Raw genomic sequence first — 70,523 nt, forward strand, 5'->3', positions numbered from 1 at the left:
CCAGGGTCAGACCTGAGACCCTGACCCAGGATGTCAGACCTGAGACCTTGACCCAGGGCAACAGACCGGTCTGGTCCACAGGACCCTGAACGATGTGCTTTGTGGTCTCCAGGTGAACGAGGAGGGCAGCGAGGCGGCAGCAGCGACCGCCGTCGTGGCCTTCGGTCGCTCCCTCAACTTAAACCGGGAGGTGTTTCAGGCCGACCGGCCGTTCCTGCTGCTCATCAGAGAGTCCACCATCAACGCCCTGCTGTTCACCGCCAGAGTGGCCGACCCCTGTGACCAGTGAGACCCGATCCAGTGAGACCCGATCCAGCAGCCACACCGAGACGAGACCACGTAAAAAAACAAGCGTTCTGTAAACGTTTGATATCCACCATCAAACCAGCAGATTAGTCATGTAGAGAAGAAGAAGAAGTCCACCATGGGATCTGGTCTCAGAGGGATAATGTCTTGTTCTAATGCTGTTTCAATAACACAAATTAATATTATTTAGAGCGTCAGTTTGTGGTAAAACTAGTATAAAGATATAATGAGTAGAGAATCAAAAGTCTCGTCTATCTTCCTCGTTAAAGCTCTGAATGAAGACGTGTGAGTCTGAATGAAACGCATTATATATACATTATATATATATATATAATGTATATACATTGTGTATATATATATATATATATATATATATATATATATATACATAATGTGTATATATATATATATATATATAAATATACATAATGTGTGTGTGTATATATATATATATATATATATATATATATATACACATAATATATACACATTATACACACATTATATATATATACATAATAGAATCATTCTCTGAACACCTTAGTTAAAGTTGGGTTTCTCTTAATACAGTCACTAACTCTCCAGGAGCTCCTTTAGAAACCACTAAGAAGTCTTTTTTATCCTTTTTAATGCTGAATGACTTCATATATTAAAATCTTATGACGCGCACAAAAGTTAAAGTGTTGTTGTTGTTTTTTGGGAGAATCTGTCCATAGAATCCACTGTCCACGGACCTAAAAGAGACCAGCCGACCACGAAGCCGCTGGAAGAATACTTCACCGGAGAGGACAGCTGCTGGTCTACAGAAGGGGCTAGTTAGCTGGTCTCTAGAAGGGGCTAGTTAGCTGGTCTTTAGAAGGGGCTAGTTAGCTGGTTTACAGAAGGAGCTAGTTAGCTGGTCTCCAGAAGGGGCTAGTTAGCTGGTCTCCAGAAGGGGCTAGTTAGCTGGTCTCTAGAAGGGGCTAGTTAGCTGGTCTCTAGAAGGGACTAGTTAGCTGGTCTCCAGAAGGAGCTAGTTAGCTGGTCTTTAGAAGGGGCTAGTTAGCTGGTTTACAGAAGGAGCTAGTTAGCTGGTCTCCAGAAGGAGCTAGTTAGCTGGTCTCTAGTAGGGCCTAGTTAGCTGGTCTCCAGAAGGGGCTAGTTAGCTGGTTTACAGAAGGAGCTAGTTAGCTGGTCTCTAGAAGGGCCTAGTTAGCTGGTCTCCAGAAGGAGCTAGTTAGCTGGTCTCTAGAAGGGGCTAGTTAGCTGGTCTGCAGAAGGGGCTAGTTAGCTGGTCTGCAGAAGGGGCTAGTTAGCATCTGGAACAGGCTAGCTGGTCTCCAGAAGGAGCTAGTTAGCTGGTCTCTAGAAGGGCCTAGTTAGCTGGTCTCCAGAAGGAGCTAGTTAGCTGGTCTCCAGAAGGGGCTAGTTAGCTGGTTTACAGAAGGAGCTAGTTAGCTGGTCTCTAGAAGGGCCTAGTTAGCTGGTCTCCAGAAGGAGCTAGTTAGCTGGTCTCTAGAAGGGGCTAGTTAGCTGGTCTGCAGAAGGGGCTAGTTAGCTGGTCTGCAGAAGGGGCTAGTTAGCATCTGGAACAGGCTAGCTGGTCTCCAGAAGGGGCTAGTCAGCTAGCTAGCCTCTAGAGCTCCCTCCTGCTCTCTAAGTATTCTCTTAGCGGATTTGACTTGCTAAATAATCTCTTAAATGTAATTCAAACATTATTCTCATTATAGCCGCTGACTAGCCTACAAGTGTATTCTGACAAGTGTGTTGGTGGAAACAGGAAGAGGAGGAGCTTCAGTCTCTATGAATATATTAAGCACATAATATGGTAATAATGGTAACATGTGTATTCATAGCCAGCTGCATTGTGGGTAAAGAAGGAGGCGAGTGGACACGTAAAGTGCTTTATTTCCTGTGAGTGGTCGAGTGGTCGTGGTGACAGAAGCTGCTTCACATTTAAACCCTCAAACAGAGACATGCAACATAAACCCAGAACCTTCTTCTTTGATATATTACCATATATGTGAGGAATCAACAGTAAAGAGTAATCTCATTAAGTATATAAATGATTTGATTCTTAGACATGTTTACTGGATATAATAAAACTATAAAACATGAGACCTGGTTGTGACTCCATGAGGACCAGAGTGATGAAGACGAGGATGAAGATGAGGTTGAGCTGTTTTCACAGTTTGAATCTGAAGAACCATTGAGGAGGAGAAGTCGGATCCTTTATATCAGAACCAGAACAAATGTCACATTTATGTGTTTGATTCTTACTGAACGGAATAAAAAAAAAGTGACTTCACAGTAAATCTGTTCTGATCCTGATCCACTTTAAAATAACATGGAGGTCCATCGGACCTGAACTCTGATCCCACTTCTCCTGTATAGATTCTGACAGACTAGACCGGACTGAACCAGACTAGATTAGACTGAACCAGACTAAACTAGACTGAACTGGACTGATGTGATGTAAACTGTAATGAGGACACGAGGCGGTCTGGACCACTTCAATCTGGTTTATGAAGAAACAGATAAAAATGAAACTTGTAGTTTCTTTCATAATTCTGAGTTTGTGTTTAATGGTTTGATCTGGTTCTGGTTCCAGAGCTGAGCATCGTGGTCTTCATCAGTTTAAGTTTAAAGACATTAAAAAAGTTGTTTAAAACGAGTCTAAACCAGCAGCCAAAACAATTCATAATTAATAATAATGATTCATCTGAAGTTAGTCGTCACCTGGCTGCAGTGATGTACAGGTGTACTCCTGTACGCTGTGACATCACTGATGGGTGTGGTTACAGGTGTAAAGACTCCTCCCACTATATTTTCTAATGTAAAGAAGATAAATTAATATTTATATATTCTAGATTTAATTTGGTAAAATATTACTAACGAGCCGTAAACAAACTGACTTAACTGATTTAACAGTCGGCCGTCAGCCAATCAGAAAGCAGTTCTCTCTGTTGCTGTGGTACTTTGAGGTTGTCATGACAACTGATGATTTACTCCACGTTGCCCAGCCCTGATTGTGTGTGTGTGTGCGTGTCTGTATATGTGTGTGTGTGTGTGTGTGTATGTATGTATCTGTCTGTCTGTCTGTCTGTCTGTGTGTCTGTCTGTGTGAGTGTATGTGAGCCTTTATTTACAGGTGAGCTTCTGCGTAGCTCGCTCTGAGGTTAGCCGTTAGCATCGTGCTACGTAGAGAAGGTAAACTGTGTACCTGATACTTCCTGTTTGGCCTGAAGAGAACACGGAGCCGCTGGCTTCATTTGCATAAAAAACATCTGATTCCCGTCCGTGTAGAAAACAACAGTAACAGCCGATGTGCTACCAGCTCATTAGTATTCATACTTGTTTAAATATGTCTCTGAATATGTGGTTCTATATAAAGTTCTGCTTTTGATCCTCGTCCTCCGATAAGTGCTGACGTTGTGTTTTAGAGATCCAACGTGGCCGCGGTCCGACCTTTGAGCTCTGGAGGGTTTAGTTCTAGTCCAGCTCCGTGGTCTACTACATCCATCTGGTCTGACGGGGTCCGGGTCCGGTAGCTCCACGATCTGGACCCGATCAGGACCCGATCAGTGACCCGATCAGTAACTAGCTCAACGTTAGCTAACTAGCTCACACACATTAGCTCTTTTAACTGAATGTAGTTCTGGGCCAGTAGAATACAATCGTTGTTCAGTTAGCTTACAAGCTAATGCTAGCATAACAGCTTGAAGATTAACAGTGATTTTTCTGTGTAATTCTTTCAGGAACATTATAATGTTGTAGTTAACGTTAGCATGATTGAATGAATTGTAATTGTTTTAAACATGAGTAAGCAAAAAGCAGTAAGCTAGCAAGCTAATGTTAGCATGATTGGCCTCCATTTTGGAGACACAGCTCGCTGCCTATCTTCTGTTAATTCTCCCGGATTGATTTTAAAGTTAAGCGTCATCGTTAGTTTTAGTGCGTTTCTATTTTGGTGCAGCAGATTTAACGCGTCATTAACAGAAACGGGTCCTGATCCGGTCCTGAAGCCTCTGTCATCCGTCTCAAACATTGTCAGAGCAAAAACAAACAAAACAAAGCGTCCAAGAAACACAAAAAAACGTGTTTATAAAAAGTATCTGAGGAGCCGGAGCTCCGTGTGGACCAGAGCGCCCCCCGGTGGAGCAGCAGCTGTATTGCGTAGTGGTGAGAGGTAACTGTGTAGCTTATCTGAGGCTTCCTGCTGTGAGTCTGTCGTCAACAATCTGAAGAGTTGATGTGATCAGTGTGATCAGAGCTCAGTCAGCACGACGCTGAATAAAAGACCTCTGGAGCTTTCTGCTGCATCCCATGAGCTTCCTCTGGTGACACCTGAGCAGCTCTGATTGGCTGCAGAAGGTCATGTGCTACAGTAGAAAGCTCGGGGAGGAGCTAACAGGAGCTTCAGTTTTAGATCAAACTTATTTTCCAGCTTCTAACTTCTGTATTATATATTATATATTATTTATTATATATTATATATTATATATTATTTATTATATATTATTTATTTTCCATGTAAAGTCTTCAGTGTTTTAGCAGCAGCTTTACTTTTTATGTCAGAATGTTTTGTAATTTATTTTTATTTAGTAAGAACAAAAGTGATTAAATTTAAAATAAAGTGATCCAATGAATTTGTTCTGCAACATAAATCTGTCACTATTTTGACCACAATTACATATTTGAGGTGATTTTGTGGTCAAAATGAGAAACAAGATCTTCATCTTCTGATCAATGAACCGATCAATGAACCGATCAATGAACTGGTCGGTAGATTAATCAATACAGAAGCTCTGATCACACTGGAACTGAACTCTAACAGTCGTAGGTTTTTTTTAATAATATTTCTATGCTGAGGTGGCATTTTAAAGAGCGCGCAGGATTATTATAATTATTATTATTATTATTATTATTATTATTATTATTATTAACCTTGCTGCTCCAGATTGTCTCAAGGCAAATATGAAGGATTTGAACTGTTGAACTGGCACCGAGTAGTTTGGCAAAGTTCCAGCAGACAGACTGTTGTGAACCTGTGACACGATATAAAAGTAGAAATCTGTAACATAAAGTAGACGGAGGCAGACGTGGTCCACGAGGTCCACGAGGTCCACGTGGACCACGTGGACCACGAGGACCACGAGGACCACGTGGTCGTGCGGTGCGTGAGGTTGTTGGAGTGTGTGGCGTTTCTTCATCGTAGCTTAAATCTGTTCGGTTTGGTTAGTGAAGGTAGATGCGGTTTAAAGCGGAGAAATCCTCTCGGTTCGGACTCTTTCCGTCGCTGGTCCACGTCAGCGGTTCAGCGTCCCGTTGGCTTCGGGTGCAAAAGGATCCGAGCAGCCCCCGTCCGTCCCTCGGGCTCAGTCGGGCCCCGTGGTGGAGACCGAGGCCTGGGGACCCTCGCTGTACTGGCCTCCTCCGCCCTCGGGCTCCTCCTGGCTGGGGGAGGCCTCGTCGCTCGGCCCTCCCCTGGATGTGACGGAGGCGGTGGTGGTCTCGGGGGAGGCGCTGTGGGCCTCCTGGGGGGCGCAGCCCGGGTGGTTCTTGCGGAAGTGCTGGTTGAGGATGGCCTGGAAGGGGAAGCTCTTGCCACAGACGTGGCAGTGGAAGGGCTTGTTGCCGGTGTGCTTGCGGATGTGGTACTCCAGCTGGTCCTTGCGGGTGTACTTCTTACCGCAGATGCGGCAGACAAACGGCGTGATGCCCATGTGCAGCCGCATGTGGCGGTCCAGGCTGCCTTTCTGGTTGAAGGACTTGCAGCAGTAGATGCAGGTGAGCCGGGGGTTGTAGCGGTACCAGCGGTCCCCTACCTGCTCCCTCAGGTAGTCCTCGTAGCCACCCATATCGAACGCTGCATGCTCCTCCCCCTGGAAGACCAGAACCAGAACAGACTGCGTCACACTGGAGTTCATATCCCTGGATCAACAAGAGCTCTGAGCTGGGTCTAGGTTTAGGTCTGTTTACGTGTTTATGTGATGGAGTCACACATCGACGACTCAGCAGACAAACAGCATCTAAGCTACTTCAACAGGTCTCTGTGTTCCTGACCACTCTGAACGTCCATGTAGATGAGGAACATTATGTTCAGACTCGTTTCTTCACCTCTTCCTAAATCCTGGGCACTACACTGCTACACCCATCACTTAAATCACTGACAGGGTTCTTTAAGAGGTTCTAGTGATAACTGACGGGGTTCTTTAATAAGTTCTTGTGGTTACTGATGAGGTTCTTTAAGAGGTTCTAGTGATAACTGACAGGGTTCTTCAATAAGTTCTCGTGGTTACTGACGAGGTTCTTTAAGAGGTTCTAGTGATAACTGACGGAATTCTTTAATCAGTTCTCGTGGTTATTGACGAGGTTCTTTAAGAGGTTCTAGTGATAACTGACGGAGTTCTTTAATAAGATCTCGTGGTTACTTACGAGGTTCTTTAAGAGGTTCTAGTGATAACTGACGGAGTTCTTTAATCAGTTCTCGTGGTTACTGACGAGGTTCTTTAAGAGGTTCTAGTGATAACTGACGGAGTTCTTTAATAAGTTCTCGTGGTTACTGACGAGGTTCTTTAAGAGGTTCTAGTGATAACTGACGAGGTTCTTTAATCAGTTCTCGTGGTTACTGACGAGGTGCTTTGAGAGGTTCTAGTGGCTGTTAAGAAGATGCTTAGGGTTCTAGGGTTCCTTTAGGAGTTTCTGGGGATCATTTGAGATTTAAGTGGTTAATCAGGAGGTTCAGAAGGTTCTAGGGATCCTGTAAGATTCTACTGACCACTGAGGAGGTTCAAGGGGTATCTAGGAGGATCTAGTGGTCATTGAGATTCAGTGAGGAGGTTCTATAAGGCAGATTATAGGGATCAAAGGTTCCACGCACTAGGAGAACTGAAGCTGTTCTGGAGGCTTTCTAACACACTGCATGTTGTTTACTGAACATTATTTAGAGAACCTAAAGGAGGTTCCTATGTTTGTTTGAACAGCTGTAGGAGATGTTGGAGCACTGTGTCGGTGCTGTTGAGGTCACCAGCTCAACAACAACGTCTCTTCCTATAAATCCTGACCCGGTGACTGAAGATGACCCGCTCAGCACCTGTGAGCAGCTTCATGAGGAACTATTTTCATTCCGCCGAACTAAACCCACCGACCGAATCACCGCTTAGGAGGAAGAGTTCATCTACGCAATGATGGGAGGGTTGTGTTCACGACAACGTGAGGAGTGAGGAGGGGTAGCAGTACTACTAGTAGTAATACTACTGTAGTAGTAGTAGTAGTAGTAGTATTAGTAGTAGTAGTACTAGTATTAGTAGTATTAGTATTAGTATTAGTAGTATTAGTAGTAGTAGCAGTATTAGTATTAGTAGTATTAGTATTAGTAGTAGTAGTATTAGTAGTAGTAGTATTAGTAGTAGTACTAGTAGTACTAGCAGTAGTAGTAGTAGTAGTAGTAGTAGTAATAGTAGTATTAGTAGTACTAGTAGTACTAGCAGTAGTAGCAGTAGTAGTAGTAGTAATAGTAGTAGTAGTAGTAATAGTAGTATTAGTAGTAGTAGTACTAGTAGTATTAGTAGTATTAGTAGTAGTAGTAGTACTAGTAATAGTAGTATTAGTAGTAGTAGTAGTACTAGTATTAGTAGTATTAGTAGTAGCAGCAGTAGTAGTAGTAGTAATAGTAGTATTAGTAGTAGTATTAGTAGTAGTAGCAGCAGCAGCAGCAGCAGTAGTAGTAGTAGCAGTAGTAATAGTAGTAGTAGTACTAGTAGTACTAGTATTAGTAGTAGTATTAGTAGTATTAGTAGTAATAGTAGTAGTAGTACTAGTAGTACTAGTATTAGTAGTAGTATTAGTAGTATTAGTAGTAGTAGTAGTAGTAGTAATAGTAGTATTAGTAGTAGTAGTAATAGTAGTAATAGTAGTACTAGTAGTACTAGTATTAGTAGTATTAGTAGTAGTAGCAGTAGTAGTAGTAGTAGTACCTGGGAACTCGGCTGTCGCAGCTCGTCTGCTCTACTCGGTGACTCACTCTTCGCTCTCTGACGCTCTGCCAGGACGACCACACTGCCAGTGGGACTGAACCTGATACATGAGAACATGAACACATGAGAACATGAACACGAGAACATGAACACATGAACACGAGAACATGAACACATGAGAACATGAACACATGAGAACATGAACACATGACCACATGAACACGAGAACATGAACACATGAACACATGAGAACATGACCACATGAACACACAAGAACATGAACACATGAGAACATGAACACATGAGAACATGACCACATGAACACACGAGAACATGAACACATGAGAACATGAACACATAAACACATGAGAACACATGACCACATGAACACATGAACGCACATGACCACATGAACACGAGAACACATGAACACATGACTACATAAACATATGAACACAAACACATGACCACATGAACACATAAACATATGAACACATGACCACATGAACACACGAGAACACATGACCACATGAACACACAAGAACATGAACACATGAGAACATGAACACATGAGAACATGACCACATGAACACACGAGAACATGAACACATGAGAACATGAACACATAAACACATGAGAACACATGACCACATGAACACATGAACGCACATGACCACATGAACACACATGACCACATGAACACGAGAACACATGAACACATGACTACATAAACATATGAACACAAACACATGACCACATGAACACATAAACATATGAACACATGACCACATGAACACACGAGAACACATGACCACATGAACAAATGAACACACGAGAACACATGACCACATGAACACACATGACCACATGACCACATGAACACATGACCACATGACCACATGACTACATGAACACACAAGAACACATGACCACATGAACACATGAAAACACATGACCACATGAGCACATGAGCACATGACTACATGAACACATGAACACATGACCACATGAACACACGAGAACACATGACCACATGAACACATGAAAACACATGACCACATGACCACATGAACACATGACTACATGAACACACATGACCACATGAACACATGACCATCGTCATCATGGCCTCCGGTTCAGACAGGAAGTAGCTGTGACTCACCGGTCCGTCTCACTGAAGCTGGAGGACGGTTGTGCGCTGCGGTTCCCCATCGGTCCGCCCGGCGCCGTGACCAGCGTGCTGCGTCCCGACGTGTCGATCATCACGGTGGTCCCCTCCTCCACCGCCCCCCCGTCCTCCTGGTGCTCCCCTGCTCCGATCCAGTCCTCCATCCTCTCCGTCTTGATCCTCACGCGGTCCATCCCGCCGCCGCCCTCCTCGGCGCTGCCGGTCCGCTCCGGCTCGCTGTTGGTCTCCACGTACCACTGACCGGCCCGGTTGATGCGAAGGATCGGTTCTTTGCCCGTTCTGCCGGAGGGCCCGGTCCCCTCCAGCCCGCTGTGGTCCACGGTTGGCGGTGGGCTGAGGGTCTCTTCGGCGGGGCTGACGGCCTCGCACGCCTCGCCGCCTCCCTTTGCGCCGAGCAGCCGCAGGCCGGCGGCGTGATGACCGCCGGCTCGCACCACGGCCTCCAGGGTCCGGCTGTTCCTGGAGCCCCGAGCCGCCGCCTCCTCCTCCCGGGGGTCCTCGTCCAGGTCCGCCAGGCTGATCTTCAGGTGGATCCCCTCCAGGATCTGAGTGCAGCGGTCGATGATGTGCTGCATCTGCAGGAAGCTGGCGGCCGTCAGGTAGCTGATGATGTCGGCGAGCTGCAGGCAGAGGCGTCCCGTGTAGCAGAAGGACAGCAGCTGCTCGAACACCGACGGGTTGCGGATCACCGTCAGCGACACGGTGCTCATCTGGCCCAGAGACATGTGGTCCCGGAAGTACGGCGAGCTGGCGGCGAGGACCACCTTGTGCGCCCGGAAGCTCTGACCCTGAACGTTCACCACGATGTCGCACAGACGGCCCTGAACACGCAGCTGGTTCAGGTGAGACAGAACGGAGTTACTGAAGTCCGGGATGTCCAGCTGGACGCTGCCGGAGCGCTCCATGCTGCAGCCTGCAGGGACACAACAGGGACCAGGATCAGGACCGGGACCGGGACCGGGACATACAGTTCAGTGAGTAGATCACAGAAACAGTCACCTCTTGGCTGAAGCTCTGATGTTTATGGTTACGTTCACGTCGGCTCATTTAAATATATTTCACTTTCCTCCAATCACTGATCTCCGTACGCAGTGATGTCATTCATCAGCAATGACCTAAACCCTGATCCTGGACCAACGCTGATCCTGGACCAACGCTGATCCTGGACCAGGTTTCACACAGAACACTGATCTCTTGTATTGATGATGTGAGGACTGTGCAGGTCCAGGGTCAGGACCAGGTCTACGATCAGGTCTCGTACTGTACCACCAGTTATTGGAAGAAGTACTCAGATCTTCTACTTCAGTACTACATTCAAAACCAGTACACTATCAAAGTATACTTAAAGTACTCTTAATATGTATTATAATGCAGTATTCTATATTAGTATATAGTAATAATACATCATTTATCAGTTGATCAATAATCTGTAAAGCAGATAAACGTAAAAAGTACAATCGTTACTCTGATATGAAGTAGAAGTACACAGTACAGAGAATGAAGTACTTGTAAGTACTTGTAAAGTACTTGTTAGTAATTGGTTAGAAAGCTTCATTTCTATTCATAAATGATGTTCTTCAGAGTTTATAAGTTCTGGTTCTGGTCTCAACACCTGGTCTGATACCTGTTCTCCTCAGAACTGGATCAGGGCCCGAGGAACTGATGAGTCAACACCCGGTTCCTTCCAGATCCACATGGAGGCTTCAGGTTCGGTTCAGGTACCACAGAACCTAGTTTCAGTGTTCACCTGGTCCAGTCTGACAGCAGGACCCAGAACCAGATCAGGATCAGACCAGGACTAGATCAGAACCAGATCAGGAGCCGACACGTCTGACAGCAGGACCCTGAACTAGACCAGAGCCAGTCTCGCGGTCTCAGGGGACCAGGTAAACCTTACAGGTGTGCAGCATGCCTCTCACCTGAAGGGGGACAGGGGGAGATCGGGTCTGGTTTCAGGGTGCGGTGCTGTCGAGGCTTCAGTCCTGCAGCAGCTAGCTGAGCATCGTCGACGGCTCGGCTCGGCTTGGCTCGGCTGGGCTTAGCACGGCTCGGCCCGGCTCGGCCCGGCAGGCTGCGGCTCCTCCCGCCGCTCCTCCGGGACTCCAGCGGCTCCAGCGGCGGTCGTGACGGGTTCAAGGCCGAGGAACAGCAGCTGATCTCCGGCTCCTCCGGTCCGTCTGCAGCCGCTCAGCCTCCATTCCGCTGGAAGTCAGACTCGGTTCAGACTCGGTTCAGACTCGGTTCCGTGTGCTCATCTTCCTTTTTCACGGCAGAAGGGCCGAGGCTGCAGGAAGGAAGGAGGGAAAGAAGAAAACGCGCGGGGCATGCCGGGAAATGTAGTTCGTGCCCTGGTAGGAGAGCTGGTTTAACTGGGGCTTTAAAGACGTCACTTCCCGGCATGCATCTGTGAGAAGAGGGGTCATCATGGCACTTGGAGTTTGGCAAAGTGGAGTTCATACACACGCGCGCGCACACACTTGCGCACACGCACACGATGTCTTTGCTCAGACAACCAGTGACGTCATCACTTCCTGTTCAAAGGTAGAACGTTGAACTAAATCGGCTTGAAGTTCTTTTTGTGTCTGTTAATAAAGAAGCAGAGCTCCACTCACGCAGACAGGTGTGGCTCACCTGTACCTGAACACATGACAACACCTTACCAACAACAACACAGCAGGTCAGAGAGACCACCGCAGACCCGGGTCAGAACAGGACCACGGTCCTCACAAGGTCCTCCACCTTCATACATCTGGTCCTCTCTGTAAATACAATGTCTGGTAGCCTAGCTTAGCATAAAGAGTGTGACACCCCACTGATGTCACTGGACTCTGAGGTGAGTCTCACCTGAGGTGGACCCGGCTGCCCACCAGGTGTTCTCCAGCAGAAGACGAGGACTCGGTCCGTCACCTTCATCCCTCTGAAGGATTAGGTCCTCAGAGTCTCCGTCCTGGATCTGATCGCTGACCACGAGGATCATTTAAACATTTATTATTCCACTAAAGTTTAACATTTGGTCGGAAAAGAGACGAGAACCGAGTTATTATTTGCATCTGGTTATCACCAGATAACCTTTAACTAACTCCCCTAACTAACTCTTAACTAACTCTTAACTAACCTTTGACTAAATCATAACTAACTTTTAAGTAACCTTTACCTAACTCTTAACTAAACTTGAACTAAAATTGAACTAAACTTTAACTAACCTTTAACAAACTTCTTAACTAACCTTTGATTAGACCTTAACAACCTCTTAACTAACATTTAACTAACTATTAACTATTAGCTAACTATTAGCTAACTATTAGCTAACCGTTACTAACTTTTAACTAACTCTTAACTAACCTTTGAATAACTTTTAATTAACTCTTCAGTAACATTTAACTAACTCTTAACAAACATTTAACAGACATTTAAAAATCTCTTAACTAACCTTTAACTAACTCTTAAAGAACTCTTAACAAGCTCTTAACTAACATTTAACTAACTATTAACTATTAGCTAACTATTAGCTAACTCTTAACTAACCGTTACTAACTCTTAACTAACCGTTACTAACTATTAACTAACCTTTGACTAACTTTTAACTAACTCTTAACTAACCTTTGAATAACTCTTAATTAACTCTTCAGTAACATTTAACTAACCGTTAAACTCTTAAGAAACATTTAACGGAAATTTTAAAAACTCTTAACTAACCTTTAACTAACTCTTAACTAACCCTTTCCTGTGTACAAACTGTATGTATATATGATTATTTAGTTAATTTATTTTTTATATTTTGATCTTGTTAAATTCTATAAATTGATACTTTGTACAGAAATAAAAACGTCCTTTTATGAACTCATAGCAGAGCCCAGAACCAGAACCAGGTCTATCTGTTCCTCCTGAAGTCCAGATTACTTGAGATTACCACTTCATGGTTTAAACATGAACTCTTTGTTGACTGATGGTTTCTCACTGTGACCACAGGGAGGCAGCACAGACCTGAAGACCTGATCCTCCAAATCCAGTCTGATGGACTCTAATGGTTGCATTATATATATATATATATATATATATATATATATATATATATATATATATATAAAATGCAACCATCAGAGTCTTCTTCCACTTCATTCATCGCTTTAACTTCTTATTCCACTTCATTCATCGCTTTAACTTCTTATTCCACTTTATTCATCGCTTTAAATTCTTCTTCCACTTCATTCATCGCTTTAACTTCTTATTCCACTTCATTCATCGCTTTAACTTCTTCCACTTCATTCATCGCTTTAACTTCTTCCACTTCATTCATCGCTTTAACTTCTTATTCCACTTCATTCATCGCTTTAACTTCTTATTCCACTTCATTCATCGCTTCAACTTCTTCCACTTCATTCATCGCTTTAACTTCTTCTTCCACTTCATTCATCGCTCTAACTTGTCATTCCACTTCAATCATCACTTTAACTTTCTTTCGTGTATTCGTCTTCGTTCTAGTTTTTGAACTTGCCTGAAGTTTTATTTAAATTAAACTTTTTATTGTGAAACGTATGAAAGAGCCGCGTTTCTATTTCTGTCTTTATTAAATTCTAATGAACCAACATTGAGTTAAACAGACGGATCACAAACAGTTAACGGGTTAAGAGAACTGAGTCTGAGCTACGGAAGCCCCGTGCTGCCAAAACATAAACATGATGATGAAATGATTTCATTCTGAAGACATGAAGTGTCTCAGTTTTTGCTGTTCTTAAGGTCCATGTGGTTTAAAGACTTTAAAGGTCGTTCCTTACTCTGAAATCTGCAGAAGAAGTTCATGTGAAATGATCAAAAGCTCCTGAACAACCATTAAATGGACCTGAGATTCTTGTTTTTCAGGTCGAGAAGAAACCTTGAATCTAAATGTTGAGATGAATTTAACTTTAATAACATTTCTATCATTTTGAAATATGAACAATGTTTAAATTATTTAAAAAATATTGTTCTTCATTTAATCGTTTGATAGTTTGAGCTTCTGTTCTTCTGAAATACGACTCAACTAAAATAAACATGACGTGACAAACAAAATGTTTTCTTCCTGCTTTCAAATATAAATTAATTTGACTACACTGACGTCGCTACTGACAACAACAACAACAACAACAACAACAACAACAGCACAGACAGGAAGTAGAAAATACATTCTGACCAACAGTTTCTAACGTTTACAGTTAACTTTTTACAAAAATGGCCCATAAACACAAAGTTCAGGTTCTCGTCTGAGACTCAGCTCCTCTTCCTCTTCTTCACCCGATTACATGGACGGAGCTTTATATGAATCTAGTTAATATTAATATTATTATTGTTATTATTATTAATGCACTACGACAGCTGTTGATAGTTAAATAGAAACACAACGTGTTGCTGAAGGTTAAATATACAGAAACCTGATCAAAGGTTCTGATATCTGATGTTTGGTCTCGGGACCGACGAAAAAGAGGAAGAAGACTGAGGTCACATGATCAGCACCTGGATTCTTAAAGTGTTTTAAGGGAAGAAGAGACAAAGGTTCTATTTGTTCTGGTTCTGGTTCTACAAGGGTCCACTTGAACCTGGACCACCAGGATCCACAGGAACCGATCCAGCTGATGGTCCTGTGTGCTTCTCCACATGAGGGTCACTGGTCCCAGTTGAACCAGTTTGAGAGTCTCATAAGTGCCGTGAGGTCCGTGATGACGTCGTCTTTAGGAGGACGAGGTGACGCGTCCCGAGGTCGTCTCCCTTGGCGAATACTCCGCCTCCTCCCTGTTGGGGTGGGAGGAGTTATCCGACCTGCTGCGGCTGAACTCCGCCCCCACGATGGGCCCGCTGAACTTGGCGTTGGGCCTCAGGCAGGCGGTGCAGCACAGCAGCGTCTTGAGGAAGGCGCGCCGCATCTCGTTGCTGGTCAGCGTGTAGATGAGCGGGTTCATGGCGGAGTTCAGGACGGCGAGCGCCAAGAACCACTCGGCCTTGTAGAGGATCGGGCAGCTCAGCGTCTCGCAGGCGGCGTCCAGCAGCAGGAGGATGAAGAGCGGCGCCCAGCAGGCGATGAAGCAGCTCAGCACGATGATGACGGTCTTCAGCAGCGCCATCGACTTCTCCGAGCTCTTCACGTTGGCGCCGCCTCCGGCGCCGCCGCGGCCATTAGTCGCCTTGCGGAAGACGAGCTTGCGACTGCGCGCGCGGACCAGCGCGTAGATCCGAGCGTACAGCACCACGATGGCCATGAGGATGACACTGAACACCGTGGTGCAGAACAGGATGTAGGTCTTGTGGTAGAGCGGCAGCACGGTGGAGCAGCGCGTCACATTGAGGATGCAGTTCCAGCCCATCACCGGCAGGCCGCCGAGCGCCGCCGCCACCATCCACACGGCGCTGATCAGCAGGAAGACGCGGCACGTGTTGCCGTTGTTGTGCAGCTTCATCTGCAGCATGGTGAGGTGGCGCTCGATGGCGATGGCCAGCAGGCTGAAGACGGACGCCGCCAGAGCCACGAACATGCTGCCCTCCCGGATGAACCACTGCGTCGGCGTCAGCTTGTAGGTGTTGGCGCCCGACAGCAGGATGTTGGCGGTGTACACGACGCCGGCCAGCAGGTCCGACAGTGCCAGGTTCCCGATGAAGTAGTACATGGGCTTGTGGAACTTCTTGGTCCTCCAGATGGTGGTCAGGACCAGGATGTTCTCCAGGATGATGAAGCAGCACACGATGATGAAGACCACCGAGTCGGCCTTCAGGCCCGAGTCCTGCTGCGTCTTGCGGAACTTTCCGGTGTAGTTGTAGTGTTTGGCGATCAGGTCGGAGTAGTCGGGCTCAGCCATGGCCTGCAGGGGCAGCGGGGGACCAGCAAGGTCCAGAAGGGTCCAGCAGGAGGTCTGCAGGGTCCAGCAGGGTCCAGCAGGGGGTGCTGGGTCCTCACACTCCTTTACAGTCCTTCATGTCAGACAGAGACCCTGAAGAGGAGCAGACCAGGTCCTGCTGCTGGGGGACATGGTCCTGCAGGGAGACGGATTCAGATTGTTAGAGAATGAAAAAAAAAACTGCTGAAGCTTCGTCAACGTGATCCAATCAAATAAATCAATATTCATCAATATTCATCAATAAACTGATCAATAAACTGATCAATGGATCAACTGTTTTTACAGAAAATGTTTTTGTGTCTTTATGAGGACAAAGTTCAGAGAAACTAGAAGTCATCAAATCAAACCTGATCTCTGATCAGCTGTTAGACAACAAACAAACAAAGACATTTAAAACTTTCTTTCATTTAGTTTCCTTTAAGAGAAGTAAATCAAAGAGCTCATTTAAATCTTCACACATAAACATGAACATAAAGTAATCGATTATTTCTGTGAACTTTGTTCAGTAATTATTTATTTATTACTTCATTCACGTTTAAATATTCTTTAATAATTCGATCACTCCGGGTTTTTTCGACAGCAGAAGAGGAGACTTCATCTCCTTCTTCTTCTTCTTCTTGTTATTAATATAGATATGATCGAGTCGGTCGTTGTTCTTCTCTCCGGTAAACCCGTCGTCGTTAAACTGCTCGCGGCTCGTTCCGCGGATTTAAACTCAAAATAAATTTGATTGAAACATAAAAATAAATCTTGAGATTTTCTTTGAAGCTTCAGATGAATTTGAAGTGAAGAAGAACAAACATGTTTCAATGAAGATGAAAGAGTTTTACCTTCAGAGTCCAGAGAAGAGTCCGACAGACAGACAGCAGCGGAGCCTCTGAGGAGGAGGGGGGGGGGGGGGGGCCTCCTCCTCCTCCTCCTCCTCCTCCTCCTCCTCTTCCTCTCGTTATTGTGTTTCTTTTATCTTCATGATCAGATCAATCATGTTCAAAACGAAACAAACAGTTTATTATAATATTCATCTGTAATAATCAGAACAAATACCTCGTTTATTTTCTATAAATGTAAATAAAGAATATATAAACACAAATGTTCATGCTTTACAAACAAATCAATATTAATAATAAACATGCAGTAAATCAAATAAAATGTCAATAAATAAATACAAAATATAATTAATTTTCTGTTGATTATTTTATAAATATTAGTAAATATAATTATTTCCACTTTTGTTTCCTGTGTGGGAAACAACCAGCTGCGCCCCCCCCCCCCCCCCCCCCCACACACACACACACACTCACTCACACTCACCTCTGACCCCTGACCTCCGTCATCCCTGTGAGGTCAGCAGGGGGCGGAGTCAGGAGGTTTGTGATGTCACAATGTACCGCAGCAGAAAAACACTGATGGAGTTAAAAAAAACTATGGAACGTAGAAGAAGAAACTTTGTTAAAAAAAGATCGTAAACAGATTACAAAATAAAGGTTTTTTCAGAGCAAAAGTGGTTCAATTTCTGTGAATTTCAGATGCCAAAATAAACAATGACTTTTGCTCTTATTGATGGTTGGTTGGTTGGTTGGTAGGTTGGTTGGTTGGCAGGTTGGTTAATTGGTAGGTTGGTTGGTTGGTAGGTTGGTAGGTTGGTTAATTGTTAGGTTGGTTGATTGGTTTGTAGGTTGGTTGGTAGGTTGGTAGGTTGGTTGGTTGATTGGTTGGTAAGTTGGTTAATTGGAAGGTTGGTTGGTTGGTTGGTAGTTTGGTAGGTTGGTAGGTTGGTTGATTGGTTGGTTGGTTGGTTGATTGGTTGGTTGGTTGGTTGGTTGGTTGGTTGGTTGATTGGTAGGTTGGTTGGTTGGTAGGTTGGTTAATTGTTAGGATGGTTGATTGGTTTGTAGGTTGGTTGGTAGGTTGGTAGGTTGGTTGGTTGATTGGTTGGTAAGTTGGTTAATTGGAAGGTTGGTTGGTTGGTTGGTAGTTTGGTAGGTTGGTAGGTTGGTAGGTTGGTTGATTAGTTGATTGGTTGATTGGTTGGTAGGTTGGTTGGTTGGTTGGTTGATTGGTTGGTAGGTTGGTTAATTGTTAGGTTGGTTGATTGGTTTGTAGGTTGGTTGGTAGGTTGGTAGGTTGGTTGGTTGGTTGATTGGTTGGTTGGTTGATTGGTTGGTAGGTTGGTTGGTTGGTTGGTTGGTTGGTTGGTTGATTGGTTGGTAGGTTGGTTAATTGTTAGGTTGGTTGATTTGTTTGTAGGTTGGTTGGTAGGTTGGTAGGTTGGTTGGTTGATTGGTTGGTAAGTTGGTTGATTGGAAGGTTGGTTGGTTGGTTGGTTGGTTGGTAGTTTGGTAGGTTGGTAGGTTGGTTGATTGGTTGGTAAATTGGTTGATTGGTTGGTAAATTGGTTGATTGGTTGGTTGGTTGGTTGATTGGTTGATTGGTTGTTGATTGGTTGGTAGGTTAGGTAGGTTGGTTGATTGGTAGATTGGTTAGTAGGTTGATAGGTTGGTATGTTGGTATGTTGGTATGTTGGTATGTTGGTTGTTTGGTAGGTTGGTTATTTTTTTGGTTGATTGATTGGTTGATTGGTTGGGTGGATAGTTGCTTGTTGGGTGGTAGGTTGGTTAACAGATTAACGTTCTACTTTTATTCCACTATTGTGCTCGTATCATTTTAGTACATTCCCAGTATGACAATATTTCCCCATTATATTTAAATGTATATCCAGTTCCCCATATATTCCCAGTATGACCATAGTATAATTTCATCGTATTCCCTGTTATATTCCTATTATACCACCAGCATTATTCCACAATGAACCCATTATAATATCATTAACACATTACCGATATATTTCCAGTAAGATTCCGCTCTCATTCCACTATGGTGCCAGTATAACTCTGATACATTCCCAGTATGATACCAGTTGTATATTGAGTCTACTGGGATGGGAATGTATAAGGAAACATGTTTAAAGACGGGAGGTGGACACTGAAACCTTACTGGGAACATACTGGTTGTTGGTCACATGACCAGTTTCCAGTTTGGCGCTCAGAGTCTGATAATGGAGCTGAAATGAGGTGTGTGTGTGTGGGGGGGGGGGGGGGGGGGTCTGAGAGGGCAAACAAAGACCTCTTTCCTCAGAGCTGCTGACTGTATTCAGCCTCTGCATAGCTGAGCGTCACCATGACGACGGCTGTAGGGAACCAGAGGAACCGAGCAGCAGAACAACTCAGACCCACAAACACACACTTTAACTTCTGCTAGACCGTGTTGGACACTGTTAGACCCTGTTAGACCCTGTTAGGCTCTGTTAGACTCCATTAGACTTTGTTAGACCCTGCTGGACTCTGTCAGACTCTTTTAGATCCTGTTGGACTCTGTCAGACTCTTTTAGACCCTGTTAGACTCTGTTAGACTCTGATAGAGCCTGTTAGACTCTGTTATACCCTGTTAGACCTTGTTAGACTCTGTTAGACCTTGTCAGCCCTAACTAAACCTGAACCAGCCCTAACTATAAACCTGAACCAGTTCTAACTATAAACCTGAGCAGCCCTAACTATAAACCTGAGCCAGCCCTATCTATCAACCTGAACCAGTCCTAACTATAAACCTGAGCCAGCCCTAACTATAAACCTGAGCCAGCCCTAACTATAAGAGTTGTCAAAGAGGAAAGTCTTCAGCCTACCCTTAAAAAATAACTGAAGGCTCTGTTTCTTCTTCTACTTTTTAGGACTCTAGGAACCACAAGTAACCCTGAATTTAGTGAGCTCTCTAGTAGGGTAATGTGGTACTGTAAGCTCTTTAAGATATGATGGTGCTCTCTAGTAGGGTAATATGGTACTGTAAGCTCTTTAAGATATGATGGTGCTCTCTAGTAGGGTAATATGGTACTGTAAGCTCTTTAAGATACGATGGTGCTCTCTAGTAGGATAATATGGTACTGTAAGCTCTTTAAGATACGATGGTGCTCTCTAGTAGGGTAATATGGTACTATAAGCTCTTTAAGATATGATGGTGCTCTCTAGTAGGGTAATATGGTACTAAAAGCTCTTTAAGATATGATGGTGCTCTCTAGTAGGATACTATGGTACTATAAACTATTTAAGATATGATGGTGTCTGACCAATCAGGGCTTTGTAGGTAAGTAAAAGGATTTTAAATGATATTCTAGATGTTACAGAGAGTCAGTGCAGAGAAGCTTACAGGAGTAATATGATCTCTTCTCTTGGAGCTGCAGCATTCTGGATCAACTGGAGAGATTTAAGAGACTTATTAGAGCAGCCTGATGATAAGGAATCACAGTAATCTAACAAATGCATGAACTAATGTTTCTGCATCTCTTTGAGACAGGATGTGTCTGATTTATTAAATGTTACGAAAGTGAAAAAGGTTTTATCTGTGAGTGTGATCAAAAGATAACTCAGAGATTCTTTATGGTGCTGCTGGATGCCAGAGAAACTATATCATTAGATCATTGGTTTCTAGTAGAATAACTTCACTTTAGTCTGAGTTTAACAACAGGAAGTTGCAGCTCATCCAGGTTTTGATGTCCTTAAGGCTGCTTTAAGTTTAGTAAGTTTAAGTTTATTAAGGATATAATTGAGTATCATCTGCATAACAATGCATCGTCCTAACACATTATAGTATGTCTCTGAAGACGTTACGTTCAGAACAACAAGAACCAGAACCCTACGCAGCAGACGGAAGGGAGGGGCTCAGTGAGGTCATCTGCTGACACAGCCAGAAATAAAAGATTAAAAGTCAGTTTAGTCTCTCAGTGGTTTACCTGTCAAAATATTATTTTATTACACTCTTCAAACTCATTGATGCTAGTATGTATGTTAGCATGTTAACACTGGAGACGCTGTGTTGGTTTAACTTAACCTTGAACACCAATTTTCTCTGACATGAACCCGGTCATTCTTGTTTCCTCAGAACAATAAACTCTCTAGTCATATTCTAAATAAAGTTCACCTCTGATCAAAGTGTTATCACAGTGTGTTATTGGTACTTTTACTTCAGTAAAGGATCTGAAAACTTCCGGCACCGTACAATTTGGACACATGAGAGAGGAGGCCCAGCCTGGACGTCCGACTGCAGGGGTATAGAGAGGGGTACAGGGGGAGGATGGGGGAGTAATAGGGGTGTGAGGCCTCTTAGCATTCAGCAGAGTGCTCATTAGAAATGCAAAGCTGCAGTGTTGGAGCTGCTGGCCTGAATGAGTCGCCTTTGTCCTGTAATTGGAGATGTTTCTGTGGGAGCCACAAAGAAACCAGGGCCTCCTCACCACCATGACCACCATCACCTCCATCACCTCCCCTCCTCTCTGACTCACCCTAGTCTCCCTCCTCACTCTGTTGTGTAACTTGTTGTATAAAAATTCAGTTTCCAGGAAATTATCCAATTAAAGCCACAAAGTGGAGAAACAACAGAACATCACAGAATCAGCTGTCTGAATCAACCTGGTGTTTACCTGCAGTGATGAACACCTGTTTATCATAAGATGACATCATCATCATCATCACCACCATTGTGATAACTTATAACTTATATGTTCCCTCACAATACTTCTGTTCTCTCACAATACTTCTACGTTCGCTGACAATACTTTTACGTTCTCTCACAATACTTCTATGTTCCCTCACAATACTTCTACGTTCGCTCACAATACTTCTACGTTCGCTCACAATACTTCTATGTTCCCTGACAATACTTCTACATTCCCTCACAATACTTCTACGTTCCCTCACAATACTTCTATGTTCCCTCACAATATTTCTACGTTCCCTCACAATACTTCTACGTTCCCTCACAATACTTTTACGTTCCCTCACAATACTTCTATGTTCCCTCACAATACTTCTACGTTCCCTCACAATACTTCTATGTTCCCTCACAATACTTCTATGTTCACTCACAATACTTCTACGTTCCCTCACAATACTTCTACGTTCGCTCACAATACTTTTACGTTCCCTCACAATACTTTTACGTTCCCTCACAATACTTCTATGTTTCCTCACAATACTTCTATGTTTCCTCACAATACTTTTACGTTCCCTCACAATACTTCTATGTTCCCTCACAATACTTTTCTTGAATCTGACGATAACATCTGTCTCTGTGCTCTACATTGTCTTCCTGTCTCACTTCTGTCTGATGAAGAATCCTCCCCATGAGTTATGAACACACTACATCCTGTGAAGTGTGACTTCCTCTCATTAAGGGTCCTGCAGTGTGCTCTGATGAAACATGACATCACATTAAACCTTTACGTGTCAGAGTCTCAGTAATCATCACAGCCACAGTGATAACCAGAGTCATAATTATGTCCACGTCAATGCCCAGAGAGATGAAACCAACATCCTGTCACATGACCACAGCTAACGGCTCTGAGCTCTCAGCATCTGAAGCTGAAGAAGAGAAAATAAACTAAACATAAAAGTCAAGGAACATAAAGTATTAAACTGTAGCTTTTATAATATGTACAATATGTTTAAAATGACATGACGACATGAGACAAAGTGTTGTAAACATTTATTTAGTTACTTCAAGTATTCACAAACAAAAGAAACACAATTAACAATAAACTTCTGTTCTTATTGAATCTTAATTTACATTTTACTCCTGTTATTCTACCGGTTTATTGTATTTGCACGTTTTGTACTTTGCTGACTTTAATTTAAACATATGAAAGGTGCAACACAAATAATGTTTATTATTATTAAGATGTGATTATGTAAAAGCCTGAATCTCCACCTCCTCTTCTTCTTCTAACTACTTTATCTTCTTCATCTGTCTGATCTGATGTTCTCTGTTGGTACTGACATCATCTGTCAGCTGATCAGAGGTCACATTAAACACTTTTAATCCTGTTTCTGTCTCACGAGTCATGTGACCACCTCACACACCTGAACACACCTGAAAGGTCCGAGCTGATTTCATCTTTAGTTCTAATTCTTTATGTTTACAGAAAACATAAAGTCTCACATCCTGTCTGAGCTTTCTGCATAGACTTTTCAAAATAAAAGTCATGGGTCAAGGCGTCACATGACTCTCTTTCTGTCGGTTGAGGTGGCACTTTCAACACCTCATACCCTGAGGAGTCCAGGTCCACTTCAGGGTTATCTTCCCAGTTGTCCTGGTTCATGAGATGAACGTCAGGATCAGGGCTGATCCAGATCCTTTGAAACCAGCATTTACTGTCTCCTGGTTCAGAATCCAGACCAGGATGTGGAGCTGAAGAGAAACAGTTAACAGAGAGACGGAGCTCTGATTCTCTGGATGACTGGAGCCGAACAAGAACCACAGCAACAAAAGACCACAATCCCCCCCCCCCCCCCCCCCCCCCACCCATCCTCCTCCACGTCCCCCAAAAGGAGAGAGACCATTATGTAACCCACCAGCCATCCCAGTCATTCACTGGTTCCCAGTTAAAGGAGTGGAGGTGGACAGGCGGGGGGGGGGGGGGGGTCACGTGGTCTAACAGGCTTGTTTACCACAACAAGGGGCGAACGAGGAACACACTGTGAAGAGAGAGAGAGAGAGAGAGAGAGAGAGAGAGACAGAGAGGAAGAGAGAGAGACAGAGAGAAAGAGAGAGAGAGAGAGAGAGAGAGAGAGAGAGAGAGACAGCATAGAGAGAGAGAGACACAGAGGCAGAGAGAGAGAGAGAGAGAGAGAGAGAGAGAGAGAGAGAGAGACAGACAGAGAGAGAGTTTTTCCCACCGACTCATTCACAACTTTCACACGGCGTCACCATGGAAACAAGCAGAGTGAACCAATGAGGGTTCACGTCATCAGGACTACACGGGACCAGGTCCCCACAGAGGTCCTGCAAAAAAACACCAAACCGATGATTATCAACAGTATTAATAATAGTATTATTAACAGTATTAATAACTGTATTAATAACAGTATTATTAACAGTATTAATAACAGTATTATTAACAGTAGTATTAATACTATTAATAACAGTATTAATAACAGTATTATTAACAGTATTAATAACAGTATTATTAACAGTATTAATAACTGTATTAATAATAGTATTATTAACAGTATTAATAACTGTATTAATAACAGTATTATTAACAGTATTATTAATAGTATTAATAACAGTATTAATAACAGTATTATTAACAGTATTAATAACAGTATTATTAACAGTATTAATAACAGTATTATTAACAGTATTAATAGCAGTATTAATAACAGTATTATTAACAGTATTAATAACTGTATTAATAATAGTATTATTAACAGTATTAATAACTGTATTAATAACAGTATTATTAACAGTATTATTAACAGTATTATTAATAGTATTAATAACAGTATTAATAACAGTATTATTAACAGTATTATTAACAGTATTAATAACAGCATTATTAACAGTATTAATAGCAGTATTAATAACAGTATTATTAACAGTATATTAAGTTTATAAACAAGTTTCATATTTAATAATAATCACAAACATGAGATCAGAGATGAACAGTTAAACAGACTGAACCATAAATAGTCTCTACTCTGTTGATATCCTCAAGTCTAACCTAAAGTCTAAACTAAAGTTAAACCTAAAGTTAAACCTAAAGTCTAACCTAAACTTCTATTAGCATTATATTGTTAAATCGTTTTTAATAATAGTGTGTGTTCATAATGCACCAGAACACGTGATGAGTTCTCTTCTATCAGCGTGACGTCTGGAGGTCTGGTGACGCGACGACGTGTCGTAACGTGGCTGTAGCTGTCGTGAAGGTAAACAGTTTACGGCACACCGTAATCCAGTCTGTGCGGTGAGGCGACACGTGAAGCAGAAACACACTGTTAGCGCACTGACTAACCGCTGGAATGAAGCGGTAGTTCCGCAGTGAGACACCGACTCTGAGCAGAGAGAGAAGCCGGCAGCATGTTGTATCTGATCGGACTCGGGCTCGGAGACGCGACGGACATCACGGTGAAGGGTCTGCAGGCGGTGAGGAGCTGCTGCAGGGTCTACCTGGAGGTCTACACCTCGGTGCTCACGGTGGGGAAGGAGGCTCTGGTGAGTCATTATATACATGTTATATAACAACGTCATATATATTAATATATAATAATATCATATGTATTAATATGTATAGAAGGACCAGAGAGTGTTTGTGTTTAAATGATATAACATAGTATCTTCAGCTGTCCAATAGAAACACGATGTAAAGAGTTGTGATTCTAAAGCAGCTGCTGTCACTTTAAACGTGTTTACTGTCTGTCCTCACGGAGAGAGAGAGAGACAGAGAGAGAGAGAGAGAGAGAGAGAGAGACAGAGAGAGAGAGAGAGAGAGAGAGAGAGACAGAGAGAGAGACAGAGAGAGAGAGAGAGAGAGACAGAGAGAGAGAGAGACAGAGAGAGAGAGTTACAGAGAGAGAGTTACAGAGAGACAGAGAGAGAGAGAGACACACACACAGAGAGAGACACAGAGAGAGAGAGACAGACAGACAGACAGACAGACAGACAGAGAGAGAGTTACAGAGAGACAGAGAGTTACAGAGAGACAGAGAGAGAGAGAGAGAGAGACAGACACACACACAGACAGAGAGACAGAGACAGAGAGAGACAGAGAGAGAGAGACACACACACACAGAGAGAGAGAGAGAGAGAGAGAGAGAGAGACAGACACACAGACAGAGAGACAGAGAGAGAGAGAGAGAGCGAGAGAGAGAGAGACAGACACACAGACAGAGAGACAGAGAGAGACAGAGAGAGTTACAGAGAGACAGAGAGAGAGACACACACAGAGAGAGAGAGAGAGAGAGAGAGAGAGAGAGACAGACACAGAGAGACAGAGAGAGAGAGAGACAGACACACAGACAGAGAGACAGACAGATAGTCTCTCTGTCTGTGTGCTGATGTTCTTGTGACATAAACTGATTCTGGTAGTTTTTGGTTTGTTGATGATGATCTTTCATCTTTTATAAACATGTAGCACAGCTAGAAGAGTGAACATTAACACCAGTGGGTTCGATGTCCTCGTATGTCTGTGTGGGTTTGATGTCCTCGTATGTCTGTGTGGGTACGATGTCCTCGTATGTCTGTGTGGGTACGATGTCCTCGTATGTCTGTGTGGGTGCGATGTCCTCGTATGTCTGTGGGTGCGATGTCCTCGTATGTCTGTCCTCAGGAGGAATATTATGGGAAGGAGCTGATCCTGGCTGACAGAGACCTGGTTGAACAGGGGGCGGATGAGATCCTGAAGGATGCTGATGTGACTGATGTGGGCTTCCTGGTGGTGGGCGACCCGTTCGGGTGAGTCTTGTTGTCCACGTATCAGATCTGTGAGAGCTCCATGTAGTGCTGGGTTTTAAGTTCCCCTCAGATCTGAATTTGTCACGCACCGTCGTACCGGTGTATCGTCATAACGACGTCTTCAACAGGAAGCTAAATGTATTGTTCTCTATGAGCGCTACGGTGGAGCTAGTAGTCTTAGGTGTATTGAGAAGGAACCTTAATCATGGTTCTAACTTTATATATAAGTTTTATAAAAATAAAATTATAAAATAAAAATATAAAATTTATATATGATTATTATACATATTACAAACAAAAACGCTACAAAAATAATTTAAATGAACCTTTTTTTGGTGTTTTTTTTGTATTTTGGTCACATAGTACACGCTCGGTACCGTGTACTATGTGTGGTATTAGTTATAAATGTAACGTTACATTGTACATAGAGGGTGATAAGAGGCTGTACATGGAGGGACTTAGGACCCAGGGGAATGTAGGTAAAGGAAGCAGGAAGAGAAGCCTCACAAACAGCTGTTCACCGCTTGCTGCCAGTTCTTGTGTTAAAAATGTTGCTTAATAATTAATTAAACGCTCGATAAAATAATTTCCGGCGTTAATTAATTAATGCGTTAACGCGAAAACATTTTGGTCATACCGCCCAGCACTAGCTTCATGCAGCAGCTCCATCATGCAGCAGCTCCATCATGCAGCAGCTCGTATTGATCCCACAGTGCTGAGGTCTGCTGAGTCAGCACGTCCACAGTTTGACGTGACCAGAGCTTCTCTCAGAGCTTCTGTCAGAGCTTCTCTCAGAGCTTCTCTGAGCTTCACAGAGCTTCTCTCAGAGCTTCTCTCAAAGCTTCTCAGAGCTTCACAGAGCTTCACAGAGCTTCTCTCAGAGCTTCTCTCAAAGCTTCTCAGAGCTTCACAGAGCTTCTCTCAGAGCTTCTCAAAGCTTCTCAGAGCTTCACAGAGCTTCACAGAGCTTCTCAGAGCTTCACAGAGCTTCACAGAGCTTCTCAGAGCTTCTCAGAGCTTCTCTCCGGGCTTCTCTCAGAGCTTCACAGTCTGGATTAACCTCTTCTCTGACCTCTGACCTCAGTGCGTTACTCTGTACTCTGTTGTTGATTAATCTAATTATTGTCAAAGATATTCAAAGTTGTGAAACACCAGAATATTGAATATATATTTAAATATAACTTTATTTAAATTACTCAGTAACACGTCTCATGTCGTCCTTTAGAGCCACCACCCACAGCGACCTGGTGCTGAGAGCAGTGCATGCTGGGATACCGTACAGAGTCATCCACAACGCCTCCGTAATGAACGCAGTGGGCTGCTGTGGGCTGCAGGTACTGAGCCTGTTTACCCTGAACTCTGCCTCACAGGCATAAAGGAACCTTCTCACCGTAACCGTTGTTTTTGTTTTATCAAACTTTATTGAAGTGATCGACGTTCACAAAATATTCTCATGCAACAATTTAAACAGAAATGTTTTTGCATTTTCCAGGTGAATTGATGAGCTAATTTATTTCTATAAACCTTTAATTGTTTTATAGTTTATTAACTAATAAAAAACATTAAACGTGTTTATTTTAATAAATCAACTGAACATGTTTAATGTTGAATAAAACTAAATCAACTCTGGTTCATTTTCACAAACGCAGAAATTCTTTAGTGTCGAACTCCAGAAAGAAATGAATAGAATCAAATAAGAATATAATAAATAAGTATGTTTCAAAGAATCAGTTTCAGAATCAATTTGAACACAAAACAATGAATGAACATTCTGAAACATTCTGAAACATGAAATATTCTGAAACATTATAAGATAATCCTTTAGTAGTCCCACAGTGGGGATAATCCTTTATAATTCTGAAATATTCTGAAACATTCTGAAACATTCTGAAATAATCTGAAACATTCTGAAATATTTTGAAACATTCTGAAACATGAAATAGTATGAAACATGAAATATTTTGAAACATTCTGAAATATTATGAAATATTCTGAAACATGAAATATTATGAAATATTATGAAACATTCTGAAATATTATGAAACATTCTGAAACATGAAATAGTATGAAACCTGAAATGTTCTGAAACATTCTGAAACATGAAATATTCCGAAACATTCTGAAATATTATGAAACTTTCTGAAATATTATGAAACTTTCTGAAATATTATGAAACTTTCTGAAATATTATGAAACATTCTGAAACATGAAATATTCCGAAACATTCTGAAACATTCTGAAATATTATGAAACTTTCTGAAATATTCTGAAACATTCTGAAACATGAAATAGTATGAAACCTGAAACGTTCTGAAACATTCTGAAACATGAAATATTCCGAAATATTATGAAACTTTCTGAAATATTATGAAAGTTTCTGAAATATGAAATATTATGAAACAGTATGAAATATTATGAAACATTCTGAAACAAAAGAAGTGAAAGTTCTTTAAAGGGTCAAACTTTAACATTTCACTTTTTCTATTTGAGTATCTTCACACTTCATATTACTGTAAATACATCAATATATCAATACTTTGAATATTGTGTTAGAGATAAAGACTTAATATTTATTCACATGAACATCTTTAAGATGTTCGTCAACGTACTCGTGAAATATTTATTTTCCTAATAAACACGTGAACCAGAAGAGCGCGTTTCCTGGATGCTGATTGGTTTAACCATGTGATCACATGACTCATAGATAGCTCTCAATGTGTGTGTGTGTGTGTGTGTGTGTGTGTGTGTGTGTGTGTGTGTGTGTGTGTGTGTGTGTGTGTGTGTGTGTGTGTGTGTGTGTGTGTGTGTGTGAACTCATGAGGTCCTTTGTGGTGTGAGGCCGGTCTGCCTGTGAGTCAGGACTGTGGGCCCATCTGCTGCTGGAGCTCATTAACGTGGTCATCAATAACCAAGCTGTCAGAGCAGCCAATCAGAGAGCAGGACCCAGCTGTCCTCGCTCACTCATTAGCATTGGGAGGTTGTTAATATGCTAATGAGGGATGGGTATGCAAATGAGCTCTCCCTCCACATGATGTTTGTGTCACATGACACGAATGAGTTTGATTATTGATCAGAAAATATTGATTTGAAGAGGTTTAAACTGTGTGTGTGTGTGTGTGTGTGTGTGTGTGTGTGTGTGTGTGTCTGTGTGTCAGCTGTATAACTTTGGGGAGACGGTGTCGTTGGTGTTTTGGACGGAGACGTGGAGACCAGAGAGCTTCTACGACAAAATCTGTAAAAACAGAACAGCTGGACTTCATACACTCTGTCTGCTGGGTGAGACACACACACACACACACACACACACACACACACACACACACACACAGATGCACACTAAACATTTTGATGAATATCTGACGTCACAATATGGACCTGATAACTGTGGTTGTGGTGCGTTCAGGCACCAAATGTCCTCGCGTTCATCCTGCTGTTAGACTAGTTAAGGTGGACTTTAAGAATGACTGATCAGATTAAGGTGGACTGGCTGTGTTAAGGTGGACCGGTGAGATTCTGTATCTGGAGCTCACTGAATCAGAACCTGAAGCAGCTGGACGGTGCGTTCAGGGGCCTGTTTATCCAGACCACCATCAATCAAACCCCCCCCCCCCCCCGAGTCCTGTGGGAGCTGAACAACCGGCTGGTTTGTCTCAGCTGGTCCTAAATATTTATGAGAGGAAATAAAAGACCTTTAATGTGACCATTTCAGTGTGTTTTATGTTTGTTTGTGTTTTTTTAGTGTATAGCTTTTATATACGATGATTTTAATGTAAAGTGTTTTTGAGAACTCTGAAAAGCATTATTATTGTTATTATTATTATTATTGTTATTATTATTATTGTTGTTGTTGTTATTATTAAATACACAGACAGACATTCATCTGTTGGGGAAATATTACAAAAATACTTCATACAGTATAATGTAAATATGTATTCTACAGTAATACTTTATATAGTACAATGTATATATGTATTCTGTAGTAATACTGTATATAGTGCAATGTAAATATTTATTCTACAGTAATATTTTATATAGTATAATGTAAATATGTATTCTACAGTAATACTTTATATAGTACAATGTATATATTTATTCTACAGTAATATTTTATATAGTATAATGTAAATATGTATTCTACAGTAATACTTTATATAGTACAATGTATATATTTATTCTACAGTAATACTTTATATAGTACAATGTATATATTTATTCTACAGTAATACTTTATATAGTACAATGTATATATGTATTCTACAGTAATAGTTTATATAGTACAATGTATATATGTATTCTACAGTAATACTTTATATAGTACAATGTATATATTTATTCTACAGTAATACTGAAGCTGAATCAAGTTGTTTCTTTCATTGAAACATGAGAATAAAGTTTTGTTTTTATTGGGTTTTTTTCTTCCAGATATTAAAGTCAAAGAGCAGAGCATCGAGAACATGATGAGGTAAGAACCAGAACCAGATCCAGATCCAGGTCTGGGTTTATTGACGTCTTTCGCAACTCTCAGCTGGTTTCAGGCTGATGATGTCACAGTGATGTCATCCAGCAGAACTAAGTTGTAATATTTAGAGAATAAAGTTATAAAATGTTCATGATCAGTTTTATTTATTATTTTCCTTCACAATAAAAGTTACATTATTATTTTTACAATATACATATTTTGTTATTATTTGATTAAACGGTGAACAAAGTGCTCAGAGTTTATTTTTAGAGTTTAGTTATAAGTTATTGTAGAAACTGTAGTTGCTTTGATGCAAAGATATAAATCAGTTTATCACATGAACCATGAATTCAACACAGAAACAAAACCTGAAATAATCAATGAAGGACTTTGATGTTTTAATAAAGCCATTTATAAAAACATCACACTATGGAGATGAACCTCAAATCTAATAATTCATCTACTGAGGTTCCTAAACTGCAGTTTATAAAGGGGAGGGGTCTAAAAATACATGATGCTGTGGCCTTTTATCTACAGAAGGGGAAGTTTCCAGAAGATGTTTCATAGTATAGTATGTCGAAAAAAGTCATAGTATAGCATGTCGTAAAAAGTCATAGTATAGCATGTTGAAAAAAAGTCATAGTATAGCATGTCGTAAAAAGTCATAGTATAGCATGTCGTAAAAAGTCATAGTATAGCATGTCGTAAAAAGTCATGGTATAGCATGTCGAAAAACGTCATAGTGTAGCATGTCTAAAAACGTCATGGTATAGTATGTCGAAAAAGTCATGGTATAGTATGTCAAAAAAGTCATAGTATAGTATGTCGAAAAAAGTCATGGTATAGTATGTCAAAAAACGTCATGGTATAGTATGTCGAAAAACGTCATGATATAGTATGTCCAAAAAGTCATAGTATAGCATGTCGAAAAAAGTCATAGTATAGCATGTTGAAAAAAGTCATAGCATAGTATGTCGAAAAAAATCATAGCATAGCATGTCGAAAAAAAGTCATGGTATAGCATGTCGAAAAAAGTCATAGTATAGCATGTCGAAAAAAGTCATAGTATAGCATGTCGAAAAAAAGTCATAGTATAGCATGTCGAAAAAAAGTCATGGTATAGCATGTCGAAAAAAGTCATAGTATAGCATGTTGAAAAAAGTCATAGTATAGCATGTCGAAAAAAGTCATAGTATAGCATGTCGAAAAGTCATAGGATAGCATGTCGAAAAAAAGTCATGGAATAGTATGTCGAAAAAAGTCATAGTATAGCATGTCGAAAAACGTCATAGTGTAGCATGTCGAAAAACGTCATGGTATAGTATGTTGAAAAAGTCATAGTATAGTATGTCAAAAAAGTCATGGTATAGTATCTCAAAAAAGTCATGGTATAGTATGTCGAAAAAAGTCATGGTATAGTATGTCGAAAAACGTCATGGTATAGTATGTCGAAAAACGTCATGGTATAGTATGTCGAAAAAGTCATAGTATAGCATGTCGAAAAAAAGTCATAGTATAGCATGTCGAAAAAAAGTCATGGTATAGCATGTCGAAAAAAAGTCATAGTATAGCATGTCGAAAAAAGTCATGGTATAGCATGTCGAAAAAAAGTCATAGTATAGCATGTCGAAAAATATCGAAAAAAAGTCATAGTATAGCATGTCGAAAAAAGTCATAGTATAGCATGTCGAAAAAAGTCATAGTATAGTATGTCGAAAAAAATCATAGCATAGCATGTCGAAAAAAAGTCATAGTATAGCATGTCGAAAAAAGTCATAGTATAGCATGTCGAAAAAAAGTCATAGTATAGCATGTCGAAAAAAGTCATAGTATAGCATGTCGAAAAAAAGTCATAGTATAGCATGTCGAAAAAAAGTCATGGTATAGCATATTGAAAAAAGTCATAGTATAGCATGTCGAAAAAAGTCATAGTATAGCATGTCGAAAAGTCATAGTATAGCATGTCGAAAAAAGTCATAGTATAGCATGTCGAAAAAAGTCATAGTATAGCATGTCGAAAAAAAAGTCATAGTATAGTATGTCGAAAAAAGTCGTATAGCATGTCGAAAAAAGTCATAGTATAGCATGTCGAAAAAAGTCGTATAGCATGTCGAAAAAAGTCATAGTATAGCATGTCGAAAAAAGTCATGGTGTAGTATGTCGAAAAAAGTCATAGTGTAGCATGTCGAAAAACGTCATAGTATAGCATGTCGAAAAACGTCATAGTGTAGCATGTCGAAAAAGTCGTGGTATAGTATGTCAAAAAAGTCATGGTATAGTATGTCGAAAAAAGTCATGGTATAGTATGTCGAAAAACGTCATAGTATAGCATGTCGAAAAAAAGTCATAGTATAGCATGTCGAAAAATATCGAAAAAAGTCATAGTATAGCATGTCGAAAAAAATCATAGTATAGCATGTCGAAAAAAGTCATAGCATAGCATGTCGAAAAAAAGTCATGGTATAGCATGTCGAAAAAAGTCATAGCATAGCATGTCGAAAAAAAGTCATAGTATAGCATGTCGAAAAAAGTCATAGTATAGCATGTCGAAAAAAAGTCATAGTATAGCATGTCGAAAAAAAGTCATAGTATAGCATGTCGAAAAAAGTCATGGAATAGTATGTCGAAAAAAGTCATAGGATAGCATGTCGAAAAAAGTCATAGGATAGCATGTCGAAAAAAGTCATAGTATAGCATGTCGAAAAAAAAGTCATAGTATAGTATGTCGAAAAAAATCATAGTATAGCATGTCGAAAAAAGTCATAGTATAGCATGTCGAAAAAAAGTCATGGAATAGTATGTCGAAAAAAGTCATAGTATAGCATGTCGAAAAAAGTCATAGTATAGCATGTCGAAAAAAAGTCGTAGTATAGTATGTCGAAAAAAGTCGTATAGCATGTCGAAAAAAGTCATAGTATAGCATGTCGAAAAAAGTCATAGTATAGAGTGTCGAAAAAAAGTCATGGTGTAGTATGTCGAAAAAAGTCATAGTATAGCATGTCGAAAAAAGTCATAGTATAGCATGTCGAAAAAAGTCATAGGATAGCATGTCGAAAAAAAGTCATGGAATAGTATGTCGAAAAAAAGTCATAGTATAGCATGTCGAAAAAAGTCATGGAATAGTATGTCGAAAAAAGTCATAGTATAGCATGTCGAAAAAAGTCATAGTATAGCATGTCGAAAAACGTCATAGTGTAGCATGTCGAAAAAGTCGTGGTATAGTATGTCAAAAAAGTCATGGTATAGTATGTCGAAAAAAGTCATGGTATAGTATGTCGAAAAACGTCATAGTATAGCATGTCGAAAAAAAGTCATAGTATAGCATGTCGAAAAATATCGAAAAAAGTCATAGTATAGCATGTCGAAAAAAATCATAGTATAGCATGTCGAAAAAAGTCATAGCATAGCATGTCGAAAAAAAGTCATGGTATAGCATGTCGAAAAAAGTCATAGCATAGCATGTCGAAAAAAAGTCATAGTATAGCATGTCGAAAAAAGTCATAGTATAGCATGTCGAAAAAAAGTCATAGTATAGCATGTCGAAAAAAAGTCATAGTATAGCATGTCGAAAAAAGTCATGGAATAGTATGTCGAAAAAAGTCATAGGATAGCATGTCGAAAAAAGTCATAGGATAGCATGTCGAAAAAAGTCATAGTATAGCATGTCGAAAAAAAAGTCATAGTATAGTATGTCGAAAAAAATCATAGTATAGCATGTCGAAAAAAGTCATAGTATAGCATGTCGAAAAAAAGTCATGGAATAGTATGTCGAAAAAAGTCATAGTATAGCATGTCGAAAAAAGTCATAGTATAGCATGTCGAAAAAAAGTCGTAGTATAGTATGTCGAAAAAAGTCGTATAGCATGTCGAAAAAAGTCATAGTATAGCATGTCGAAAAAAGTCATAGTATAGAGTGTCGAAAAAAAGTCATAGTATAGCATGTCGAAAAAGTCATAGTATAGCATGTCGAAAAAAAAGTCATAATATAGTATGTCGAAAAAAAGTCATAGTATAGCATGTCGAAAAAAGTCATAGGATAGCATGTCGAAAAAAAGTCATGGAATAGTATGTCGAAAAAAGTCATAGTATAGCATGTCGAAAAAAGTCATGGAATAGTATGTCGAAAAAAGTCATAGTATAGCATGTCGAAAAAAGTCATAGTATAGCATGTCGAAAAAAGTCATAGTATAGCATGTCGAAAAAAATCATAGCATAGCATGTCGAAAAAAAGTGATGGTATAGCATGTCGAAAAAAGTCATAGCATAGCATGTCGAAAAAAGTCATAGTATAGCATGTCGAAAAAAAGTCATAGTATAGCATGTCGAAAAAAAGTCATAGTATAGCATGTCGAAAAAAAGTCATTGTATAGCATGTCGAAAAAAGTCATAGTATAGCATGTCGAAAAAAGTCATAGTATAGCATATCGAAAAAGTCATAGTATAGTATGTCGAAAAAAGTCATAGTATAGCATGTCGAAAAAAAGTCATAGTATAGCATGTCGAAAAAAAGTCATGGTATAGCATGTCGAAAAAAGTCATAGTATAGCATGTCGAAAAAAGTCATAGTATAGTATGTCGAAAAAAGTCATAGTATAGCATGTCGAAAAAAAAGTCATAGTATAGCATGTCGAAAAAAGTCATAGTATAGCATGTCGAAAAAAGTCATAGTATGGAGTGTCGAAAAAAAGTCATAGTATAGCATGTCGAAAAAAAAGTCATAGTATAGCACTTCGAAAAAAGTCATAGTATGGAGTGTCGAAAAAAAGTCATAGTATAGAGTGTCGAAAAAAAAGTCATAGTACAGCATGTCGAAAAAAAAGTCATAGTATAGCATTTCGAAAAAAGTCATAGTATGGAGTGTCGAAAAAAAGTCATGGTATAGCATGTCGAAAAAAGTCATAGTATAGCATGTCGAAAAAAAAGTCATGGTATAGCATGTCGAAAAAAAAGTCATGGTATAGTATGTCGAAAAAAAAGTCATGGTATAGTATGTCGAAAAAAGTCATAGTATAGCATGTCGAAAAAAGTCATGGTATAGCATGTCGTAAAAAGTCATGGTATAGCATGTCGTAAAAAGTCATGGTATAGCATGTCGTAAAAAGTCATAGTATAGCATGTCGTAAAAAGTCGAAAAAAGTCATAGTATAGCATGTCGTAAAGAAAAAGTATTTGTATTGTCAATCATAAAGGACGTAAAAACTCAGGATCGAATTCATTTTTATTTGCATAACAAATAGACTCAAATCTGAACCTCAGAAGGACACATGTTCTCTCCTAAACTCATCTATTGTAATGATGACATCCATACTTCTGTTCACATTAACCACCTATAGGGTGTGTGTGTGTGTGTGTGTGTGTGTGTGTGTGTGTGTGTGTGTGTGTGTGTGTGTACACACTTTTTTATGGGTCAACTGTGGCTCAGTGGTAGATTAGGGTCGTCTTTCAATCAGAGCGTCGGCGGTTAGATTTCCAGCTGCGGTAGTCCATGTCGATGTGTCCTTGAGCAATGAAGCGTGTGAACGATGACAGACACAAGTACAGTTCATCATCATGAAGCACAAATATGCCTCAGAGGTTTCTTCAGCCTGTACAACATACGTCTCTGTCCCGGGACCCTCAAAACCTTTTAACAGCGGGAAAACATGGAAGAAATGTCATGATGTCATAAGTACAGAATGAACAGTATAATAGTTACATTGTCAATCCATATTGTAGCAGTGGAATAGAAGAAGAATTAAAGCAGAAGTAGTATTAGTAATGTGACTAATAATAGTAGCAGTGGGTCAAGGTGCATGAATATATACCGATGAAGAAGAGAGGAGCTCAGTGTATCCCTCACTGTAAACCTGAACCAGACCTAATTATAAACCTGAACCAGCCCCAACTATAAACCTGAACCAGCTCTAACTATAAACCTGAGCCAGCCCTAACTATAAACCTGAACCAGCCCTCACTGTAAACCTGAACCAGCCCTAACTATAAACCTGAACCAGCCCTCACTGTAAACCTGAACCAGCCCTCACTATAAACCTAAACCAGCCCCAACTATAAACCTGAACCAGCCCTAACTATAAACCTGAACCAGTCCCGACTATGAACCTGAACCAGCCCCAACTATAAACCTGAGCCAGCCCTAACTATAAACCTGAACCAGTCCTGACTATGAACCTGAACCAGCCCTAACTGTAAACCTGAGCCCTGTAAAGGTTGTTGTCATGAGGTTGATTGATTGATTTCAGAGGGAAGAAGATCTACGAGCCTCCTCGCTTCATGACGGTCAGTCAGGCTGCCGACCAGCTGATCCAGATCATCCAGAGGAGGAGGGAGGAGGGGGAGGAGCTGGGTGAGCCCTCTTCTGATTGGCCGAACAGATCCCACACACACACGTTATTATTTAACTCATTGATGCTAACTGTTAGCATGCTAACAGGATTACCGTGTCCCCTCCAGGTATGACGGAGGACACAGTGTGTGTGGGTGTCGCCCGGCTCGGCGCCGACGACCAGTCGATCCGCACGGCGACGCTGAGTCAGCTGGTGTCATGTGACCTCGGGGCTCCGCTCCATTCGCTGGTCGTCACCGGGCGGCTCCACCCGCTGGAGGTGGAGATGCTGCGAGTGAACGCAGAACCAAACGCACTGCAACACCTTCAGGAGGTGGACGCCTCCACCTGCTGCTCATAACTGATGATGATGATGATGGTGTGTGTGTGTGTGTGTGTGTGTGTGTGTGTGTGTGTGTGTGTGTGTGTGTGTGTGTGGTCATCAATAAACAGATGTTCAGAGAAACAGAAGTGTTTATTACAGTCGAAAACAAGAGTGAAACCGGTCACATGGTTTGGTCACATGGTTTGGCACGTTAAAAAAAAAGAGTGACATCAGAGTCTGGTCCCAGCAGAGATGGGGGGGGGGGGGGGGGGGGGGGTCTGATTCATGATGAAGGCACTTACCCAGAATGCTTTGCTCCAGTCTACAAAGTGCAGCGGGGGGGGGGGGGGGGGGGGGGTGGTCATCACTCTGCCCGTCAACACGGACGATACGTTTTTAAAAAATGGGGGGGGGGGGGGGGGGGGGGGGGGGGTCCAGTCCTCACTGACCCCCCCGCTGGTCTGTGTGTCCTGCTGTGACTCTGGGGGGGTCAGAGGTCACCTGCAGCAGACTGAACCTGATTGGTCCCAGCTGTTCAAAGGAGGCGGAGCTTCTACATGTCAGCTGTGTCGATCTGAACGTAGAGCTGTCGAACTCCAGCCTGAAGAGAGACGGACAGTTAGTACAACTACTACAGAGACAAGTACTACTACAACACAGAGACAGTTAGTACAAGTACTACTACTACACAGAGACAGTTAGTACAAAACAAGTACTACAATGTGGTGCGTTCAGGTACCCGTGTGAAGACGCGGTGTGGTGCGTTCAGGTACCCGTGTGAAGACGTGGTGTGGTGCGTTCAGGTACCCGTGTGAAGACGCGGCGTGGTGCGTTCAGGTACCTGTGTGAAGACGTGGTGGGTCTGGCTGAGGATCCAGCGGCGGTCGGCGTCGGGGGCCACCAGCAGCTTCAACGTTCCGATGTAAACGTCCGTACACAGAGTCCAGAAGTGAGGATCCTGCAGGTTGTAGACTCCCTGCAGCTGCTGCACCTGAACACAACACAACACACCAGGAATTAGACTGGTCCCCGACGATGACATCATCTATTGATGTGCTCTGATTTGTCGACACACAGATCAATAAAACATAAGAACATTTAAAATATAAACTTATCAACATTAATGTTAACATCAAGTTCAATTAAGTCTAGATCAGGACCAGCCGGTCAGAGGCAGAGGAGGGCGGGTCTTGTGGTGGGGGCGGGGCCTGTACTCACCCTCTGGTAACACTCGGGCAGAGCCTGGTCCAGTGAAGGAGGCGTTCGCTGCATCAGGATCCCGATGGACTCTCTGAGTAACGGCACCACGCTGAGGACAAGAGGGTACAGAGAGACGGACTGAGCATGTGTGAAGACTACACACACACACACACACACACACACACACACACACACACACACACACACACACACACACACACACACACAAAACTGAACATACTTCAGTACTTACTGTCACTACAAATACTACTACGATTAATACTTCTGCAATTCTTACTACTGCCACCACTACAGTTAATACTACTATTATTATTACTCTACTAGTAGTAGTAAGAGTACTATTACTAGTAGTACTACAGTACAGAGTGACCAACTTCTACTTTTTCAGAACTGTAATACTACTTACTAGTAATACTACTAGTAGTATTACTCAGTAATAGTATTACTACTACTTATAGTAGTAGTAATACTACAGTACAGAGTGACCAACTTTTGAGACTTGAACGTGCAGAACATCTGCAGAACATCTGCAGATGTTCTCTGCGGTGCCGTGATTCCTGCGGTCAGTGAAGGCCTCTCAGCTGACTGGTTAAACCCGGCTCACATCAGGAGCTGGACTCCATTCCGGTGGTTTGGACCGTCAGAGCTCATTAACTACTAATCACACATTCTTTACATTTGTGGAAAACCAGGACCCAGAGAACCCGTCAGGTTCCAGATGGATCTCCTTCCTTCTAGAGACAGAGCTTCTGTTCTGAGAGATCATCAGCTGAGAACAGAGAACGTTTACAAACGTTCCCTCAGTGGTGCGTTCAAGGAAGCCGGGTCGTCTTAAATGGGTTTTAACGTAAGAAATGACCAAAGTCACAAAACTCTGATAGTTTGTATGTTTGGTTATTTCTCAGAAAGAGGTTCTAGGTGACACAGAGGAAGTTCTAAACGTCCTCAGGAGGTTACAATAGTTCCAAACGGGTTCTATAAGAGGTTATAGTCTCAACTGAGGAGATTCTTTAAGATGTTCTTATGCTATTTGAATGTCTTTTATGAAGTTCTATTGGTCATTCTAGAGGTTCTAGTGGTCAATAAATGTGTTCTATAATCAAAGAACTGAACGCTGCTGTTAAACACACTGACGTCAACAGGAAGTGAAAACATGCCGAGTCATGTCCGGTTCCTCGTGCAGCATAGTGAACGTGATCTTTGTGCGATGAAGACTCAGGTGTGACGTCACCTGACTCCGATGAGGAGGGCGATCAGCATGGAGCAGATCGGGTCGGCGATCATCAGGTCGTATCTCTGCATCAGAAGAGCCGAGATGATCACACCGACACTCCCAAGAGTGTCAGCGATGATGTGCAGCAGGACGCCTGCAACACACACAGGTTCATAGTCAGGACTGGTTCAGGTTTATAGTTAGGGCTGGTTCAGGTTCATAGTCAGGACTGGTTCAGGTTCATAGTCAGGACTGGTTCAGGTTCATAGTCAGGGCTGGTTCAGGTTCATAGTCAGGGCTGGTTCAGGTTCATAGTCTGGGCTGGTTCAGGTTTATAGTCAGAACTGGTTCAGGTTCATAGTCAGGGCTGGTTCAGGTTTATAGTTAGTGCTGGTTCAGGTTCATAGTCAGGACTGGTTCAGGTTCATAGTCAGGACTGGTTCAGGTTTATAGTCAGGACTGGTTCAGGTTCAGTCAGGACTGGTTCAGGTTCATAGTCAGGACTGGTTCAGGTTTATAGTCAGGACTGGTTCAGGTTTATAGTCAGGGCTGGTTCAGGTTTATAGTCAGGGCTGGTTCAGGTTCATAGTCAGGACTGGTTCAGGTTTATAGTCAGGACTGGTTCAGGTTTATAGTTAGTGCTGGTTCAGGTTCATAGTCAGGACTGGTTCAGGTTCATAGTTAGGACTGGTTCAGGTTTATAGTTAGGGTTCAGGTTTATAGTTAGGACTGGTTCAGGTTTATAGTTAGGACTGGTTCAGGTCTATAGTTAGGGCTGGTTCAGGTTTATAGTTAGGACTGGTTCAGGTCTATAGTTAGGGCTGGTTCAGGTTTATAGTTAGGACTGGTTCAGGTTTATAGTTAGGACTGGTTCAGGTTCATAGTCAGGACTGGTTCAGGTTTATAGTTAGGACTGGTTCAGGTTTATAGTCAGGACTGGTTCAGGTTTATAGTTAGGACTGGTTCAGGATCATAGTTAGGACTGGTTCAGGATCATAGTTAGGGTTATTATTAGTGCTACTACAGCAGTTACTCAGCTCATATGTATGATTCATATCTTATTTATTGTCGTCGTTGTTTTGTGTTGATGTTGTAAACACTTCTGAGACAAATGTGTGATTTGTGTCGTACAAATAAAGTTGAATTGAATGCAAATGATTTCTTTGAGACCTTAAGACAAACTGCCAACTTGTCATTGTTTTAAACTTCATGAGTCATTTTTCAGATACTTCAGTGAGTTCTTTATTCTAAATGACTGATGACTGTGTGGTGGCGCCCCCCAGTGGCCAACGCTGCTCACAACAGCTGATGATGTTTCATCTCCTCAGCTGTGACTATAGATTATTGAAACATCATATTTGTGTTCGTGATGATGAGGAAACATTATATATTTAGTGTTCATCACGTCACAAACTCAAGTCTTATTGTTGTGTTTTATATATTTGTCATGCTACAAAGTGACTGAACCGTCTGACGTTCTCTTTATCTCTTCCTGCTAGAACATAAAGTCATGGATCCTAAAATGAGTCACTGATAGTTACTGTGATCAGCTCTCACCCTGAAGGATCTGTTTACTGGATCCTTTACCCGGCGTGTGAAGCTCGTCTGCAACAAACAGCAGAGAAGAAGCGCTTTGAGTTAAACAGGATTCATTGAAAGGACGATGTTGATGCTGAGGCGAAGACAAAGAACAGTGTGACACGAGTCCGTTCTGTCTCTTCTACCAGAGAACACGTTTCAGACTCACCGTGACAGTGTGGCTCATCATGGCCGTGTCCTCCATGACTGTGTCCATGTCCTCCATGTCCATCATGACTGTGTCCATGTCCTCCATGTCCATCATGACTGTGTCCATGTCCACCATGTCCTCCATGTTCTTCATGACTGTGTCCGTGTCCTCCATGTTTGTTCTGGTGGTCGTGATTCACACTGCCGTTAAACAGAGAGTGGCTGTGACCGTGACCTGAGAGACAGACCGGTTAGAGACATGAGGTTCAAGTGAAGAGCAGAGAGGTTCTAGTGAACGGCAGAGAGGTTCTAGTGAAGAGCAGAGAGGTTCTAGTGAAGAGCAGTGAGGTTCTAGTGAAGAGCAGAGAGGTTCTAGCGAACGGCAGTGAGGTAGAGCAGAGAGGTTCTAGTGAACGGCAGAGAGGTTCTAAGAGCAGTGAGGTTCTAGTGAAGAGCAGAGAGGTTCTAGTGAAGAGCAGAGAGGTTCTAGTGAACTGCAGAGATTCTAGTGAACGGCAGAGGTTCTAGTGAAGAGCAGTGAGGTTCTAGTGAAGAGCAGAGAGGTTCTAGCGAACGGCAGTGAGGTAGAGCAGAGAGGTTCTAGTGAACGGCAGAGAGGTTCTAAGAGCAGTGAGGTTCTAGTGAAGAGCAGAGAGGTTCTAGTGAACGGCAGAGGTTCTAGTGAAGGGCAGAGAGGTTCTAGCGAAGAGCAGTGAGGTTCTAGCAAAGAGCAGTGAGGTTCTAGCGAAGAGCAGGGAGGTTCTAGTGAAGAGCAGAGAGGTTCTAGCGAACGGCAGAGAGGTTCTAAGAGCAGTGAGGTTCTAGCAAAGAGCAGTGAGGTTCTAGCAAAGAGCAGTGAGGTTCTAGCAAAGAGCAGGGAGGTTCAAGTGACGAGCAAAGAGGTTCTAGTGAACGGCAGAGAGGTTCTAAGAGTAGTGAGGTTCTAGTGAAGAGCAGAGAGGTTCTAGTGAAGGGCAGAGAGGTTCTAGCAAAGAGCAGTGAGGTTCTAGCGAAGAGCAGGGAGGTTCTAGTGAAGAACAGAGGGGTTCTACATGACCGCAGTGTGGTTTCACAGAGCTCGGTTCTACTCAGTGATGTTCTGGAGGTTCTCCAGGTATTACCTTCCTCTCCATGTGAATGTCCGTGGCCTCCGTGATGGAAAACAAAGATCCCGACCAGGTTGACGAGCAGACCGGCGACCGAGACAGGAAGCAGCCGGTCGTGGTGAACGTCAGGAGGCTCCAGAGCTCTCTGACAGACAGACAGGTTCATATGGGAGACTGTGTGTGTGTGTGTGTGTGTGTGTGTGTGTGTGTGTGTGTGTGTGTGTGTGTGTGTGTGTGTGTGTGTGTGTGTGTGTGTGTGTGTGTACCTCGACTCCTTCAGAGAAGATGAAGAAGGCTGTAAAGATGAGGAAGAGTCCGTTTACGAAGCCGGCCAGAACTTCTGCTCTGACATAACTGAAACACACAAAGACTAGTCAGACCTGACTAACAAAGCACAGAGTAGTCATCACAGTCAGACCTGACTAACAGAACACAGAGAGATCGTCACAGTCAGACCTGACTAACAGAGCACAGCGAGATCGTCACAGTCAGACCTGACTAACAGAGCACAGCGAGATCGTCACTGTCAGACATGAGTAACAGGGCACAGAGAGATCGTTACTGTCAGACCTGACTAACAGAGCAAAGAGAGATCGTCACTGTCAGACCTGACTAACAGGGCACAGAGAGATCGTCACTGTCAGACCTGACTAACAGAACACAGAGAGATCGTCACTGTCAGACCTGACTAACAGAACAGAGAGATCATCACTGTCAGACCTGACTTACAGAGCACAGAGTAATCATCACTGTCAGACCTGACTAACAGAGCAGAGTAGTCATTACTGTCAGACCTGACTAACAGAGCACAGAACGATCGTCACTGTCAGACCTGACTAACAGAGCACAGAGAGATCGTTACTGTCAGACATGACTAACAGGGCACAGAGAGATCGTCGCTGTCAGACCTCACTAACAGAGCACAGAGAGATCGTCACAGTCAGACCTGACTAACAGAGCACAGAGAGATCGTCACAGTCAGACCTGACTAACAGGGCACAGAGAGATGTCACTGTCAGACCTGACTAACAGAACACAGAGAGATCGTCACAGTCAGACCTGACTAACAGGGCACAGAGAGATCGTCACTGTCAGACCTGACTAACAGAACACAGAGTCACGGTCTCACCCGTAGGAGAAGCTGTCGTTGGATCTCCACCTGGAGATGACGGAGGCTGCCAGACCTGCCAGCAGAGCGGTGCAGTCAAAGAACATGTGGAAGGAGTCTGAGATCAAACCTAAACTGAAGACGAAACACACATCAAATACGAAGGCTGCTCAATCACTCGTCATCTTCACTAAATAGTGTGATCATTGTCTCTATGCTTAAACATCATCACCTCATAGTAAACACTGAGAAAAGAAAGACTTCTGATCAAAGACAAAGACAAAGACACACACACACACACACACACACACACACACACACACACACACATATATGTTTTACATTTAAACTTCAAGTGTCTCAGCTCGGCCTGTCACCATGGTAACTGTACACATCAAAGATGGCGACCGCTGAAGAGAACGAAACAAGTTTCACTGATACTATCAAAGATCAAATCTAAATATATATTAGTGCTGCTGATCAGTTATTAATTAACATATCAGGCCTCCTCTCTCACACACACACTCACACACACACTCACAGAGACTGACTCTCTCTCTCTGTCTCTCTCTCTCACACACACACACACACACACACACACACACACACACACACACACACAGTTAAACACACACACACACACACACAGTTAAACACACACACACACTCGCTCACATACACACACACACACACACACACACACTCACAGAGAGAGAGAGACACACACACACACACACACACACACACACACACACACACACACACACTCACTCACTCACTCACTAAGACATACGTGGCACATCCAGAACTGAACAAACACACCGATGCTAACATGCTAACCCTGTTAGCTCACCTGTTGCTCCAGATTCCGTACGAGAGCTCCACGAAGGCGAAGGACAGGTTGAGACAGAGGAAGAAGAACAGATTCCGGGACGTTTTGTCTGCGAGGATCGACCTGGAGACACGAGACGAGCTCCATCACACAGAGACCCGGGACAAACCCGGGACAGACCCGAGACAGACCCGAGACAGACCCGGGTTACCCGCTGCTCACGGTCACAAACACACACAGTAACAACTGACAGACATATATAATATATATATGTATATTCATAAAGACTCAGGCTAGCCGGTTAGCATCAAGCTATAGCAGCTCAGAGTCAGCTGTTAGCTCAGTTAGCATCAGTTAGCTCAGCTGTTAGCTCGACAGGTGTGTTTACCTGAACCATCCTGAGAGCTTCAGCAGGAGGTTGAACTTGGCGGGTTTGTACTCGTCGTCTTTAACAGATAAAGGTAGCATCTTCTCACCTGTAACACACACACACACTCACACACACTCACACTCACGGGACACTTAGCCGCGGGATGCTAACTGACAACTTCCGCTCTGCTCGGGTTTCACAATAAGAGCGTTTCAAAGCGCTGCAGTTACACTGAGTAATGAACTACAACAATACTACTACTAATAAAACTACTACCTTTACTACTAATAAAACTACTAACTTTACTACTAATAAAACTACTAACTTTACTACTACTACTACTACTACCTTTACTACTAATAAAACTACTACTACTACTGCTAATAAAACTACTACTACTACTACTACTACTACTACTACTACTACCTTTACTACTAATAAAACTACTACTACTACCTTTACTAATAAAACTACTACTACTACTAGATAGATACTTTATTCATCCCCAGAAGGAAATTTGTATGTTACAGCAGCAAAGATATACTTCAGCAAACTACCACCAATACTACTACTTCTACTACTGTTTGTACCACCAGTATACATAAAACTACACGACCCCTTAATGAATATGTTTCACACTTTTATAATTATCTTTAGTTCAATTCTAAAGTATTATTTATGTTTTACTTTAATCAAAAATATTATCATGAGTGGTGTTATAATAATAATAATGATAATTATATAATAATAATTATTATTGTTATTATATAATAATAATCATTATATAATAATTATATAATAATAATTATAATTATTATTATTATTGTTTGAACTTCTTTATGTAAAGTGACGTCATGTCTGATCAATACACTTTGACTCGTCGTGTTTCAAAATAAGAGTCGTGACAGAGAGGTGAGTTGTGACCAGCAGGGGGCGTCACCGCTCTCTTTCCTCTTCACGTTCATCCAATCAGCGTCCTGCTCCACAAACACAACAATCAATAACTGATATCAAACAGAAAACATCACGTGACTGTGATCAGGAGAACCCTGCTCATCACATCGTCTGGGATCAGCTGCATCAGGTCACATGACAGAGTCTGTGATCAGCTGATTATTACAAGTCTATTACAGACCATAATATCCTGTAAGTTCACCACGGTTACAATGTTCCCACCTCCTGTGTGTGTGTGTGTGTGTGTGTGTGTGTGTGTGTGTGTGTGTGTGTGTGTGTGTTTGTGTGTGTGTGTGTAGGTGTGTGTGTAGGTGATTGTCACACGTTCACTCATTGGTCCTCTGAGGGTTCAGCAGGTAGACTTCAGGGCCCCGGGATCAAACCAACGACGAGGACCAAGAACACAAGACCAAAACCAGGACCAGGAGCAGTATGATGCTGTCCTGTCCCGCTGTGTTGGTCTCATTTTAACTAAGACCAAGTCCAAGACCGGGACTGGGACCAATACGAAAAAGATGATTAAAACAAAGACCAGGACCAGGTCTAAGACCAGTAGAATACAGCCTGGTGCTGTTCCTGGACAAAGTTCTCGATCAGAACCAGAACCAGTTATCAGGGTCTCTGAAGTATTTTCTTTGTTTCTTCTGCTGGAAATATTCAAAATGTCTATGACTTTAAATAAAGTTCAGAGAGTTTGAACAGTGACTCAGAAGAAGAAGAAGAAGAAGAAGAAGAAGAAGATGAGCTGGTCTCTGAACTGGTCTCTGAAAGTCCCACATGAGCCTCTGAGGGAAGAAAACAAAGCGACAGGAAATACCATCAGATTAAAATGAGGAGACGCAGCAGAACGCTCAGAGGTCAGAGGACCCTGAACGCATCACCAACACATTCATCAACACTTCAGCTGAGTCAGCAGAAACAGAACGACTGTCAGCAATTATCATGTCGTTTGACCTTTGACCTGCTGCAGTTTCACTTTGAAGTTAAAATAATAACAATAAATAAAGACCTGACGACCCCCCCCCCCCCCCCCCAACACTAAACACCACAAGAAAGAAAAAGAGGTTCATGAGTCAAGATGAGTTTAAATGTTTAAATGTTTAAAGTTGATCCTAAAGTATCAAACACCATTTCTCTCTTCAGGTTTAATTCAAGTTTAAACAAACAGAACAAGGACGAACTAGTGTAACTTCTTGTGTTTTTACTGATGAAGACCATGAAATGTGGTTGAAAGCTCCGACGCCTCATTCACACCTCACATCTGAAGCCCTGATGTTTCCATGGAGACGAGATGAGGAGCCAATGAGCTTTGTGTCGAAAACAAAAAAACAAAAGAACATTTAATTTATTCATTTAACAGCTCAGAGAGAGAGAGAGAGAGAGAGAGAGAGAGAGAGAGAGAGAGAGAGAGAAGAGAGACAGATAGAAGAGAGAGAGAGAGAGAGAGAGAGAGAGAGACAGGAATTAGACGGATCCCACTGCCAGAAGAATCTTTAGTGTCTTTATAGCTGACGATAATCATTATTCAGTGTGGCTTTGTAGCACAGAGGCAGTTGCCTCTGTGCTACAAAGCCACACTGAATATAATCCTGCGGGACTATTTGTTGGAATGCTGATTCAGCATTCCAAGTATTGTTCTTCGAATCTTTATTCAACTATTTCTTCCGTACGTATTTTGGCACTTAATAACTTCCACATTTTTTAAGCTACAGAAACCATTCAACTATATAAATGTTCAGCTTTTTCAGGAGAGGGGTGATATTTCTCATAATTTTTCTAATCTTTCAACTTTTTGAATTATTAAGCTTTTTGCAACTTATTTTTTGAATGGGATGTCTATGGAGAATATTTTTAAATCCTCTTAAACTTGTTCAACTTTCAGATCCTTCTACTTCCTCATACTTTCAGCTACAGACACCATTTAAACTTTCAAATGTTGAGAAAACCCTGACCAATGATTGTATGTTATAATCATTTTGATATCCTTTACACTTTTTGAATAGTAGCATTTTTGCTTTCATGTGTTTTTCAGTCCTTTTCTGCTTTTATAATGGGTGTGTATTGCGCAGCTTAGAGTGCGTGATGTCATCGCTAGAGTGACGAGAAGCCTGAGATTCCTGTGAAAAAAATATTTGTCTTTTGCGACTGACTCCTCAATTTTCACTCTACATGCATAATTTTTGGATGGAAAAGTAGCTAATCTTGTCCTTGTCGTAGACATATGACTTTGGAATCCCACAGGTTTACACATTTGGCTCAAAAGAATTTACTTGAGAGGAAAACCAACTTTCTCCTCCATAGACCCCAATGTTAAAACGTACTTCAAAAAAGTCTTGCACAGACAACCGTACCCCATTTCTAAATCGCCATTGAAGCCACTTTTTTTTACGCTACAGATCCAATATTCGCATGATCTGTTCTTCAAGTCATCCTTGCACTTCAGTCTTAATATCGGAGCAATAGGGGCTATGGTTATGGGAGTTTTGTGGTTTTGTTTGACAGGTGTTTTCCAGTTTTTTTCTCATGAAAAGGCGGCAGGCTCACAGGTGTTTGTGCTTGAGCTAATTACTAATGTTTATAAACACACAGACTCACAGACTGTCCAACTGCTGCGTCGTCACCATGGGAACCAATGACACACACACACACACACACACACTCTCTCTCTTTCTCTGTCTGTCTGTCTCTCTCTACACACTCAGTACATATAACTGTCTGTCTGCCTCACTCACTCACTCAGTACATATAACTGTCTGTCTGCCTGTCTCACTCACTCACTCACTCCATATAACTGTCTGTCTGCCTGTCTCTCCAAATCACTCAGTCAATGTAACTGTCTGTCTGCCTGCCTGTCTCTCTCTCCCACTCACTCAGTACATATAACTGTCTGTCTGCTCTTCTCACTCACTCAGTACAAATAACTGTCTGTCTGCCTGTCTCTCTTTCCAAATCACTCAGTCAATGTAACTGTCTGTCTGCCTCTCTCTCTCTCTCCCACACAGTCAGTCCATCTGACTGTCTGTCTGCCTGTCTCTCTCTCCTACTCACTCAGTACATACAACTGTCTGTCTGCTCTTCTCACTCAATCCAGATGACTGTCTGTCCACCTGTCTCACTCACTAACTCAGTACACATAACTGTCTGTCTGCTCTTCTCACTCACTCACTCAGTTCATATAACTGTCTGTCTGTCTCTCTCTCTCCCACACACTCAGTTCATCTGAATGTATGTCTGCCTGTCTCTCTCTCCAAATCACTCAGTCAATGTAACTGTCTGTCTGCCTGTCTCTCTCTCCCACAAACTCCCATGATCTGTTCTTCAAGTCATCCTCCCTCTCCAGTATTAATATTGGAGCAATAGGGGCTATGGTTATGGGGTTTTTGGGGTTTTGTTTGACAGGTGTTTCCCAGTCTTTTCTCATGAAAAGGCAGCCAGGCTCACAGGTGTTCGTACTTGAGCTAATTACTGATGTTTATAAACACACAGACTCACAGACACAAGCCTCACTCTATCTCTCTGTGTCTCTCTCTCTCTCTGTGTCTCTCTATCTCTCTGTGTGTCTCTCTCTCTCTGCGTGTGTATCTCTCTCTCTGTGTGTCTCTCTATCTCTCTGTGTGTCTCTCTCTCTCTGCGTGTGTATCTCTCTCTCTGTGTGTCTCTCTATCTCTCTGTGTGTCTCTCTATCTCTCTGTGTGTCTCTCTATCTCTCTGTGTGTCTCTCTCTCTCTGTATGTGTATCTCTTATACAGTCATTCAGGTATTAGAGACTTTTAGAGGACCCCCCCCCCCCCCCACACACACACACACACACACACACCATTTTAAAGTACAAGCCCCACCGAATGAATTCCAACTGAAATGCTTTTGATGAAGCCTGTCATTTAATAACCTGTTTGTGTTTATCTAACATTATGATTCAGTCTCCTCTCCTCCTGTCTAACCCACCCAGCCCCACCCTTTCAAAATAAAAGCTCCATGGATTAACTGTATTTAAACATTAAGCTCAAAATGAGGCTTTTTTTGTTGAAATAATTAATGCTCTTACTAATACTACGACAACTACTACTACTGCTGCTAATATTTCTAGTATTACTACTACTGCTACTAATACTACTAATACTACTTCTACTACAACTTTTGTTGTTGCAACTATTACCACTACTACTACTGCTATTATTACTACCACTACTGCTAATACTACCAGTACTACTATTACTTATACTACAACTGCTACTACTACTACTACTGCTGCTATTCATGCTACTACCAATACTAATACTACTACAGCTAAAAGTATGAATGCTACTAGTATTTCTACTACTGCTATTACTGCTACTTCAAATACTGTCATTACTGTTACTCATACTACTACTTCTTCTACTACTACTACTGTTATATTAAATACAACAACCAATACTACAGCTATTACTCCGACTACTTCTACTACTTCTTCTAATTACTAATACTTCTACTACTAATAATACTTCTACTACAACTACAACTTCTACTACTACTTTAAATATCTCTTTTGCTACTAATACTTCTACTTCAAACAATACTTCTACTACAAATACAACTTCTACTACTACTACAAATATCACTACAACTACACATTGTTTAAGCCACAGAAACCATTCAAATATCAAAATTTTCAGCTCTTTCAGGAGAGGGTGATATGACTTGTCATATTTATAATCTTTACATTTTTGAATTATTAAGCTTTTTGCAATTTGTTTTGAATAAGATATCTATGGAGAAAATCTTCAAATCCTGTTAAACTTCAACTTTCAAAGCCTTCTTCTTTGTCATATTTTCAGCTACTGACACCATAGTTAGACGTGTCAACTAGAAGGGTTTTCAGCAGTGCAGTTTAAATGCTTTTGGGCTTCAACATTTTTCAGACAGGTACTCTCTCATTTCTGTATTTTCAGCAATGTTTTTGCAATTCATTTCAGCTTTCAGCTTTCAGCATTCCAACGCATTTTCAGCAGGAAATGCATTTTCTAGTCTTCTTATTCTCCATCTTCCGTACAAAAGTTTGACGCGCTTCTCCTCACACAGCGTTGCCAGCACCTGCGCAAAAAATACATCAACACGTGCGGCCTGATCGGGAATGGTGTGGAATGACTTTTCTCAGAGATTTGTGGACCCATATTGACCAGCCATACATTAACGTAGAAAAATGATTCAAAGTTTAAAACATAGACAAAATGATGGACGTTATTGAGCCAAATGGACATTTTGATAGCTAGCAACAGTTTTCATGAAGTCACCGATTAAGTTTCAGGAACATTTTGGGTCCGTTTCAGATTTTATAATGAGTGTATTGCGCAACTTGTTAAGTGCTAGAGTGATGACATCACGGTCAGAGTGGAGCGGAGCATGAAAAGTATTCTGTGATTTTTACAAACATTGCGCAATTGTGAGTCCCACAATTTTTACTCTTTATACACCATTTTTGGCCAAAAAGCTTGGAAATGTCGTGCTGGTCGCAGTCATGCGTCTATGGAATCCAACAAACTTACACATTTGTCTCAAAGAGCCGCAGAGCGACATGAACTCCAACCAGCTGCTCCATGTTAAACTCCATGTTAAATCTCACCACTCATTTCTCAAAGAAAGCAGACGCTACCAGTTTTGTATTTAGCTCTGGAGCTCACATTTTTTACACCACAGACACATATCAGTGCGTTCAGCAGAGTCTTATCTCTCTCATGGTACCCATATGTTGTTGATTGGACTCATGGCTTTTGTATAGGGGGCAGAGGTTTGACAGGTAGTATTGTTGAAAATCACTGTATACGCCTCTTAATTAGCCTCTAACACACAGGTGCTCCAATCACCATGGCAACAAATGACAGACATGCACCAAAGCGCGCACACGCACACACACACACACACACACACACACACACACACACACACACACACACACACGATTTGGAGATATTCAGTCACTTCAGTCACATTATGATTCTGTCTCCTCTTTCCCACCCTTTCAAAATAAAAGCCCCATGGAGTAACTGTATCTTAACATGAAGCTCAGAATGAGGTTCATGTTAAGAAATGTTAAGTTCAAGTCTTTCTTTGTCACGTTTCTATGAAGCAACATCTGCTCAAGTTCAAGACTGTCCGTCACAAATACAAGACTCATCAAATACATACTACTGGTAATATTGGTGTATATATGTATATACATATATATATATATATATATATATATTCTAAATATATATATATATATATATATATATTCTAAATATATATATATATATATATATATATTCTAAATATATATTCTAAATATATATATATATATATATATATATATATATATATATATATACTGTATATATTGCAACGTCTTCGGGCGTCTTTGGTCTTTCTTGTGAAAGTTTCTAGTTTTCATTATTCAAACACAAAGACACATTTAGTTAGTAGACATGTTTGTTTCTGATCACCAGCTGGTCAGAGACCAGTGATGATGATGATGTGAGGAAGAGGACTGCTGGACGATCAACAGGACTGTAAAGTGAGAGCAGGAAACTCGTTCCACATCAACATTTCTTCTTCTCACTGAAGGTGCTGCAGGTTTGAACACATGACCTCCTGAGGAAGAGGATTTATCTTCATCCTCAACAACGACTTCCTCTGAGCTGGTTTTCCCGTAAACCTAAAGCAGTAAAACCCTGAAACAGAAACGTCTTTAGTCTTCAGGAGACTTCCAGTTATTAAAACCGAATGAGACAAAAGTGAAAGAGAAACTTCAGCTGATGAATCACTGGAAAGTCCTCAGGAAGTCCAATCACAGATAAGAAATAAATATCTTTAATAAAAGAGTGAAAGTAGAGTACCAAACCAGAGGAAAACAGTCACAGGACTGTTTGTGAGGACTTAAAGGGACAGTACACTGTTGTTCATGTCCTCATCATGTAAAGAGAAGCACCGATCAAAAGTCTCAGCTCACAACTAGAATCAATCATTTCAGCCTGAAGTCAGTGTTCATAATTCATCTCTAATATCTATTTTATATTCATGTGAAAACATCTCCCTCAAACTACTGGATTTATTCAAGTTTATCACCAAAACTACATTTTACAGATTACATGTGAACACCTCATGATAACGTTATGATTCACCTTCAGCCAGTACTCATTTTCACTGAATGCACCACCACCTGAACGCATCATAATTAAAGTCAATGGAAGTTATCAGCTGCATGATGGGGATGAATTACAATATGAAACTAAAGTCTGATTAACTTTGTAGTTCAAAATGTTTTTACGGTTGTTTCTCGTCACTTGTTACGTCTTCTTCACTTTCAAACCAACGACTGAAATATGTGACCGATCGGCTGAAAACCAGCTGGTTTCGATCGGTGCATCTCTGATTATGTAGCAGTGTGCCTTGTAGCCACATGTTGAGGAGCGTTAGCCAAGCATTGGATACTTGCAATAATAAGTTGGCGCATTGTAATATTGTGCAAAGGAAGTAGTCATATGTTGGAGTGTCCTGGAATGATGCAACCATGTGTTGGAAATTGGTAGCCACATTTTGGATATGGTAGCCACACAGGGTCATAGTAAGCACATGTTGAGATATTAAAATCACATACTAAAACAGCTGGTTCCCTGTTGGGAATAGGTAGCAACATGTAGAGGTGTAGGGGCCACATGTTGAGATATCAAAGTCACCTGTTAGGAGGATATGGCCACAAGTTGGGACTTGGTTTCCCACAATGGGATATTAGAAGTGGTAGTCAGTCGGTTATACAAGCCACAGGTAAGGATATTGATACCACATGTTGCAAATAAGTAGCCATACGCTGGGAGATGGTAGCCACGTGTTGGGACTTGGTAGCCGCATTCTGGGACTTCGTAGCCACATGTTGGGATTTGGTTGCCACACAATTGGATATTTGAAGTGGTAGTCATGTTTTTGGTAATACAAGCCACAGGTAGGACGACTGTGGCTATGTGGATAGCAGGGCCATCCTTCAATCAGAGGATCGGCGCTTCGATCCTCGGCACCACTAGTCGCATGTCGATGTGTCCTTGAGCAAGACACTAAACCCCAAAATACGGTATGATAGAATCTGAATTGTAAGTCGCTTTGGATGACTGTAATGTAATGTGTTGGGACTCGATAGCTGCATATTGGGACTTAGTTGCCACACAATGGGATATTAGAAGTTGTAGTCATGTTTTGGGTAATACAAGCCACAGCTAAGGATGTTCAAATCACATGTTGCAAATTAGTAGCCATACGCTGAGAGATGGTAGTCACATGTTGGGACTTGGAAGGCCCATATTGGAACGTGGTAGCCACATGTTAATACGTGGTAGCCGCATATTGGGACTTGGTAACCACATGTTGGGACTCGATAGCTGCATGCTAGGACGTGGTAGCCACGTGTAGAGACTTGGTAGCCACCTGCTAGCCTCAGGCTGAAGGAGGGGCAGACTGGGGCAGCTGATAGAAACCTTTCTTCCTGGATCTCCTCAGGTAGTCGAGGAGCAGAGCAGCAGCTGCTAGTCCAGCAGCAATGCAGATGACTGGGACGAGGACAGCGCTGAGACTGGGAGGAACACTGATGCTTCTCTCTGTGGGAACCGAAGGAGACAGAAACTTCAGAATACAATAAAACCCGTTTATTCCTACTGAAACTTCTTTAAACCACCAGACTGGAGACTAAACTGAAGGACTGGTCTCACTGACCCCTGACGCTGATGCTGAAGACTTTGACCTGGTACCCGAGGTTGTTGGTGACGTTGACCTGGTACAGACCAGCGTCTCTGGCCGTCATGTTGACTAATAGGAAGGTTCCATTGGTTGAATACAGCTCCATCCCATTGGTCAGTTTCCTCAGGACCACGGCTGACAGCGGGAAGCTGACGGTCTGGCAGCAGATGGTGACATTTTGTCCCTCCTGGACCACCGTAGACGGCAGGACCAGGACAGTGGTGTTTCTCGGAGGAGCTGGACCACAAGAAACCAGATCAGAGTAACAGAATCCAGCTGATGCAGAAACTGGTCACATGACTCACAGAGGTGTAGAGAAACTACCTGAAGATCAGAAGGTCTGACAGACTGAAGAAACATTAGAGGAGCAGCAGGATCCTGTAGTACCTGCAGTACCAGGACCAAGACTAACTTACTTATAATAACTGAAACTAACTGATTCTCAAAATACTTGCTTATTCATTTTTTAGCCAATAAACTTGATCGCTAGATTCATCTCTGAAGATGTAGAGACGTGTTGTTAAACAATGAAAGCTGTAGTTTTTCCTGAAGTTTCCTGAAGTGAACAAAAGTAAAACTGAAAGTTTGTGTTTGATCATCACAACATAACAAGAACACTGACGGTAACTTCCTCTGACATCATTCATTGTTTTGTGTTTGAAAAGGAAAACAACAGTAAACTGAATGAACGGTGTTGAGTGAAACAACAGACTGAGGACCACTTCAGTCCACTTCAGTCTGGTCTCCATCAGCAGCCGGAGGCTCTAAGTGTCTGACACATTGCTCAACAGAGGAGTCAGAGGTTATTTCTGTCCTCAGCATCATGTGAGGAGTGAGAGGTCCACTCTTCAGATAACATCTGTCACAACTACCCAGAGACAAGAAGCAGAAGAAGAAGAGCTGGACTCCTCAGCCCCCCCCCCCACTATGTCAGAACCACCTTCCTGTAAAACCAGTACCTGAGACGGTGACAGAGCTGGAGACCAGTTGGGATCCGTACTGGTTGGAGACTTCACACTGATAGTGGGCGGAGTCTTCCAGCTGGGCGGAGGAGAGGTGGAAGGAGAGCGAGGAGGAGGAGGCGGGGTCAGTCCTCTGGAGCTCCGCCCCCTCCCTCCTCAGGACCAGTGTGGTGGGCGGAGCTCCGTCTGAACGGCAGGTCAACGTCACCTGCTGACCCTCCAGCACCTCCTCACCTGGACTCACTGAGAGGGAGGTTCTCCTGGGAGGATCTGGAACACAAACATCATCAGAACCTAAACCTGCTCCTCAATAAAAGCCTTCAGTCGGTCCTCAGACACTCACAATGGACCTGCAGGGTGACGCTGGTCCTCCTGGACCTCCACACGTCTCCGTCCTCCATCAGCAGCTCAGCCCTGCAGGTCAGAACCTTCTGGTCCTCCTGGACCCGCATTCGAAGGACCGACGAGATGTTCTGTAGGGAACCGGAGAACGCGACCGACTCTGACATCAGCGTTGTGTTCCCTGACAGCCACAGGATCCTCATCTGATTGGCCCAGAAGACGCTGCTGACGTTACAGTGGAGGACCGCCTCCTGACCCAGTAGGATGGGACCAGGATCCTCCAGAACCGGATCAGACGGGAATGCTGGGAGAAGAAGAACACCAGAGATCATCTCCAACACATCCTGCTGTCTGTGTGAAGCTTTGTGTCTGTGACGGTGCGTTCAAGGACACTCTGATATCTGACACACAACTTGTTGACACAACTTGTTGGTCCCTGGTTAAAGACGAGGCCTCTAATGGATCCGGATCCCTGTGAACCATTAACGTGTTAAAGTGATTCGTCGACATTTAAAAGAGATAAAGAGCTGACAGGAAGTCCCTCACAGTTTATTCTGGCATCATGGACATTTGGGGTCCATAAAGTTTGAGTTAATGTTCCTGATTCAGAGTCAGTGGAGAGCCAGTATGTTGTCTATGTGGGGGAGGAACTCACTGTGTGTGTGTGTGTGTGTGTGTGTGTGTGTGTGTGTGTGTTTGGGGGGGGGGAGGGTATTTGGGGGGGTATTTGGCCTCTTTCTCCCCTGCCATGTCACTTCCTGTCGGTCAGTTTGTCCTCTTCAGACTGAAAACAGATGAGGGGGTGGAAACCTCTCTGGGTCACATGGTACAAAGACAAACTCCTTCTGATTGGCTCTCAGACATTTGGCCAATAAAAACAAACTAGTTTATCTGGAGATTAAAGATCAATAAAGTTCAACTTCTGATGTTTCAACACAAACGTTTTCCATTTCTGTGGAAATAAAATAAAACCAGTATCATTTGTTTCCTTGGTCCGGACCAGGTGAACCACTACAGGTGTGAAAGCAGCCTCAGGGTCTCAGACTCACAGTAGACCTGGACCTGGATGGCCGAGGTCCTGATGACGGAGTCACATTCGCCCTCACACCTGTATCCTCCCTCATCCTTCAGGTCCAGGTCCTGCAGGTGAAGCAAGGACAGTCCGTCCTGCTCCGTCCCTCTGAGGACGATCCGGTCCGCGTCTGTCCTCCAGGTGAAGATGGGAGGGTGGAGACATCCGGAGGCTCTGCAGGTCAGAACCAGACCTGAACCCTTCTCTGCTGGTGAGACCACTGGACTCACCTCCACCTGCAGAGGGTGAGCTGACAAGATCAACACTGAAAGATTAGTCTGGATTATTCTGCAGACTGTTATTAAGTTGTTTGTAGCTAAAATTAGCTTCAAACATTAGCTTTAAACATTAGCTTCAAACATTAGCTTTAAACATTAGCTTCAAACATTAGCTTTAAACATTAGCTTCAAACATTAGCTTTAAACATTAGCTTCAAACATTAGCTTCAAACATTAGCTTCAAACATTAGCTTTAAACATTAGCTTCAAAATTAGCTTCAGACTTGCACATTAGCATTGTAAAGTGACTCTAAACACTAACTTTAAATAATATCTTTAAATATTAGCATTGTAACATTAGCCTTAAACTATCGTAACATAAAAAGGTGTAGATGGGACGTCCCATTCAAATCAATATATCTGGATGTCAGAGCGTCGGCCATTTTAATGTCTGCCGTTACCATTGTGGCTGTTGTAGCAAGCTAACGTCCTTATTTTCTGTAACCAGTGTAGCATTAAAGCATGGTGGAATTAGCAAGCTGGCTATTTCTATTTTGAAGCATCAGCTTTTAACGTGAACTTTTTAAAACTATTATAAATAAAAGATTTGAGCCTCACAATAAAACGGAACCGGAATCTAAAATTCCCAATAAAATAAGCATGAAACAAGGATGAAGCTGTAGAAGTAAACCAGTACCTGAGACGGTGACGGAGCTGGAGACCAGTCGGGATCCGTACTGGTTGGAGGCTTCACACTGATAGTGGGCGGAGTCTTCCAGCTGGGCAGAGGAGAGGCTGAAGGAGAGCGAGGAGGAGGCGGGGTCAGTCCTCTGGAGCTCCGCCCCCTCCCTCCTCAGCACCAGCGTGGTGGGCGGAGCTCCGTCTGAGCGGCAGGTCAACGTCACCTGCTGACCCTCCAGCACCTCCTCACCTGGACTCACTGAGAGGGAGGTGTTGGTGGGCGGAGCTGGTGGAGGAGGAGACAGGTATGTCAGTCTCCAGTTGCACAGAGATAGTGAATGAAACAAGAGCTTCACTCTCACCGTGAACGGTGACCTCCACTTCAGCTGTCCGGTTCCCCTCTGAGTTCCGGGCCTCACAGTCGTAGCGTCCGGCCTCAGACGGAGTCACCGCCGTGAGGACCAGCTGTCGGCCTCGACCGCGTACCTCAGACCGACCGTCTGCCCACCTGTAGCTCCAGGTGACGGTGGGATCGGGGTTTCCCTCCGCAATGCAGGTGAGAGTGAGCGGAGAGCCGGCCATCACCAACACAGAGTCTGATGTCGTCTTGACAACAGGAGCATCTGAAGAGGAAGAGGAGGATCTGTTAGACGGATGTTTATACGTTGTAGATCATTAGAAGCACACGTTCAGTTTACTTAAATATATTTATCTTGTAAGGGTTTTGAGTTGAAGACAATGAACAGTCCTGTGGGACAATGAACAGTCCTGTGGGACAATGAACAAGTCCTGTGGGACAATGAACAGTCCTGTGGGACAATGAACAAGTCCTGTGGGAAAATGAACAGTCTTGTGGGACAATGAACAGTCCTGTGGGACAATGAACAGTCTTGCGGACAATGATCAGTCCTGTGGGACAATGAACAGTCTTGAGGGACACTGAACAGTCTTGTAGGACAATGGACAGTCTTGTGGGACAATGACCAGTCTTGTAGGACAATGAACAGTCCTGTGGGACAATGAACAGTTTTGTGGGACAATGAACAGTCTTGTGGGACAATGAACAGTCCTGTGGGACAATGAACAGTCTTGTGGGACAATGAACAGTCCTGAGGGACAATGAATAATTATGTAAAACAACGGTCTGAACTAAAGACAGACACTGGAGGACTCACAGAGCAGGTTTAGGAGGACAGTGGTCAATCTGGTCTTGTCCTCGGCTGGCAGGTCCTGCAGCTCCATCGTGGCCCTGCAGCTGATGTTTCCTCCAGAGTCCAGTTCCAGAGGGGTGAATCTGTACTCAGACCGGACTGAGACGGATCCAGGATCTCCCATAATGCTCTGCAGGACGACGTCACCTCTGAGCCAGCTGAGGGTCAGCAGCTCAGCGGGGTAAAGATCAGACACCTGACAGGTGAGGACAGACTCCACCCCCAGACTCAGGTGGTCCTGGCCCAGGATCAGAGGGGCTGATGGGAAGGCTGCAAAAGTACAATATGTACCTCTGAGGTGTAGTACAGTATAAAGTACAATATGTACCTCTGAGGTGTAGTACAGTATAAAGTACAATATGTACCTCTGATATGTAGTACAGTATAAAGTACAACATGTACCTCTCATATGTAGTACAGTATAAAGTACAACATGTACCTCTGAGATGTAGTACAGTATAAAGTACAATATGTACCTCTGAGATGTAGTACAGTATAAAGTACTATATATACCTTTGAGATGTAGTACAGTATAAAGTACAACATGTACCTCTGATATGTAGTACAGTATAAAGTACAATATGTACCTCTGAGATGTAGTACAGTATAAAGTACAATATGTACCTCTGAGATGTAGTACAGTATAAAGTACTATATATACCTTTGAGATGTAGTACAGTATAAAGTACAACATGTACCTCTGATATGTAGTACAGTATAAAGTACAACATGTACCTCTGATATGTAGTACAGTATAAAGTACAATATGTACCTTTGAGATGTAGTACAGTATAAAGTACAACATGTACCTCTGATATGTAGTACAGTAGTGGAAGACAAGATGATAATAAAAGTAGAAAGTACTGAAGTAAAGTACAAGTACCTCAGATGTGTACTTAAGTACAGTACTTGAGTACATGTGTGTGAACTCACAGTAAACCTGCACAGTCGTCTTGATCTGCTTGTTCTCTCCTCCACAGCCGACTTTACAGAGCAGATCTCCTTCATGCTCCATCATCACGGGGTTAAAGCTGATCACAGACCAGGTCCCGTTGGTGCTGACGGAGGCCGTCTGAGGTCGGTCCCACAGCACGGACCAGGACACGCTCGGCATTGTGGGACAGTCCTGGACCCGACACACCAGCTGCTGATGCTCCCCCAGCCTGAACAGAGGCCTTCTGGGAAACACCTCCACATGCAGACCCTGAACGCAGCACGATGACATCAGCAACACAGCTGGGAAGATAAACAACAACAACAACAATACAGGTGTGACTTCAATTCATCAACCGGCTGCAAACAGAGAGAACGACTCTTCAACCTGTTCATCTAGAAACATGTTATACATGATATTAATAAAAACATTTCAGACAGACTCTGGAGCTCAACGATTTAAAATTAAATAAAAACAGGAAACCTTTTACAATGAAATAGATGAAAGGCAGGAAGAAAGCATGCAGTCTGTGTTATTCAAAGACATTCAACAGATGAATAAGGAACACATTTTACATTCAACAGGAAAAAAGAAGTTTGGACAAAACTGTAAAAAGCCATAACAGGTCATTAGAAACAAACACTTACAGACATGTAACTGACATGTAACATACAGGTTACAGGCATGTAACATACAGGTTACAGACATGTAACTGACATGTAACATACAGGTTACAGACATGTAACATACAGGTTACAGACATGTAACATACAGGTTACAGACATGCAACATACAGGTTACAGACATGTAACATACAGGTTACAGACATGCAACATACAGGTTACAGACATGTAACATACAGGTTACAGACATGTAACATACAGGTTACAGACATGTAACATACAGGTTACAGACATGCAACATACAGGTTACAGACATGCAACATACAGGTTACAGACATGCAACATACAGGTTACAGACATACAACATACAGGTTACAGACATGCAACATACAGGTTACAGACATACAACATACAGGTTACAGACATGCAACATACAGGTTACAGACATGTAACATACAGGTTACAGACATGCAACATACAGGTTACAGACATGCAACATACAGGTTACAGACATGCAACATACAGGTTACAGACATGTAACATACAGGTTACAGACATGCAACATACAGGTTAAAGACAGGTAACATAAAGGTTACAGACATGCAACATACAGGTTACAGACATGTAACATAAAGGTTACAGACATGCAACATACAGGTTACAGACATGTAACATAAAGGTTACAGACATGCAACATACAGGTTAAAGACAGGTAACATAAAGGTTACAGACATGCAACATACAGGTTACAGACATGCAACATAAAGGTTACAGACATGTAACATACAGGTTACAGACATGCAACATACAGGCTAAAGACAGGTAACATAAAGGTTACAGACATGCAACATACAGGTTACAGACATGTAACATACAGGTTACAGACATGCAACATACAGGTTACAGACATGTAACATACAGGTTACAGACATGCAACATACAGGTTACAGACATGTAACATAAAGGTTACAGACATGCAACATACAGGTTACAGACATGTAACATACAGATTACAGACATGTAACAGATATGTATCATACAGGTAACAGATATGTATCATACAGGTAACAGATATGTATCACACAGGTAACAGACATGTTACCGACATGTAACATGTCGGTAACATGACCTGTGTGATACCTATTACCTGACTGCTGGCCCTACTGCCCTTTGGAGTCTTGCTCACTGAGAGCTTTTGAAAATAAACCCTGAATCCATTGTGGTGCAGCTGTTATCAGGAGGTTCAAAGCTGCTGTTATATTGTTGAATAACTTTCATCTTTTATCTGAAGCTCGACATGAAACACAAAGACGTGATGTTTAAAACTGTAAAAGGCTAAAACAGAAACTGATCAAATTAAATAAATCCATGACAGTTTCTCAACCTCTGGGTCGTGACCCCTCGCAGAGTCACCAGCTGTTTACTAACTCTGATAAACTTCTTTCTCCTTTCATCACGTTTTCCTCTTTAAATTATTATTATGCAGTTTTAAACAAACACAACATGAACCAATAGTTTAACATCAGACTGAAGATTTCAGAATAAAACGTCAATAAATCTCATTCAACAGAACAAAAGGGTGAGAAGATACACACTTGACAGTAAAAAATATGTATTAAAATATAATAAATAATATGAATAATTTTACCTGCGAGAAGAGACAGAGGAGACATCTCAGTCTGAAGAGTCGATGAAGAAATGAACGAACGAGGAACAAAGCAGTCTGTAAACCCTCCAAAGATCTGAACACAGAACGCCTCCTCTGAAGCCTGATGTCCGTCTGTCTCTCTGCCTCCTTCTCTCTCTCTCTCTCACTCTCTCTCTCTCTCCCTCTCTCTGTCTCTCTCTCTCTCTCTCCCTCTCTCTCTCTCTGTCTGTCTCTCCCTCGCTCTCTCTCCCTCTCTCTGTCTCTCTCTCTCTCTCTGTCTGTCTCTCCCTCTCTCTGTCTCTCTCTCTCTCTCCCTCCCCCCTTCTCTCTGAGTGTGAGGTCATCAGTCTACAGACCACAGCGCCCTCTGCAGGACGGACTGAGACGTTTCTGTCTCTTTACAGGAAGATGAAACTGTTTTTATGACTGAAAACACATTCTCTGTTTCGTCTTTCAGGATCAATTAAAATGATTTAAAGAAAATAAAGGGTGTCTTAATAATTTCACTGTTCATTTATTGTCTCCATCTTTGTTGATCAACCTGTAGTTCTAGTCAGCCATGATGATGATAGGTTGATTGATTGATTGGTTGTCATCAGTGTGTGATAACAGACTGAGGGACTGTTGTTGATCAGAGTGATGAGCTCTGAGGAGTCATGTGACCAAAGTCACTTTCTCTGGTTTGTGTCACCTGAGTGAAGGTGAAGAGTTCAGGTGACACGTCCGAGTTCATAGTGTCCAACATGTCTGACCTCATCTCCGTCAGATGAGTAAAATATTTGTACTACAGTATATCTCTGAGATGAAGTGAAATAGAGGGAAGTGAAGTAGAAGTACCTCGAGTTTGTACTTGAGTACCTTACATGTCATCACGTCTTTAACACACAAATATGAAAACAGGAAACAGAAGTCAGAAAAGTAAATAGTTTATTTTCTGTCTCATAAAAACGTACATCTGAAAGTTATTTTATAACTTTTCCCTTCAATAAAATACTTCAACATCAAAATACAGGATCAGCAACAACTTCTTCATTTAAATATCACTCAGGATGTGGTTCATTCCAAAATAAAAGCCTCTGCTGTGGTGAATGAAAATGAAGATCCTGACATCTTTAAGGCACTTCGAAGTCTGAGAAACCGTTTCTGATAAATAACTGAATCACAGGAAGTCGTACGCTCACAAACTTTCCTCAAACCAATTAACTTGTGGTTTGTTTCAATCAATTAATTTTCCTGTTCGTCCCAGGAGCTTTTATTTTGAAAAGGTCTGTGTTGTTTCCTCCCCAGGTCTTTAAGGGTTAATGTAAGAATGTAGAGGTAGGATTAAGAAAGACGATTGTCAGAGGACAGGAAGTCACGCAGGAAACATCTAATCAACCGCCGAGAAAGGCTCTTGAGTCACACGAGTCATGTGACACGCCATGTGACACGCCACGCGAGTCACGTCACGCCATGCGAGTCACGACACGTGAGTCACGTCACGACACGTGAGTCACGACATGTCACGTCTCTTGAGTCGCGACATGTCACGACACGTGAGTCACGACGCGTCATGTGAGTCACCATTGGTTTCTTTACTAGCTGCTCATTAAGGACTTTCAGGAGAAGAAGAGATTCATGAGGACGAGAAGAAGACAAACTGTTTAAACTTCAAATGTTGCTGCTGCAGTTTTCCTGAGTTTTTGGGTCCCTTCTTCTTCTACTGTTACTATTATTGCTGTTGATTATAAAAGCATAAACACAGACCGACCACTGGTCAGAGACAGGAAGTAAATACTGTAAGTATGATGTCATCGTCTGACCCTTCAGTTCATTAAAAAAAAACAAAAGAAAAATATCTTCTTCTGTCACAAATAAGAAATATAAAATCTATCTTTACCTAAATATATCTTCTTCTGTAGATGATCATCATTATCAATCATATTCAGACTCCTGCTCATTAGCATACACTTCATTTACATACACCTCATTAACATATAACACTGTCAAATGCAGCTTATTAGCATACAGCTCATTTACGTACAGCTCATTTACATACAGCTCATTAACATACAGCTAATTTACAAACAGCTCATTAACATACAGTGTGAGCAGATGTTATGAGAGTCCCTTCGCTCACTGAGCTGCTTTATTAGTTTCCCTTTGAGCATTCTAGACAGAGGGGATTGTGGGTAATGTGTCTTCAGGTGAGTTCTGTAGTTCTAGTACTGGATGTACTCAGACTGAAGAGACTGAAAGAAAAAACATAAAGACAGCCGTCAAATATCATCTCTGTGTCTCTATATATATATATATATATATATATATATATATATATATATGTGACTATGTATATAAGTGACTATGTATATATGTATATATTCACATATATACATGTGACTCACACTGGTCATGTGACTCTGTCTACATAGAACACGTGACTCACACTGGTCATGTGACTCTGTCTACATCGAACACGTGACTCACACTGGTCATGTGACTGACTACATAGAACATGTGACTCACACTGGTCATGTGACTCTGTCTACATAGAACACGTGACTCACACTGGTCATGTGACTGTCTACATAGAACACGTGACTCACACTGGTCATGTGACTGTCTACATAGAACATGTGACTCACACTGGTCATGTGACTCTGTCTACATAGAACACGTGACTCACACTGGTCATGTGACTGACTACATAGAACATGTGACTCACACTGGTCATGTGACTCTGTCTACATAGAACACGTGACTCACACTGGTCATGTGACTCTGTCTACATAGAACACGTGACTCACACTGGTCATGTGACTGTCTACATAGAACACGTGACTCACACTGGTCATGTGACTGACTACATAGAACACGTGACTCACACCTGGTCACGTGACTGACTACATAGAACACGTGACTCACACTGATCATGTGACTGACTACATAGAACACGTGACTCACACTGATCATGTGACTGACTACATAGAACACGTGACTCACACTGGTCATGTGACTGACTACATAGAACACGTGACTCACACTGATCATGTGACTGACTACATAGAACACGTGACTCACACTGGTCATGTGACTGACTACATAGAACACGTGACTCACACTGATCATGTGACTGACTACATAGAACACGTGACTCACACCTGGTCACGTGACTGACTACATAGAACACGTGACTCACACTGATCATGTGACTGACTAGATAGAACACGTGACTCACACCTGGTCACGTGACTGACTACATAGAACACGTGACTCACACCTGGTCACGTGACTGACTACATAGAACACGTGACTCACACCTGGTCATGTGACGTGTTATTTTATATTCTATATAAACTGGTATTTTACATTCAAGATAAACTTGTTATTTTATATTCTAGATAAACTGGTATTTTACATTCAAGATAAACTTGTTATTTTATAGATATACTTGTTATTTTACATTCTAGATAAACTTGGTATTTTATATTCTAGATAAACTTGTTATTTTACATTCTAGATAAACGTGTTATTTTACATTCCAGATAAACGTGTTATTTTACATTCCAGATAAACGTGTTATTTTACATTCCAGATAAACGTGTCATTTTACATTCCAGATAAACGTGTTATTTTACATTCCAGATAAACGTGTTATTTTACATTCCAGATAAACGTGTTATTTTACATTCCAGATAAACGTGTTATTTTACATTCTAGATAAACTTGTTATTTTATATTCTAGATAAACTTGTTATGTTACTTTCCAGATAAACGTGTTATTTTGCATTCCAGATAAACGTGTTATTTTACATTCTAGATAAACGTGTTATTTTACATTATAGATAAACGTGTTATTTTACATTCTAGATAAACGTGTTATTTTACATTCCAGATAAACTTGTTATTTTACATTCTAGATAAACTTGGTATTTTACATTCTAGATAAACTTGGTATTTTATATTCTAGATAAACTTGGTATTTTATATTCCAGATAAACTTGAATAGAAGCAGAAAATCTTTTCCTTTGATGTAACGTTTTTCTTGTTATTATCATTTATTAAACTCAAATTATCAGCTTCATCCAGTGTGTTAATGATGTCAGAACAGAGACAACCAATGAGCAGAGAGGGGCGGAGCTAAGGACTTACAGGTATGGAGCGGCTTAGGTAACGTCCTGAAGGACCCTTTAGGACGCTGTAGGGCCCGGGGCCCCTTAAGTCCTGAGGGCCCGGCCTGCTGCTGTTGTTGTTGACCTCGTGCTGTGCACCGCGGGGCCCGTTACCATAGCGACACAGAGAGGGTGGGGCCAGAGGAGAGGGGGAGGAGCTGAGAGACACATGGGAGGAGGAGTCCTCAGCGTCCACAGCGTAAAGATCAGAGAGAGAGGAGGCCAACCGAGAGCTGGGGGGGGGGCACACATTAACACATGTACACAACCTACAACACACAATATACACATAACTGAGAGGGCGGGAGATGTAAACACAGTAACACCAGTTCACACCGAATTAAAACACCAGTTAAAACCAGTTCATACCAGTTTAAAACACTAGTTTAAAAACACCAGTTTAAACTGGTTCACAGTAGTTTACACCGGTTCACACCAGTTTAAAACACTAGTTTAAACCGGTTCACACCAGTTCAAAACACCGGTTCACACCAGTTTAAAACACCAGTTTAAACCGGTTCACACCAGTTTAAAACACCAGTTTAAAACACCAGTTTAAACCAGTTCACACCAGTTTACAACACTAGTTTAAACCAGTTCACACTAGTTTAAAACACCAGTTTAAACCAGTTCACACCAGTTTACAACACTAGTTTAAACCAGTTCACACTAGTTTAAAACACCAGTTTAAACCAGTTCACACCAGTTTAAAACACCAGTTTAAACCAGTTCACACCAGTTTAAATCTGGATTACATGACATGTTCCGTTTAGGCACCAACAGCTTCTTCAGTATTAAGGCATAATCTTAAGATTATCTGACAAATATTGCAGACTGTATACTGGTAGTAACAGTTACTGCAAGCTGTACTGATAGTACCAGCTGAGTATTAATACTAAGAGGTACTACTGACTGTGTACTTGAACTAAAATAAACTACAAGCTGTTTAATGGCAGTAACTGTACAACCTACCAGATCAGTACAAACAGCTCCTGTTAAGTGTGTTTGAGCACTAAGATCTACTCCTCGAGGTGTATTAGTACTGTCAAGTACTGCAAGTTGTTGAATGGTACAAACAGATACTACTACATGTGTATTAGTCCTAAGAAGTGTGACAGTAGCGGTTTAATGTTAGTAACAGGTAGTACAGTCTGTGTAGAAGTACTGACAGGTAGTACAGGAGCTGGTGATGAAGAGCAGGTTGAGTCAGACAGGAAGTGAGACAGGAAGTGAGCGGTGACACTGACCTCCTGATGTTGGACGCCGTTGATGACGGACTTCTTCCGATCCTCTTGGCGGCAGCAGAAGCAGAGGATGCTGGGAATTTGGAGGGCTTGAGGGGGGAGGGGGGGCCCTGACCACCCATTGACCATCTAAACACAGTGACACATATTATGATCAACACATCATACTACTAGTAGTGATTACTGTTTAGTATCAGTGAAGACTCTTTAGTTTCATTTAATCTGACTTGTACAACAAAGAACATCCTGGATGATGTTTCCTGGAGTTATGACAAATCTCAATATCAATGATATTAATGAAAGATATTTTATAAATAAATGTATACAAAATAAGATTCACAAATATATTTGTGATGCACACAAACAGTTCTTGTTTGGAATCAATTTAATAAAAATCCACAAATAAATGTATTTAAAAGTATTTGAAATATTCATCAAGAACACATTTGGATGTTGTTACATTAATATAAAAACTGTTGAACGTGACAGTTTTTTTTTTTTTTACAAACGGCTCGTTAGTGAGCATTACTGTTTGTCATGAGCTCCGTTAGCATGTAGCTAACGTAGCTCATTAAAGTCATGATTCATGTACGGAGGTGTTCAGAGGTACCTGAGCGGTTGAGAGGCCGACCTGCTGTGAACCTTCATCTCCTCCACTCTGAAAGAAAGTGGGCGTGGCTTCAGTTAAAGCAAGTTATTTAAACGAGGCAGATCCCTCTGTTTACTAATACACAAGATATACATGAGGTTCTGGTCTTGGACCTGGTACCTGAGAGCTCCTGTGGTGGCGGGTCGGGGGTGTCTCCGGCTCTTTAAGGCTCTCAGTTTGTCTCCCTGAGTCAGGGCTGGACCGCTGTCCACCGCCTCACTCTGGTGGACGAATCAAACACACCATGAGACCACTGATGTGTTCCATATACGTGTGTCTATAGATATATATATATATATATACACAGTATATACACACACACACACACATGTATATATATATATATATATATATACATACATGTGTGTGTATATATATATATATATATATATATATATATATATATACACACACACATGTATATATATATACATATATATATATATACACACACATGTATATATATATATATATATATATATATATATATATATATATATATATACATACATATATACATATATATTAGCAAGTTAACACGTTAACGCATTCGTTAATTAATTAATTAACGCCGACAATTATTTTATCGCATTAACGCAGTTTGGTTTTTTTATTATTATTTTGAAAGTCCGTTGCTCACTGGCAGCGGTGGAGGAGTCTTCATCACTACGTTGATGCAGCGTGTGGAGAAGTAGAGATAAACTAAAGACAAGCTAACAGACGCCACAGAGAAGTGGAGAGATACAAACTGAGGACGACTAGTGTTGAGAAGACGTCGGTCTGAGGAACGTTCTCAGGATTACATTACATTTACATTACGGTCATTTATCAGACGCTTTTATCCAAAGCAACTTACAATTCAGTATCTATCTACACACCGTAGACGCAGCTACAGGAGCCATTTTGGGGTTAAGTGTCTTGCTCAAGGACACATTGACATGAGACTAGTAGAGCAGGAGCCGGGGATCGAACCGCTGACCCTCTGATTGAAAGGCGGCCCTGATCTTCACTTAGCCACGGTCAACCGTATCAGGATCAGGATCATGAATGACGTCACGTAGGAGCCTCCCTCCAGACGCACCGTCACCAGAAGAACACACGAGTCGTACGAAGAGGAGAGGACTACAAAAGAGACGGAGTCACAACGCGCACCGGCCGTCTCTCACCGGAGACTACCGGACATCTCCGGGTAACCGTTGTCTGAGTTACGGTGCATTATACTGATGAACAGTGGGAGCTGCGTTCACATGCTCTGACTGTATGAAGACAGAAGACACACATGTTGATGAAACGTGTGGAACATTTTATTCATGTTGCACAGCAGTGGAACGTTTAAATAAAGTCACACACTGAGCACAGATAGTAGAAATATAACTGATACTATGTGAAGAATACTGCTGTTAACAAGAACCTGATCTGTTTAAAGTGATTCAAACCAAATGTTATTGTACTTCTGTTCATATAGTGTGTGTGTGTGTGTGTGTGTGTGTGTGTGTGTGTGTGTGTGTGTGTGTGTGTGTGTGTGTGTGTGTGTGTGTGTGTTTCTGACCTCGTGCAGACTGTTGTGGGTGGAGTTTAAAGTGAGGTCATCCATAGAGGTGATGAGGTGAGATGACATCACTCTCTCCTCCAGCTTAGCCTTCTGGGACCGCTGGCTGTCACCTAGCAACCAGAGCGCTGCCTGCTTCCTGTAAACACAAACACTGTGAGTATTACTGTGTACTGCAGTAATACTGTGTACTAAAGTATTACTGCAGTACACAGTATTACTGTATCTGAGCTCAATAGTCAGGGACTCACTCCTCCAGGAAGTT

The 70,523-nt window shown here is 41.9% G+C and overlaps 7 protein-coding genes across 10 annotated transcripts in view; 2 read left to right on the forward strand and 5 right to left on the reverse strand.

Moving 5' to 3' along the window:
* Positions 1-980, forward strand: part of serpinc1 (serpin peptidase inhibitor, clade C (antithrombin), member 1) — a 6,111-nt gene extending 5,131 nt beyond the window's left edge. Inside the window, exon 8 of the mRNA XM_068725308.1 lies at positions 113-980. Coding sequence (XP_068581409.1) covers positions 113-289 — 177 coding nt within the window. The 3' untranslated portion in view covers positions 290-980. The remainder of the gene's footprint in view (positions 1-112) is intronic.
* A 1,195-nt stretch (positions 981-2,175) lies between these two features.
* Positions 2,176-11,733, reverse strand: zbtb37 (zinc finger and BTB domain containing 37). Of its 2 annotated transcripts, none has more exons than XM_068725305.1 (4): positions 11,373-11,733; positions 9,427-10,366; positions 8,265-8,364; positions 2,176-6,170 (listed from the first exon to the last, which is right to left on the reverse strand). In XM_068725305.1, exons 2-4 carry the CDS (start codon positions 10,356-10,358, stop codon positions 5,664-5,666), a joined length of 1,539 nt encoding a protein of 512 aa, XP_068581406.1. In that variant the 5' UTR covers positions 10,359-10,366; positions 11,373-11,733; the 3' UTR covers positions 2,176-5,663. The 2 variants fall into 2 exon arrangements, with proteins under 2 accessions (XP_068581406.1, XP_068581408.1); XM_068725307.1 differs by lacking the exon at positions 11,373-11,733 and adding an exon at positions 11,078-11,156.
* Positions 11,734-13,562: 1,829 nt separating this feature from the next.
* s1pr1 (sphingosine-1-phosphate receptor 1) lies at positions 13,563-17,181 on the reverse strand. Of its 2 annotated transcripts, none has more exons than XM_068725532.1 (2): positions 17,147-17,181; positions 13,563-16,452 (listed from the first exon to the last, which is right to left on the reverse strand). In XM_068725532.1, the coding sequence occupies exon 2, from the start codon at positions 16,275-16,277 to the stop codon at positions 15,159-15,161; it is 1,119 nt and encodes a 372-aa protein (XP_068581633.1). In that variant the 5' UTR covers positions 16,278-16,452; positions 17,147-17,181; the 3' UTR covers positions 13,563-15,158. The 2 variants fall into 2 exon arrangements, with proteins under 2 accessions (XP_068581633.1, XP_068581634.1); XM_068725533.1 differs by lacking the exon at positions 17,147-17,181 and adding an exon at positions 16,850-16,891.
* Positions 17,182-25,094: 7,913 nt separating this feature from the next.
* Positions 25,095-37,832, forward strand: dph5 (diphthamide biosynthesis 5). Its single transcript, XM_068725380.1, has 7 exons — positions 25,095-25,355; positions 26,470-26,594; positions 27,820-27,928; positions 29,750-29,870; positions 31,017-31,056; positions 37,293-37,396; positions 37,504-37,832. The coding sequence occupies exons 1-7, from the start codon at positions 25,221-25,223 to the stop codon at positions 37,734-37,736; spliced, it is 867 nt and encodes a 288-aa protein (XP_068581481.1). The 5' UTR covers positions 25,095-25,220; the 3' UTR covers positions 37,737-37,832.
* Positions 37,832-45,935, reverse strand: slc30a7 (solute carrier family 30 member 7). Of its 2 annotated transcripts, XM_068725377.1 has the most exons (11): positions 45,297-45,935; positions 44,930-45,031; positions 44,098-44,211; positions 43,235-43,322; positions 42,984-43,113; positions 41,882-42,097; positions 41,692-41,739; positions 40,153-40,288; positions 38,919-39,009; positions 38,542-38,691; positions 37,832-38,301 (listed from the first exon to the last, which is right to left on the reverse strand). In XM_068725377.1, the coding sequence occupies exons 1-11, from the start codon at positions 45,374-45,376 to the stop codon at positions 38,254-38,256; spliced, it is 1,203 nt and encodes a 400-aa protein (XP_068581478.1). In that variant the 5' UTR covers positions 45,377-45,935; the 3' UTR covers positions 37,832-38,253. The 2 variants fall into 2 exon arrangements, with proteins under 2 accessions (XP_068581478.1, XP_068581479.1); XM_068725378.1 differs by lacking the exon at positions 45,297-45,935 and having other exon boundaries at positions 44,098-44,206; positions 44,930-45,011.
* A 7,109-nt stretch (positions 45,936-53,044) lies between these two features.
* Positions 53,045-62,920, reverse strand: vcam1b (vascular cell adhesion molecule 1b). The gene is made up of 10 exons (XM_068725384.1): positions 62,666-62,920; positions 60,394-60,696; positions 59,425-59,730; positions 58,612-58,872; positions 58,266-58,535; positions 57,328-57,600; positions 56,280-56,582; positions 55,934-56,206; positions 54,951-55,211; positions 53,045-54,835 (listed from the first exon to the last, which is right to left on the reverse strand). Exons 1-10 carry the CDS (start codon positions 62,688-62,690, stop codon positions 54,675-54,677), a joined length of 2,436 nt encoding a protein of 811 aa, XP_068581485.1. The 5' UTR covers positions 62,691-62,920; the 3' UTR covers positions 53,045-54,674.
* A 655-nt stretch (positions 62,921-63,575) lies between these two features.
* Positions 63,576-70,523, reverse strand: part of cdc14ab (cell division cycle 14Ab) — a 15,901-nt gene continuing 8,953 nt past the window's right edge. Inside the window, exons 10-16 of the mRNA XM_068725479.1 lie at positions 70,510-70,523; positions 70,259-70,397; positions 68,830-68,930; positions 68,671-68,718; positions 68,064-68,189; positions 66,797-67,049; positions 63,576-64,896 (exon numbers count right to left, since the gene is read on the reverse strand). The exon at positions 70,510-70,523 is cut by the window's right edge and continues 125 nt beyond it. Coding sequence (XP_068581580.1) covers positions 64,867-64,896; positions 66,797-67,049; positions 68,064-68,189; positions 68,671-68,718; positions 68,830-68,930; positions 70,259-70,397; positions 70,510-70,523 — 711 coding nt within the window. The 3' untranslated portion in view covers positions 63,576-64,866. The remainder of the gene's footprint in view (positions 64,897-66,796; positions 67,050-68,063; positions 68,190-68,670; positions 68,719-68,829; positions 68,931-70,258; positions 70,398-70,509) is intronic.

The sequence above is a fragment of the Cebidichthys violaceus genome, unplaced genomic scaffold (assembly GCF_023349555.1).
Source record: "Cebidichthys violaceus isolate CVI_PGR_0920_01 unplaced genomic scaffold, fCebVio1.0.p SCAF_35, whole genome shotgun sequence".
Lineage (NCBI taxonomy): Eukaryota > Metazoa > Chordata > Actinopteri > Perciformes > Stichaeidae > Cebidichthys > Cebidichthys violaceus.

What these genes read in the sequence shown, in the direction of transcription:
- zbtb37 (XM_068725305.1), bottom strand. Translation starts at nt 10,358, where the DNA reads ATGGAGCGCTCCGGCAGCGTCCAGCTGGACATCCCGGACTTCAGTAAC. An exon ending in AGCTTCAGTGAGACGGACCG is followed by an intron (nt 8,365 to 9,426) that starts GTGAGTCACAGC and finishes CTCATGTATCAG; the next exon opens with GTTCAGTCCCACTGGCAGTG. An exon ending in TGCGACAGCCGAGTTCCCAG is followed by an intron (nt 6,171 to 8,264) that starts GTACTACTACTA and finishes CTGGTCTTCCAG; the next exon opens with GGGGAGGAGCATGCAGCGTT.
- s1pr1 (XM_068725532.1), bottom strand. Translation starts at nt 16,277, where the DNA reads ATGGCTGAGCCCGACTACTCCGACCTGATCGCCAAACACTACAACTAC.
- dph5 (XM_068725380.1), top strand. Translation starts at nt 25,221, where the DNA reads ATGTTGTATCTGATCGGACTCGGGCTCGGAGACGCGACGGACATCACG. An exon ending in CGGTGGGGAAGGAGGCTCTG is followed by an intron (nt 25,356 to 26,469) that starts GTGAGTCATTAT and finishes GTCTGTCCTCAG; the next exon opens with GAGGAATATTATGGGAAGGA. An exon ending in TCATACACTCTGTCTGCTGG is followed by an intron (nt 29,871 to 31,016) that starts GTGAGACACACA and finishes TTTTTCTTCCAG; the next exon opens with ATATTAAAGTCAAAGAGCAG.
- slc30a7 (XM_068725377.1), bottom strand. Translation starts at nt 45,376, where the DNA reads ATGCTACCTTTATCTGTTAAAGACGACGAGTACAAACCCGCCAAGTTC. An exon ending in AACGACAGCTTCTCCTACGG is followed by an intron (nt 43,323 to 44,097) that starts GTGAGACCGTGA and finishes TGTGTGTTTCAG; the next exon opens with TTATGTCAGAGCAGAAGTTC. An exon ending in CAGTAAACAGATCCTTCAGG is followed by an intron (nt 40,289 to 41,691) that starts GTGAGAGCTGAT and finishes TGTGTGTTGCAG; the next exon opens with GCGTCCTGCTGCACATCATC.
- vcam1b (XM_068725384.1), bottom strand. Translation starts at nt 62,690, where the DNA reads ATGTCTCCTCTGTCTCTTCTCGCAG. An exon ending in GACGACTGTGCAGGTTTACT is followed by an intron (nt 59,731 to 60,393) that starts GTGAGTTCACAC and finishes GTACTTTTGCAG; the next exon opens with CCTTCCCATCAGCCCCTCTG. An exon ending in CAGCTCCGTCACCGTCTCAG is followed by an intron (nt 57,601 to 58,265) that starts GTACTGGTTTAC and finishes TGATCTTGTCAG; the next exon opens with CTCACCCTCTGCAGGTGGAG.